Source organism: Mytilus trossulus, chromosome 10 (assembly GCF_036588685.1).
Source record: "Mytilus trossulus isolate FHL-02 chromosome 10, PNRI_Mtr1.1.1.hap1, whole genome shotgun sequence".
Classification (NCBI taxonomy): Eukaryota; Metazoa; Mollusca; class Bivalvia; order Mytilida; family Mytilidae; genus Mytilus; species Mytilus trossulus.
Window position 1 is genome coordinate 26065568 of NC_086382.1, and position 72089 is coordinate 26137656.

Here is a 72089-nt window from a genome sequence, read left to right on the forward strand (position 1 = left end):
TCGGTTTAATTTCCAGACTCTATATAAACATAGTGAAATCTATGATGGGGGAAAGATTGGCATGGGGGAAAAGTTACTATATGTATACGTATTGTCAACTTTCCGCAGGGGAAGAATCACAATGGTCCAAAATTTCCCCAGGGGAAAGATTGGCTCATGCCAGTCTTTCCCCCGGGGGAAAAACTGGCATGGGGGAAGAATGACTATATAACACCGGTAACTAAATGGTAATTTTTCATATAATCATTCAGTTTTCTATTAAATATTTGCTAACCGTGTTGATGAAATGGTTTAAAATGCATGAACAAACTAATTCTTTAATAAAAGCATCTGGGAGTAATATTATTTGTGAAGACCCAGAGAAAATCTTGAAAATGGTATTATCAAATTATGGGGAAGTAACTCTTGATATTTTTTTCGATTTAAAGGGCAGGTCGCAAGCAAACGCATTTGTTTTGGTTCGATTTCGAAAATGAGGCTATTCGCCAGCCATTCATCATTTAATTGAGTTACCGCACTTTGAGATGCGAATAGAGTGAAAATATTAACAAGTTGAAATCACAACATGTAATGAAAAGTACTTTAAAACCATAAAAAAGAAGAAATTTGATTTTTAAACCGGAAGTGCATAAAAAACCGCGACCAGGAGCGGCGTGGAGATGGATGAAGAGAGCGGAGAGCTATTGTCCCAGGACATAATAGAGGTTTTGTAATATAATTTTCTTTAATTAAGCTTAATAATTAGTCCACATTATTTCAAGAAGGTCTATTTGAATGTTTGATTACACTTTTCTGTGTGTCCAGGTGGAATCAAAGCGGACAGCGTGCATTTTCGAAATCGTTAAAGGGCGACAACTCCAGCGCGGCATATATAATTAGAAATTCAGAAAATAAACAAAAGATTAACAGGTGCTGCATTAAAAAAAAGAACACTTTAAACTTATTCCATTATGTTGTTTCAACACAGTTTCAAGTGAAAAATTGACAGACAAAAAGTTCCTGCCGGTGTTGTGATAAATAAAAAAAAAGAAGTGGACTACTGCACCAAGTCCAAATAATTATCACATCTTGCAAGGCTATAAATTTTCTCTGGGACGCCTTCCACCAACAGACTGAGGAAGGCGTCCAAGAAAAAATTAAAATAGTTTTGCACGTCATAAATATTTGAACTAGCATTGGATCTGCTAGCTGCGAAAACGTAGCTCTATTATCCTTTGAATTAATTTTTTTTATTGTCCGCAAATATCAAAAATCATCAAAAGGACCTTAAGAGCTACGTTTTTGCAGCTATGGATCTGCTTACCATAAAACACCTTATCTCTTTGTCTGCCACTGGACATTGCAAAGGTTACCCATATTTTTTTTAAAGTCCCAATAGAAAATATGTGACACCATAATGAAAGCGATTGTTGTGCAACGTCAATAAATACACCTTTTGCTAATCTGTCCCGGTTGACCTCTTGAACTATTGACGTCACACAACATTCGCTTTCATTATGGTTGTCTTTTTTGAAAACAGAACAGGTTGTGTTACTTATACCTGCTAACTGTCACTATTTGTGGGGATTCCCCCCATGGAGGCTCCCTAATTGAAATTTTTAAAGAGCAATTTTGTCCACAATTCTAAAGTGACTAAACAACCTGTTTTAAAAAAGACAGCTCAGTCTCCAAAAAAAATATGCCAAGTTGAAAAAATATAAAACGAAATTTATGCTTTTATTCCAAATATAGAATCACTGTGATCGTAGATTATTTACAATTTGCATGCAAATTTGTCCAATTTATGTAAATCATAGAAGTTCCCATTAAAGTTGACATCACAATTTAAAGTAAATTTTATTATCAATTAACATGATTAATGAAGAATAAGTCATGTAAGTAGAAGGTTGAACCATCTATTTCTGTAAATTCACCAATATTCTTGCATGTAGATATATGCATTCAAGGTTATCCTGCTGTAAAATTTAATTCTCATCATATGTATAATAATTTTGATAAAACATATAAAAAAGAAGATGTGGTATGATTGCCAATGAGACAACTGTCCACAAGAGACCAAAATGACACAGACATTAACAACTATAGGTCACTGTACCATTTTCAACAATGAGCAAAGTCCATACCGGATAGTCAGATTTAAAAGGCCCAGATATAACAATGTAAAACAATTAAAACGAGAAAAATAGCAGCCTTATTTATATAAAGAATGTATGTTTATCAATTATGTATGTTATTTTCTTTCAGGAAACCAACGCAAAACAGGATCCTGTTTCAACAGAATTAAATGGAGATCAGGAAAACTGTTTGGTGTCCAAAGGTAACCTTTATGCTCAATAGATTATGATATTATGATTTTTTTTCTCACTTATTTCTTTAATTGGTTTAATTTTATTAGGCCAAACAAGATATACATGTGGCCTGCCTCCAGGCAGTTTGAAATAGGGAAAGCAGGTTAAGCAGCTGGTTAATTAATTTTGTTTTGAAAACAAAAAGGTTCTAGACTTAAATGCTGCTTAACTACAAATGTCTAAAAAATTTTAGGGTTAGGCATTGCAATTTAGGGGAGGTAAATTTTGGGAGACAGGAAACTGAACTATGTTTTGCCTAGGAAATCTACATCAAATTGTTTTCAATGAATTCTGGTATAGAAGAAAAGGCTGTGCACAACATTTGTCATCATTATTGTCTTATTTTCAAAAGGCTATTTTCCTTTTTTACTCTTTACAATTTCTAATTGAGCTGGTGTCAAATGGCATTTTCTTTGTTTTGACTCGTATACAATGTATATTGCAATCATTTAGAAAAGCTGCATGTTTAGAAGGGCCTGTAAATGTGACCACTTTAAATCAATATGTATGAGTTATATACATGTATGCATTGGACTCATCTTAGACAGTCAGAACTCATAACAAAATATGTCTAAACATGATTAGACTCTACTAGTCAGTCTGTGCCTTTAGCCACTAGACTGATTCCCCAGACTTGTAATAAAAATGTTAAAATGTTAGTCTCTGGATAAGTAGTTGGAAAAGATTTTTGGTGCAGACTGCACTAGTCAAAATAAGTTTGATGGAAGAGTTACTTTTCAGTTCCTTATTAGCCTCAGTTCGACATAAACAATATGATAGCAGTCAAATTTTAGTCACAGTAGACCTGCACAGGTCTATAAATGCCAACAGTAACTGCTTTTATATATTTTCTTTGTAATGATTTATAAATCCAAATGCAGCATGTTATTCTTGAAAGATATGGTGAAAGATTTTTTTCAATAATCTATAAAAAAGGTTATTAGTGGCTGTTTTTTTGTAGATCTCAATGTTGAAGAAAATCAAAGGATAAATGGAGAAGTTGGTGATAACATTACCGCAGAAAAATTAACAGGTGATAGTGGAGAGACAGGTACAAGTGTAAGTGGAGAGACAGGAAATAGATTGACAGACGAAACTGGAGATGGTTCATCTGGGGATGCATTAAACAGCTTGGCTGAAACAACAGACAATGGACCAAGTGTGGTTCAGGCATCAGGAGAGGGGGAGGTTGAGGAGGAGACAACTGTTAGTTTGGAAGTGGGAGACTCCTCTGATGTCATGCCAATACAACTTGGAGACACAAGTCGTCAACCAGATGATGATGATGATGTGCTAGATTTAATGGAAGATAATGGGGATGACTTAAAGAATGATCAGACAGATGGAATGGTCACCTCTGATGGGCCAGAATGTGGCGGGCAAGTTACTGACTTACCTGAGGAAAGTGTACAAGTTTCACAAACAAAAGAAATATCTGAAATTATTGAGACTACTGAGCAAACATCTGACCTGGTGGAGGAAAATCTTATAGAAGATACCAAGTCAGTGGAACCAGAACAAACAGGGATGTCTGGAGAGCATGAACAAGTTCCCGAAGTTTCTGGTAGAAATGAGCCAAGTACAGAGCAGGAGGATTATGATGTTTTGGATCTAAATGATGAGTCAGACTTGCGTAAGAATAACTCATTAAATCATATTACATCTTATGTTTAAAAATGTGGGAATTTCTTGTTACATTGAAGACCTGTTGGTGACCTTCTGCTGTTGTTTTTTCTATGGTTGAGTTGTTGTCTCTTTGATACATTCCCAATTTCCATTCTCAATTTTATTAAACATACGGTACCACATACTTTGAACAAGTTACAACCTTCATTCAAGATGTCTGATATTTTTGTCATGGAACACACAAGACCATGGACAAAATAAAAAAAACTATAAAAAACATGATCAGTCAAATAAGAATTTTATAAGATACATGTGCTCTAAGAGAGTATGGAAAATCTATCAACATTTTTGTGACATCATGCTTGCAAACAACAAAACATACATCTGTATTGGTCCCTGGGTAATATTTTGAATACCATTGCAGTGTAAAGACTCAGAATTTTGACATGTTGACAACAGCTGTGTTTTTCCACCAGATAAAATTTTGAAAAAGCAATTTGCAATATTAGTAGAATACAGCATTATCACTTATTAAATTATACCATATTTTAAGGAAAAGGGAGATAATCACTTGCCAAACTGTCATTTGGAAATTTTAAAAAGTGACAGAAAATAATCAAACTGTCATTTGGAAATTTTAAAATGTGACAGAAAATAACCTAAGCTGGGCAATGACTATTAGGCCAACCTTAAAAATATGTTTGTTTGCAGTTTTCCGACTGTACCTTCAGACTGAAGGGTCGGTAGGTAGGAAAAATATTTTATTTTATCAGCCAAAATACAGTTTAAAAAAGCAGTTACACTAAACCAAGTTTCTTGTGAAAAAAAAAACAACAAACACTGGACATGCTGAAAACCAACATCAAATGAACAGGCATTCAGATAAAAAACTTTTTAACCAAAACTAGTGTCATTATTCAATTTATGACATAGAATATGGTATAATTATTAAATACTGGAACACTTATAAACAAGGAATGTCATTATGACTAGAACTGTTTTTAAAAGAAATATATTCAGACATGTATGCTTCTTGACTAGAATGTTTTCATGAGTAGAGTACTAGTCTTTTCATCAGAAAAATGTATATATTATAGATTTATAGGACAATTATTAAAGAGTGTATTTTTAATAAAAAAAAAAAATAACCATTGAATCTTCCTCAATTGAAAGTTTGGGGTGAACTCCATAGCACCCCATTAAAAGTAAATAGTCTGTACTGAAATGTTTTTAATGCATAAATAAAATTGGCAGCACAGCTCCGAAGGACATGTTCTAATTGAATTCACACAGGCCACACAGTTTGGGTATATTTAATATTGCAAGAAAGAGAATAATTGCAATTAGTGGGGCAGCCCCCCTTATCCTAAAGGAGCATACTCATTGCAATCGAAGATAGATTTAATATAGAGAGAGTATATTTATTTTTCAAGCTAACCATTCATGTTCTCTACATCTTTGTGTAGTTAGGGTTGCTTCTTATTGATTTGGCATGATCTATATATCCATTAACATTTCAAATGAGCCCTTCCTCCGTAAAGGCCGGTTTACAGATATCCATGAAGATTTAAGTCACGGAGGAGTAGTTTCATCTTTGTCGTCTTCACAACGATTTGTAGAAGATACGCTAAACTTCAAGCTGCTGTTGAATTATTCAACTACTTAAATTGGTTCCATAAAGTCAGGCTCCACAGATTCTGAACCCGATTTGTTTGAGACAGAATGGTTATCGTGTGAGTTATGAATATCCACTGCATCACCGTCAATGATATCATCACACATCATTACATGTGCCTGAATCTGTATAAACAGTTTACTAATAAACTTTTTTGTTTGTTATTTGTCTTAAAATTGACACGAGACGACAGCGTAAAGTACTCCTCCGTGACTTCATGGATACAGGTAAACAATTTCCATGTGCTTTATCATTAAATGGTCACATGAACGCTTGAAGGGAAGCTAAGAAAAACGGAACTTGAAATGCGTAATTGACCCAGACTTTAAATAATTTCCGGAAAGGACCCAAAGTTCCGGAACGCGTCAATAGAGGTATTAAAAAAAAATTCTTCAAATTTAAAGCAATAAAATTTTCACAGTCGGGAGGATTTTCGAGGGTCGGTCGGTAAACTGCAAACAAACAATATTTTAATTTAAGCCTTATGTATTTCTTATTCCACATACATGCATTAACTTTGTGTTTTTCAGCTGCCTCCTCGGATCAGAATAAATTGTTATCACAGGAGGATGATAAAGACGTAATAGCAGAAGCCAGAGATGTCATTGAAGATATTAAACAGTTAGATACAGGTATTTATCATACTTTGAGTTAGTTAAGAATAACTATTTTGCCTTGCCATGATTAACATTGAAGGATTCACATAGAAATTGAAAAAAAAAAGGTCACACACGTGCAAAAAGGCAGCCTTTTTGTATAAAAATGTCTAAAATTTTATTGTATACAAAAGAAGATGTTGTATTATTGCCAATGAGACAACTCTGCACAAGAGACCAAATAAAATAAAAATTAACAGCTATAGGTCACTGTACCTCCTTTAACAATGAGCAAAGCCCATACTGCATAGTTAGCTATGAAATACCTCGTAATATCCAATGTAAAACAATTCAACTGAGAAAACTTCATGGCCTTAATAATGTACAAAAACTAAAAGATGGATACAAATAAAAAAAAACATATAAGAAAAACATGTGGACGTTACTGGGTACTTGTACATCCCAACTACAAAAAGATACTAAGTACAGATCTGAGAGTTATCTTATTCATGTACATTTTAAGCCCGACAAACAGTAGAAATTATGTTCGGACAAACAACATTGTAATTTGAGATGAATGTATCATGTTGTGTGTTACAAACATGGTTTTATGAAACATATTTTTTATAATTCAGAAACTGAAAACCAAAGTGACATGGAAACAAAAGATGAAATAAGTCAATCTGGAGAAAAAGATGATGTCATGGAAGTTTGTAAAGATGACACTGAAGATATTGTACTGAATACTGATATAAATGATGATGATATCACAACTACCAATGATCAGGAAGATTGTCTGTTAAATACTGAAATGGAGGCTGAACCAGAAGATGCTTCAACCATGGAAACAGGAAATGATGCAGGGGAGATAAATCTTGATACAGGTGAAATGGTTCAAAGTGAAAGTGGAGTGGAAAATGTTGACATGGAAAAAGCTGATGAACCAATTGAAGCAGTGATGGAGAATGAAGAACTAGAAAAAGATGTAGATATGGTAGGAAGTGAGGAGAAAGAAAATATAGAAGATAAGAACAAAAATGAAAGTGAGGCTGATGTTTCAATGGAAATCTTGGAGGATAAGGAGAAAACAGAAGTTGGTGAAAACGTAGACAAAGAGAAAGAAACCGATGTTAGTCAGCCTGAGGATTCAACAGTTCACGAAGCAGCAGTCGACAGTGATGGGGGACTTAAAATTACTCAAGTTGAAAGTATTGTTGACTTGGAAAAAGACAGTGGAGAAAAAGAGAATGGAAAAGAAGTGTATATTGCTGCTTCTGAAGGAGAAAAAGAAAGTGGAGAGAAAGAAACAACACAGGAGAAGGCTGTTACTGCCAATAAAGAGGGAGAGAAAGATGAAGCTGAATCAAAGGTAGCTGTTAATACCACTAAAGAAAAGACAGATCAGCCAGAAGAGACTTTAACTACAGAAAATAAAAATGACAAAGAAGAAGTTGCTGAGAGTAAGACAGATACTGATGATGTACAAATTGTGGAAAAACCCAAAGAAGAAGAGATAGACATCATAGATTTAGATAGTGATACTGAGAAAGAGGTTAAGACAGAGAAAACTGATGGAACGAGTGGAATACAGATAGCTTCAGTTAGTGGTGGAACTGATATATCCAGTGTTAAGGTAAGGGGATATAGATGTATTCTTACCAGGAAGCTTGCTTGGATAATGCTCAGAGCTTTTTAAAGTAGGCTCTTCTCAGCAGTCTATGAGACAATAATTTTCATGATCCATTAAGAAATGTCAATTAAATCATTAGTAGTTTTATAAAGAGGAAAGTTTATAGCTTTATGGAAAAAGCTCATTTAACACATGTGTATTACAATTTTGGTGTTAATTAAATTATGGTAGCTACCAAACTTCCTAGTCTCTCATTGTGTTGAGGAAATTCAATGTATTAGCAGTACTGCATGATTAATTATTGTTCAAAGGACCTCAGATTTTGAAGTTTCTTCAGCAAAACCTATGTGTTAGTCAAAAGGCTTTTAAATCAAAGTATGAAAGGTGTTTGTTTATGCCTCGTAGAAAGTGTTACACTACAATTTAGATTTCGATACATTGGAAGGTAGAAAGTGCTGAAAAACAACAACAAAACTCCCACTAAAAACCATTTACTCACATTTTCTTTCTAAACAACTGTCATTACAGAGCTGTTAAATACATTTTTCTGCTGGATAAAAAAAGTTTTGTTAACTGTGTATTAAAGATGGTAAAAGTTATTACTGTGTATTTATGTATATTTTCATATTTGACTTCATTCTACATGTATTAGGTATTTTGTTACCACAAAATTTAGCCTTTGATTACATTTCGCCTTACCATTTCAAAATCATGATACTGAAATATGCAAATGATAAACACTATTGTATTGTCTATCTTTGTAGGAATCAGAAAAGGTTAAAGTAGAGGCGAAGAAAGGTAAATACAAATGCAAACTATCTAAATTCAGAAATATTTTCTTCATTTGTATGATATTATTTTTTTCCCTGATGACACCAGGCTTGATGGCTAACTGTGTCCACCAGAATAAACTCTTTAACATGTGGTAATTGATGGGTGTTGCTGTCTTTCTTGTTGTTTAATGTACTTAACTAATGAAAGACACATGTGAATATATATATATATTCACCAACTATTCCCCAGTTTCACTATTACCACTTCAGGTGTTGGTTCACCATATATAAATTAGATGTTTTTTTTTTAATCAAATAAGCAAATGAATGCTATGAATTCTGAAATTATTGGAAGGTTTTGATTATTTTGTGAATAATGAGACTGGGTGAGTATTGCAATATTAAGAACCAGCATTCAAATATCTGAGACACATATATCTGTATGAAGATTTTCCAGAGATTTCAAACAGATTAATCATTTCTACTGTTGGCTTTTTGTATCATGAAGAAAATCATTTATTCTTATCATTGCTATGTCAAACTCTTTGAGTACACCCTTTAGGAAATGTCATTTATAGCAGAATTTCAAGGTAATTGTGAAAATATTAAGTATAATTTTTAATATGACTTTTTCAGATGTTAAGCCAGCCGTGCCTGTAAAACAAGAAGTCAAGCCTGAAGTTAGAACAGATAATAAATCTCCAAAGAGTAAAATACAGACGTGTATTGTGTGTAAAAAGGTAGGACTCAATTAGTGAAAATAAGAGAGGCATACACATTTCAGAGCCATACAAAAAGCATAAACATGATATACATCAGATTCCAAAATAAAAATTTCCAGATATTTTATAATTTATTTAAATCACATTGTTAAGAAATTTAATTACATATTTATGGTCTATTTGATAATATTTTTTACTTTGGAAATCCTAAAAAAAATATTGTTTTTCATTAGTTTAAAATTGTTATTTTTGTAAAAATTGTAGTTTTTTTACACAATCAATATCAACTTCAACTTGCCATAGTTTTATTCCTTACTTAATTTACAGTAAGCTCAATGAAATTTTTTTTAAATTTCTATATTATATAATTTATATACATTTTGTTTATTGTTTACTAATAACAAGATTTTATTTCAATTCCTATCAATGTGATAACTGTTATAATCAAAATCAAACAAATTTACTTGCAAAGAAAATGTTTTAATGTATCCAAACCAATAGAGTAGTTTAGTTTGGTGGCTAGAATCTGGTTTTTGGATGGCTGCCAAACAATGTCTTTGCATGTACGTGTGAACTATTCAACTCAAGTTATTCAAATTGTTACATGTTGTTACTGAATACAAAATGGAGGTCAAGTTCAGTATTGATGGTTGTCACTTTTATTGACCAGGAGTAATGATCCTTGTGATACTGAAAAATGTCAAGGCATGAATAAATATTAAAAAATTCTGTTTGCTGTCAATTCTGACAGCTCTTGTGAAGGTATTTTATTGATATGACAAATATATATTTGTTTTTCAGGTTGGAAAATGTAAATATAACATTGTTAGGAATGGTGACATCAAACATCTATGTGATGATGACTGTTTTAAACGATTCCGATCCAACCCTACAACATATTTACGATCGTCAACACCACCACAGCCGCCCCCACAGGAACCCAAAACAGCAGCTCCAGCAAACAACCAACATGGACAATTCAAAACCTGTCAAGTTTGTCAAGTTATGAACATAAATGCCTCAACAGCAAAACCATTTCTGAATTGGCAGGGTATGGATTTTTGTGGTGAGGACTGTCTTGGCAAATTCCAAAGTAGTCTAAATACATCATGTTCAAGCTGTTCAAATGTTATACAGCAAGCCACTAAAGGAAAATTTTGTTTCAAGTTTGGAAACCAGATCAGGCAGTTTTGTTCACAGGGTTGTTACAATGATTTCCTGAAAAAGCAAAAACTTTGTGAATGTTGTCAAAAAGACATTACTAAAAGTTCAGATGCCTTTGTAGCCCCAGCAGGTCCTGATAGTTCATTTAAAGATTTCTGCAGCCAAAGCTGTCTACAAAAGTACGAAGAGAAAAATAACCGTGACATTGAAATCACTGGTGTTGACCCTGGGAAGAAAAGTGGTCCTGCTCCTAAAGGAACACATACTTGTTCTGTCTGTTCAAATGTCAATACCATGAAACATCAGGTTCAGCTGGAAGGGAAAACCAATTATCTCTGTGGGGATCCATGTTTCTCAGCATTCCAGTATGCCAACAAGTTGACAATGAACACTTGTGACAATTGTGGCATTTATTGTTACAATGAAGGGATGCATCCTCAGTATATTCAGTTTGAAGGGCAGCAAAAACGCTTCTGCAGTTTCATGTGTGTAAATACATTTAAAACATTAAACAAAAAAGGGGTCTCGTGTTCATGGTGTAACTGTAAGAAAAGTAACTTTGACATGATTGAGCGAGTTGATGCTAATAACAAGTACCAGTTATTTTGTTCACTGAATTGTCTGTCCTTGTATCGTGTGAATCTCCAGGCTACTTCGAATCAAGCTGTGCTATGTGACCAGTGTAAAAGATATGTTCCGGCGCAGTACCATCTGACCATGAGTGATGCTTCTGTTCGGAACTTTTGTTCTTATAATTGTGTCATGAAATTTCAATCACAGTTTACCTCTAATGCTGCACCCTCGGGGACAGCAACAACTGGTCCAAAACCTGGGGGGATACAGACCAGATCAACAACTAGGCCACCCCAGCCAGTGCAGCATAAACGTGAGTTACCATGGTTATAGTTAACAGTATGTAAATCAGTTCAATTAGTAAGACAGTTTCAAGTTAATCTCTTTGAAAAAAATCATTTATTTTGCGATTGCTTTGAAATTTTCTTTCAATAAAAGATAAAAACATCCATTTAAAAAAATGTATTTTCAAATTTGATCATCCATCAGATTTACAGACAATTAGTTAAATGTGGTTCAACCTGCAGGAATAGAGTAATAGCTGGATTGTTTGATTATTTCAAACTTGCACTGAGGTAGAAATATACTTAAGAATTAATCTGTTTAGATATATACCTACACCAAAATCTGACAGAAAAAGAAGTATTTCATGCATTTTGAAGAAAAGTACAAATTTAGGTTGGCTTGTAAATGTTAACATCTTCATCTCCCAACTGGGATGAGTAGTTGTCTCATTAACAATAATAAAAGTATGGGTAGAAAATTTGCCTTGCTATACAAATGTAGGGCAGTTATGAACTCTATTCTTAAAGTATTCTTTTGATAAAATGCTTATCATAGAATCAAATTAAAAATATTATTTTGATAAAATGCTTATCATAACAGTCAAGTATTGCTGAACTCACATTTCCATCTTTCAAAATATGAATCCAAATTTATTTATTTCAGCTGCCAATCCACAAACTGCAATTAGGTCTGTAGCACCACAAAATATGATTCGACCACCATTACAGAACAGACCAACCAATCCAAATATGAATCAGATACCAATAATATCAAATGTAGTCTCTCTCGCACCTCAAGGTAATGTATCTTTATGGATGAACTTTAAGATTTTAAAGAGTGTGGGTAATAACCATTCATTGACATTTGTCTGTCCTTAAATTTTTATGCCCCACCTATGATAGTAGAGGGACATTATGTTTTCTGGTCTGTGCCTCCGTTCGTCTGTCTGTGCATCCGTGTGTCCTTTCGCTTCAAGGTAGTTTTTAAAGAAGTTGAAGTCCAATCAACTTGAAACTTAGTACACATGTTCCCATTGATATGATCTTTCTAATTTTAATTCAAATTAAAGTTTTGACCCCAATTTCACGGTCTACTGAACATAGAAAATGATAGTGCGAGTGGGGCATCCGTGTACTATGGACACATTCTTGTTCTCATTGTCATCTTTTGTCTGAAAACATTTACTAACCATGCTTAGTGTTATTTTGGCTTATTCAAAGTAGTTGATTTATTTAGTTCTGTTGGGTTTTTTTTACGACTGTAGGGAGAATACAGAAATTTGGTATGTTTGACATTACCAGTTGCAGATACTTAAAATCTAAATGGGAGTTGGTGCAGATTAAAGGGAGATAGTCTAAATGGGAGTTGGTGCAGATTAAAGGGAGATAGTCTAAATGGGAGTTGGTGCAGATTAAGGGTAGATAATCTAAATGGGAGTTGGTGCGGATTAAGGGGAAATAATTGTAATCTAAATGGGAGTTGGTGCAGATTAAGGGGAGATAATTGTTTGCACAATGATGAATGTAAAACATGCCATTGTTACAATGTGTGTTTATGAAGTCTCAGTAATGTCAGAATCTTATCTATGAACTTAAAACCTTTAAATTTATAATTCATTAAAATTATAAAATTACATGTACCATGTAATGAGTTACCAAAAAATATTTTTATTGTTTTAAAATTTTAAGTGAAACTGAAGACATAGCTTTCATCCTATTTGTTGGTTAGTTTGCCATCACATTGAATTTAGCAGGAGGAGAAGTCAAACATTTTGGATGTTGGAACGTTCAAAAGTGATTTTCCTTCAAAATACAGGGCAAAAGCTTTTTATTATATATAAGAAGTAATTCCTATATGTTACAATATTAATACATGTGATCATGATAATAAAAAAATGAATGAAATGAAAAATCATAACTTATTGAGAATACAAATTTATATTGTATACAATATAAATTTGTATTCTCAATAAGTTATGATTTTTCATTTCATTCATTTATATACTTTGATACTCTTTTCTGCTTTTGCGGTTGTAAACAAGACTGATTACATACACAACACATTTTACCAGTAGTTTTTAGAAAACTTAATAAAGCTTGATTTATATTTCACTGGGTTTTTTTTTTTTTTTTAGTCAACCAACAAGTGAATTTCAAGTCAAATCAACAAGTACCATTGGTTATCAACAATAAGAATACTAATATCAGGGTAAGTATTGCATCATGGGAAGGCAATAATTTGGTGAAAAGAAAGATTACATTTTAAATGTCTAATTTGATTTCTCTATAACCTTTTACTAAATTACAAAATGCTTATCATGGTTAAATGTATTTAAAGAAGACATATCATGGAAAAGCTTATTGAAAAAGTATACTTAATAAACTTCACAGATATATAATAAAAAAAAAAAGCAAAGGTTATTCAAACTTTTTGTAAAAACTAGAACTTTATACTAAAGGTACTGTACTGGAATGCAGTTGGCTTTTCTCTTATTTTGGTTTACTTGAAATTTTACATGAAGGGGAATATTTCATTGATCCAACTGTTCAAATATTCTTTTGAAATTGTAATTTGTGATGACTGGACCCTAATCTATAAATAGATAATACATAATGTAAATTTTGTTTTGAATAAGAAATGTTACTAGGACTGTTGATATTTGATTTGTTCCAAACTTTATATGCTTCTAATTTTTAATTATTATCTTTTGACCTTTGTGATTTCCCGATATTCAAAAAAGAAATGTCAAAAAAACTATATGATAGACAAGATAAGCAGAATTTGTGTAGACATTGTAAGAATTTCATAAACTAAATTGATAAAAATGATATTTTCTTGAAATCTTCCTTTTAGAATGAGGATTTGATAATGTTATGCATTAACATGAAATTGTGTTATTACCGAAGACGAAAAAAAAAAATGTGTGACCTTTTATGAGGTGAAATTGTAAAAACACTCATCTTTTGTCTGTCTTGCTTATTAAAGTTTATTTAAAATATTTATTTATTTCCAGACAACAGTTCCAGCTCAAGCTACACAAACTATTCAGACAGTAATCATCCAACCACCCCAACCAAAAACAATCAAAAACAAGTCATGTCTATGTAAACCATTTGTACAGACTAAAGCCACATCATGCCGTCCTCACACACAAACTAAGGAAACACAAACAGGTAGGGCTGCTTGAATTTTCTGGTATTTTTGAAGTGCAATGATTTTGAACATTAGTATAACAAAATTATTTGGTTCTATATACTGTGGATTCATTAATATTCGTTGGATACCAATTTTCGTGGATTTCGTGGGTACCGGAGAACCACGAATTCAAATGTTCAATGAAAAACAAATTTTCTAAAAGAATGAGTGTAGAATTTGCCAAAACCACGAAATTAAATATCCACGAATATGTAAATTTTCCTCAAACCACGAAAATTGGTACCCACGAAAATAAATGAATCCACAGTAACTGGCTTACAAAATTATCTGGTTCTAGATAAACGGCTTACAAATCATTATAAGATTGTTTATACCTCTGATTATCTTTAAATCGTTGTAAAAAGTTTCTTGCAATATCTTCATGCATAAGTATAATAAGCACAAGAGAAAAAAAAATTCAAAGGAAAAGTGAATTTATTGCTGTTCTTGTCTTAAATTTAGTATGGCTGCAGTATGGAGCAAAATCTCTCATCTCATTGTTCAAGTTCAAGACCTCCACTTGCCTCAGTTTGAGGAATGTTTATTTCAAGGATCAAGAGTTCTGATGCATTTTGAATATTTCACATTGAAGGAAGCTGTCTATAAAATGATTTGATGGGTAGATTTATTTAGGGATCATTGATTAATTCTTTTATTAAGAAGAATGTAAGGTTCAGTTTTATGAAGGGGATTGATATAAAAACACACCACAAAGTATATATTCTAGTAAGTGTTTTATTAGTGTTTGTGTTAGCTTTTACTCATTTAGTTATTCCTATGATTTCATGAAAGAAACTTTCAAATATGAAAAAACAAGGTAAAATTTATTTTAAACTAAATTTCCTTGTTAAAATGCAAAAATGGACAAATGTGAACGAAAATGTAGAAAATAAATAAAACATTGTTAAATCTTTTCCATTTTTTTTTCAGATAAAGATATGGAACCCCAGAATGTTCTGATACCTATTCCGATCCCTTTCTATGTGCCAGTACCAATGGCAATGTACTCACAGCCAACACCAATCCCCTTTCCATTCCCCATACCTATACCTATACCATGTTTCATACCAACCACCAAGAAAAGTACCAACAGTATTCTGAAACATATAAAGGTAGGTACTAAAGATATGGTCGCATTTTTTTTCTATGGTGTACTAAGTGGAATAATTGGATGTATAAATTACCCAAAATATGCCTTCTGAACGATACATTTGAATTTTTAAGGCAAGGGTCAAGCTTCATGTTTTGAAAAATACTAAAATCAACCTGAGACCAAATAGAAATAAGATGTGGTATGAGTGGAAATGAGACAACTCGTTATCGAAGTCACAATGTGTAAAAAGTAAACAATTATAGGTGAAAGTAAGGCCTTCATCACAAACCCTTGGCTCACACAAAACAGCAAGCTATAAAGGGCCCCAAAATGACTAGTGTAAAACCATTCAAACAGGAAAGTCAAAGGTCTGATCTATGTAGAATATGAGAAACGAGAAAACATACATCTTCATTATCTGCCGTAAAACATTCAAGGTAGCTGAAAGCAACACCAACAAACCATACATTTGATCCTTCTTTATCAATACATATAGAAGTAAAGGGTAAAATACCCTGAAATCAAATTAATTGTTCAATTTAGAAAGCAATTCATGTAATTTGATTATTTACATTTACATCTATTTATTTTAAAGATAAAGCATTGGAATGTTGTGTTTTGATTTAAGGAAATTCGTGAGAAGATACCTGACGATCCTTTAGAAGCTGAGCTTTTAATGATGGCAGAGGCAGTGAGTGCTGTGGCAAAAGACTCATCAGACTCAGAATCAGAAAATGAGGCAGAAATGGAACCAGTAGAAGGTATAAACAGAAAACCAGTCTCTAAAGCTCATACAAAGATCCAGTATATTATTATATCTCACTGTGCTATTTCTTGTCTTTAATGTTTATGTTGTTTTCTGTGTATATTTATGTATCTAATTTGTTAGAATAGTATGTGTGTCTTGTTTCTGTGTATACTTATGCATCTAGCCTATTAGAGTAGTTTTTGCATGCAAAATGTATATTTAGATATAAATTATATTATGTTATATCTTAGGGCTATTCCATTAAAAGGTATGTGTGAGGGTAGGAAGGGAAGTTTAATTATTGAATGTGGGTCATGGGTCTTTTTTTAGAACGCGTCTATTATTATTATGCAAAGTTATCTAAAAAATGGTTCTTGGTGGTAGGGATATTTGGAAAGTCCCTTCCTACCCTCCCACATACATTTTAATGGAATAGCCCATTCTACCAGTTAGCTAATTTTTTCCTAGAAATGAATTTTTATATTCAGATTTTGTAAAAGAACTTGTTTTGACTTTACACAAAGTATTTTTAAAAATGAACAAAAATGACAATTGATGTGAAAACTATATTTTGGAAATATCTCCTTGTGCTAGGATTTTAACAAAAATTGAAATGTAGATATGATATGCTGTATTAAAAATTTTACCCAATATCTAAATTTTATTTTTCTGAAGTTGGAAAAAAATGTGAAGTAAAAAATTGCTTAGCTATGAAAAATACCTTTTTGTCCCTGAATTTCGATGAAAATTTCGTTATGGGAATAATAATTTATTCAAAAGTGAATCCTGACATCAAATCTTAATAGTGCAAATGAAAATTGATATAAAGTATTGTATTCGAAATAGATTTTAACGAACATTGATTTATTGGTATGTAATATGTGTTTCCAAACTGGTTCCAAGTGTCAAAAATGATCCTTTGTCCACATTTTTTTTTTTTGTCAAATTACATAAGTAATATGTAAGGTGCTTTGATTTTAACAGAAATTGATGTTCATGTATAGAACATATCCGGATTTAGTTTTGTTGTCACAGTTGAAAAACTATATAAGAAGGAGATTGGTATGATTGCCAATGAGACAACTATCCACAAAAGACCAAAATGACACAAACATTAACAACTATAGGTCACCGTACGGCCTTCAACAATGAGCAAAGCCCATACCGCATAGTCAGCTATAAAACATATATTTTGCCTTGCTTGCATCAGCATTTATTTGTTTCTGTTATCTCAAAAATGTACAGGTAGTGCCCTTATTTACATGTCTGATTTCTAGTTTATTATATGCATCAACTATTACCTGCTTTTTACCAAATTTGGCATGTGAAAAAAATAGTGAATTTGTAGGAATGTTATTAGACAAGATCTAGATAACATTGAATTTTTTGTTCAATTGAACCACACATTTAGTCCAAATATTTCTATTTTGAAATACATTTAAATTTGAAAAAGAAGGGATAAGGGAATGTCCAACAAAAAGATGTGAAGTACAAGGAAATAAACAATATATCACTGATGAAAGTAGCTGGGGTACTTTACAAAATTGACAGAATGTGTACATGCTAAATAGAATATACATGTAGGTCACAAAGTTTATATTCAATCTACAAATTTTGAAAAATTGACAAAAATTTGTAAGGAAGAGAAAAGGCATTATTATTTAGGCATGTAAAGGATGAAAACAAATGACAGAATTTTAAAATAAAATATGAGAAGAAAATTATATAAAATAACTTTGGAAATTTATAACCCCTGTAGCAAAGGGGGCATTGAGTTTAACCCTTGTCGATCTGTACGTTTGTCTGTAGATAATATGATATATATATATAATGCTAATTAACACAAACTCAGTATAAGTTCAAATTTTGGAAGCTTTACTTTTACAGTTCTTGAGTTATGTCCCTTTATAAAAAAAAAATTCTAAATAGGATAGTGATAAAATTAAATTTACATATTCATGTACAATGTATTGAAACAAAAATTTGAATCTGTTGTTTTGAGATTGTGAAGGCAATCTTTCCTATGAGTGCTTTCAAACACTTCTATTTTTCATTTGGCTAGATGCATAAATGTACACTTCCTCCTTCAGAAATAGCAGACCCCAAAATCTCTCCCCCTTCTGATTCTCCAGAACCTGAAGTTCCAGAAAAACCTGCCGACCTTGGAGAGGACATGCTACAGATGGCACTCAGAATGGCCACAGAGATGACCCCTGAACCCGTCATGGATTTAGAGGAAACCATTGAACCTGTTCCTGTCAGTACAGGTATGATAAATATGTGAGGTCAAGCTTAGATAATACAATATGGAATGCAAGAACAGGATTTTTAAATACTGTAAATTTAGAAATTTTTACAATGCTATAGTTATTGCAAAGATTGTGGCAGATAGGGTGGCAAAAAATGAGAAAGCATTAATTACGGAAGTCTCAAAATTCATCTCATATTTTTGAATTTTGTTCAATAATGAATACACACAATTTCATCTTGAGTTAATAACTTTATAAAAATAGGTTGTGGTTTGAAAATGAACTTTCATTCAAGATATAGAATTATATTCTTATTTTTTGTTCTTATATTATAGAACCCCCACCGAAGCCAAAACCAAAAGAACAAGAGGATACTGAAGACGAAGAAGAAGACGACGAATACACACCTGTCCGAGAAACTAGGTCACAAAAGGGCAAGGGGACAAAGAGATCAGGCAGTAATCAGGCAAGACGTAGATCAAAAAGACAGAAAGCACCTGTAGTCTTAAAAGCAGAGGAATCACCTGCTCCGGAGCCTGAACCTGAACCAGTAAATGAAACACCCCCTGATGCAAATATGTATCTCAAATATACATATGGTGTGAATGCATGGAAACATTGGGTTGTTCTGAAAAATAATCAGTTAGATAAAGTGACCAAACAAGGTTCTGGAAAGTTAAAACTGTTTAAGACAGACATGTTACAATGCTCGGCAGATGAGCTAAATTATTCTTTATGTTTATTCGTTAAGGAAGTTCGGAAACCAAATGGGGAGGAATATGCACCAGACAGCATTTATTATCTTTGCATAGGTATGTGATATTACTTCCTGATTTGACACGTACTGAGTATACACTCTTATTTGAAAAATTGCATAGATAACAATAGAACTTTTATAAAAATGTTATAAAATATCATCCATTATCCAAAAACAGGAAATTGTTACTTTGAACGGCATTCGTGTCATCATGTCCGTCCATAGGGAAAAAAACCTTAATAATCAAAGTACCTGTATATTGAAATTGACAATAGTAATAGAAAATTGTAATTGACACAGTAAAGGTTAATAATTTGAATGGTAATTTTAAAGACAATTTTTGTAAAATAGGTTGAATTAGCAGTAACTTTTTAAAAAAAATGCATTCTTGGTTATATAATTTATTTTGCAAATAGTTTTAAAAATATTTAAATATTACAGGTATTCAGATGTTTTTATTTGAAAACGAAAGAATAGACAACATTTTTACAGATATTTACTATGAGAAATTTACAGAGTGTCTGAATGAAGTTCTACAGCGATACACACCTAAATTAAATGCAGCAGGTATATCAGTTTGTTAGTTTATTTCAAAAGATGTTTCTTGAGTAAACCAATGATTATGTTAAATTTTCTTCGATGCTTTTCTTTAGAGCCACTTTTCCTGTCTAGTGTTCTTCCAAAATTTCTTTGAAGTGGTTGTATACTTGCAGCTTTGGTATTTTTTTATGTCCTTTTTCATCTTTTGAGTTCACATTAGATGCTGACTCGGAGAATAACTGTAATCTTTGACAGTACACAAAACTTTATTGTTCAGAGACATGAATGATCTAAATTTTCCTTTGAACAATTATTATTGTTTTTACTCTAAAATAAAGAAAAACTGTTAATGACAAAATTTGAATTATATTCAGATAAAATCTTAAAGATATTTAATCATGTTAGGATCTGAGTTTTGACTGTTAAGTTCAAAGTCTTTATTTATAATTATTATTAATAATTTTGCTTTGTTTTGTAGCTCAGATTGTGTGTAGGATTGAAGAAGAACATTTATGGGAATGTAAACAATTAGGTGCCCACTCGCCACATGTACTGCTGAATACACTAGTGTATTTCAATACCAAGTTCTTCCAACTGAAAACACCTGAAGATCATTTGAAGTTGTCGTTTACACACATAATGAAACATTGGAAGAAAACACCTGTTGGTAAAGGGAATACCCAGGGCAGGAGTGTGTATCTAAGATATTACTGTCCTGCTCCAGTGAGACCTGCATCAGGTATGTAGTTTTGTAGTACTTGTTTCTTAAACATGCAATTACTATACTGATGTTTTATTATTATTGTGGATATCATTGGTTTTGGGAAATCAGGACTTCGATGGTTTGAAGAGGTTAAAATTTTCAATAGGTCTATTTGACTAAAAAAATGGTATTCACAAAAATAAATGAATATACAGTAGATTTAATGTTTATGAACACTTATTTAAGATGGTACCCAACACCTTGACTAAACTTTGTTTGACCCATTTAATTTTCTTAAAACTTTGACCAATTAACTACTGTGAAAAAAATATAAAAATTTAAAAACTTAACTGAATCACTTTCTTTGAAAAATTTTATTGGATGAAACGTCATTTTGATTATTGAGAAGCTTAATATTTCTTTAACAATATAAAGTGATTAAAACGTTAATCTGATTTTACAGAGTTATCTCCCTGTATTGTTAGGTACCATCTCAAGAGAAATAATTAGTTTAGGCTTGCCAGACTTTTTCCATCAAACTCCAGTATTAGTGTTAGAATATTGATACTGGAAATGTTCTAAAATGATAAGACACTAAAAAAATGTGATGTTCAGTAAAAAAATATAGGAGATATATATTTATTTAAGGAGGAAACCAAATACACATATTATTTGTTCTCATTTGTGTACTGTATATAACAATATAACTTCTACATAATAATTTCAATAGGTCACTATGTGAAAGAGAAATAGACAATTCAACATAATCCATTTATAACATGTATCTCGCCTACCAATTCATAAAATTAACACATAATGTAGATTCATTTACTTTTTGGGAATAATTTTGTTGATTTTTAAAAGAAAAATTGCATTTTCATGGAAATTTGATATAATTATTATGTCAATTTGTAAAAACAAGCTATCGATTTTTCTATTTTACAGAAAACAACAGGAAGAAGAAAGAAGAACTGCCAGTATATGAGCAGGCAGAGAATTTAGACAATCCTCTCAGATGCCCTGTGAAGTTGTATGAGTTCTACTTATCTAAATGGTAAGATTCTAATCATTTAAGTAAAGTTATTCTGTGCTATAGTAGTTACAAAGAATTGTTTAATGACTGGTTTTCATGGAAACCAGATCTTTTGCTATGTTTTCTAAAAAGAAATTGGTTGTCTGAACATTTACTTTTGCCAGCTTTTTTTAAGGGAAGTTAAGCATGGTATTCATGTGATTTTAATTAACTTTGTCAGTTTAATTATCTTCTTTTTATGTCATTGATCACAAATTGGTTCTGTAGCTTATTTCTAAAACTTTTTGATATGTCATTGCTAAATGAATTTTCTATTCATTAGTATTATAAACTTACTATACCGATTTGTCTAAAACAACAGTTTTGAGGTTATGTCAGGAAGACTGAAAGACTAAAGGGTATCTGGGACAGTTTTGCTTTTTACTAACCCAAATAGAGTTATTGTTTTGGAGGAAAAGAGTATTATAAAGTGAGAAAAATATTAAAAAACACTATCAATCTTGTTGATATTACCCCAATGCCTGCAATTTAACAGAAAAATTGTACTCAAGTACATATCCATTTATATTTACTTTTACATATTTGCTATTTTACAGTCCAGAAAGTATAAAGAACAGAAGTGATGCATTCTACCTGGTACCAGAACGTTCTTGTGTTCCTGACAGTCCTGTCTGGTATTCAACATCCAATCTTCAGACTGAAGCTATGAATAAAATGTTAAATAGAACATTACTAGTCCGTGAAATACAGGAGTCATTTATACATACACAACCCATCTATGCATAATATCATTGTTCAACTTTAGATCATACTATTACATTGATCATGTACATTTCACCCAAGCCAGAATAGCTAGTACTTATAATTTTTGTAATGGTTCAATGATTTTCTTTTTTAAGTGTACAAAGTATTCATTTTTAGTCTGACAAACTTGTTCATAAATAGGTGGTTATTTCTGTATCATGAAAAGCATTATGTTCACATTTAATTTTAAATAAGACTTTGTCAGTTTTATTTCTTAAATTTGTGAAACTTTTGAAAGGATTATTTTAATGCATTTTAAACATTTTCTAAAGTGAAAGCAACTATTAAATTTGATTGTAAAACTTAGAATAAGAAAACTATTTTCGTGGGTTCCAATTTTCATGGATTAAGGAAAACTAACATGTTTGTGGATATTTAATTTCGTGGTTTTGCCAAAGTCTGTACATAGACCTATAGAAAATTTGTTATTCGTTGAACATTTAATTTCCTGGTTCACCTACACCCTAAAAATCCACGAATATTAACGAAAAATAATGAATCCACAGCATAAACTAAGTGTTTAAAATTCAGTTTTACAATGACACACTTTTAGTAGTAATCTGTCTTTACCCTATTGGGCCATGCAGGAAATACAACAATCATGTAATTAAAGAAAGATGGAATTACCCTGCTATCTCATGACTTCAGTTTTATGGGTATATTATATTGTTAAAACCATATATCAAACATTTTTTATTCCAGTATTAACCACCAACATAATCATACATTTAAGGTGATGCAATTATTGATCATTATGTAGATATATGTTTTGATGTATATATGAAGGTTTTATTATGATATGCATTTTATTTTTATCCATGAATTTATGTGTCGTGATCATTAAGTACACCTCAAATTGTCTCCTCAGCAATTGTATTAGGAGACGGTCCCTCTGTCTGTTTGTCACAAAAAACTTAATCAACAGACATATCCCCTTTATTTTACATAGAAATGGATTAAAACTTGACTAAACTACTAAATAATATGTTTATATATAATAAGTTGTTTAATTCTAATATAGGATTTGTTTTTATGCCCCATTTATGGGCATTATAATTTCTGGTCTGTTGGTTTGTTCGTCTGTCTGTCCCACTTCAGGTTGAAATTTTTGGTCATTGTAGTTTTTAATGAAGTTGAAGTCCTATCAACTTGAAACTTATTAGGCATTGTGGCCTTGTGATATGCTCTTTCTAATTTTAATGCCAAATTAGAGTTTGACCCCAATTTCAAGGTCCACTGAATATAGAAAATGTGTGTGATTGATGCATCTGTGTACTATGGACATATTCTTGTTTTCTATCTTTTAATGGGAATTTCCCAAAGCAAAAAACAGAAAGAGGATTTTTATCTTTACTTTTTTATTTGTTGCAAAATATAAGAAAGATAAAAAAAAATCCTTTCATTGTCTGTACAATTGATATTTCTTCATCACTCATTTTTACCATTAAATAGAATGACATTTCTTATTTCATTTATCAAACAAGATATAATTTGTTATATATTTCATGTATTTGTTTTGTATATATAAAGTAGATAGTGTTATGAATTGTTAAAAGTATAGGCAACTATGTACTTATAATGTTGTTGGTTATTTTTTCAAAGTTTTATATTATCGACCATCTAATGTGTATTTTTATGGTTTGAGCTTAGAAATAGTTGTTAGTCAATTAGACAGCTGTTTCCACCCTCTGTTACTTAAATTGTTTATAAAGAGGATTAATTTGTTCTGTTTCATTGACTTATTACATAATCTTCAGTCAATAGTGTACTTTAGAAAAGCTTAAATCATTTGCACTTTAACCCTTTCCTCCATAGAAATGTTTTTTTTGCATACTTGATTGGCATAGGATTTTTCAATAAAATACTGAAAATATGCTTTAAAGTATTAATGCATTGTAAAAAACAAATATTTCACCAAATAAATTTATGTCGGATATTTCTATGAAACTTCTTTTCATATTGGATACAAATTTTCTTAAGTCTACTGCAGACACTTTGTAGTCAAAGCATTTCAACTGAGGTACTTCACAGGCGTCAAAAGGCGTCATTATGGGGTACAGGGGTTTGCATCAAAAGGCGTCATTATGGAGAAAAGGGTTAAGTAAATACAGTTCTTATACTTTCAACCATTATTACACCACTTGTAATGATCAGTGCATACATTTGCATAAATAAATTTAATTTTTGCCATAGCATTTTTTTTTTCTTCTTCTAAAAATGAAATTGGATTGTGTAATAGAAAAAATCATTTTGACAGGTCTTGTTGAAATTGAATGTAGTTAACACCCAATGTATTTGATTTGACCTGTAAAAAAAAAATAAACAACAAAATTTCACATACTGGTATTTCAAGCTTTTTCATATTTGTGAAAACTTAAACAGGATAGGGTTTGTAAAAATAAATCTCATTTTAAATTTTCGTATTATTAAATGAATGCAGTCTTTCCTGTATAGGCAGTAGTTTAATATCATAATTATGTTCATTGTTCACCAATTGTAATAAAAATTGCATGCAAACATTTTTTTAATTTACCATTTAACCATAAAATTTGTTACGGATGTTAACTGTATAAAAATGCCAAACTTAGATTATTTTTTTTTTTACATTCATGTACATTTTTTGTACTTGAAACTTGTGAAAATTGATGTACTAATCTGTTATAAATACAAGTTGTAATTTTTGCTACAGAATTCTGCTGCTTCACAATTAAAAACTAATTTTGTACAATCGTTTGTTTACAAATGTTTCTCCCCTACAAAGATGTTACTATAGATTCATTATTATTTGTTGAATAGCAATTTCATGTGTTTCATAGGTACAAGTGAACCATGAAATTAGATGTTCAAAGAATAGGCTTTATAGGCTTGTATGCAGACTTTAACAAAATCATGAAATTAGATATCCACAAACATTCAAATTTTGCATCATCCACGATATTTGGTGCACCAAAATATAAGTGAACCCACAGTAAATTTTTAAGCTGCCGAAAGTCCAGGTAATTTGTCTGGAGGAGTATTTCTCATAATTATTATAATTTTTTTCGGGAAGGTTTTACATAATGTTTTTCGAAATTTGGTTTCAAATTTATTATTTAATGTTTAAAACAAATATAATCAGCATTCAACTGTCTTGGTGGTATAAAATCAAAATATTTCATTATGGGAGGGGGCATATTTCTTTCTGCAGACTGTTTGTTATCCGATGGTCTAGATCAAAGCGTCCAAATGAATTTAATTGTTTAAAAACTCATCAGTTAAATCAACATCAAGAAGCTTGGGCTTTTATATATTGCACAACAAATGTATGTCCCGACTAAGATAGTAGAGGAGATTTATGTTTTCTAGTATGAGGGTCTTCCATCCATGTGTTTGTAAGGGCAGATGTCTGTCCCATACAAGGTAAAATATGTTGTTCAAGGAGTTTGTGTTAACATCAACATGAAGCTTTATACATGTGCTTATTTTAAAGGGAACTGTTTAATATATATTCCAATAGTTGAACATGGAAAGTTGGAATTGTGATACTTTGTTTTCGACTTGTCCTATGGACACATATTTATGTTGAAGTAATTTAGAAGTTTTTACACTCAAGATACTTGGTAAATTTTGTTGCAGAAGTTTCTGTCTGCATTGGAAGACCCATAAAGCTCTTTGGCCAGGTTTGCTCTTTGTGCAATTCCCTGTTCACATTATCTAATCTATCCTTTCACTTAAATACTAGTTTAGAGGGATAATTTAAATCTCTCTACCAGAAGACTGCTCATCAGAGACCAGGGTGATTTTGAAAATTGAAAAAGAATTTCAAAGGCTCCTGTGATGCAAGGAGAAACCTTTACTTAGTACTTAGTATACATGAGGTAATGACATCATCTAGGGTAGTGGAGGTAAAGACAACACCTAGGATAGAGTAGGTAAAGACATTATCTAGGATAAATGCCAATAAAATAAGACATTGCCTATAATAGAGGGTTCAAAACATTGCATATGATAGAAGAGGTAAAAACATTGCATAAGATAGAAGAGGTAAAAACATTGCCAAAATTGATGAGGTAAAGGTATTGCCTATGATAAATGGAGTCAAGACATTGCCTAAGATGGCAGAGGTAAAACATTGATTAGGATAGAAAAGGTATAACATTGGCTAGAATAGAAAAGGTAAAGGCATTGCCTATGATAGAGGAGATAAAAACATTGCCTAGGGTAGAAGAGGTAAAACTGCCAAGCATAGTGGAGGTAAAGACATTGCCTAGGGTAGAAGAGGTAAAGACAGTGCCAAGAATAGAGGAGGTATAGACATTGCCAAGGATAGAGGAGGTAAATATATTGCCAAGGATAGAGGAGGTAAATATATTGCCAAGGATAGAGGAGGTAAATATATTGCCAAGGATAGAGGAGGCAAAGACATTTTCTAGGATAGAAAAGGGAAAGACATTGTCAAGGATAGAGGAAGTTAAAACATTGCTTAGGACAGAAGAGGTGAAGACATTGCCTATGATAGAGGATGTTATGACATTGTATAGAATAGACTTGGTAATAAAATTACCAAGGGTAGAAGAGGTAAAGATATTGTCTAGGATAGAGGAGTTAAAGAAATGGCGGTAAAGACGTTGCCGCAGATACAGGAGTCCAAGACATTGTCAAGGATAGAAGAGTTATAAAAAATGCTTAAGATAGAGGTAAATACGTTGCCTAATACACAGGAGGTAAAGACATTGCCTCGAATAGAGGCGGTAAAAAATTGCCGTAGATAGAGGCGGTAAATCAATTGCCTAAGATAGAGTCTGAAAAGTCGTTGTCCATGATAAACAGATAAAGGTAGATAAGACATTGCCATGAATAGAGGCAGTAAGGACATTTCCTATGATATAGGAGTTAAAGATATTGCCTAGGGTAGAGGAGGTAGACGTTCCCTATTATATAGGAATTAAAAACATTGACTATGGTAGAGGTGGTTGAAATCGCATAGGAGCGTGAATGTTAAGACATTATTTAGGGTGAAGGAAGTTCAGAAATCGCCTATGATAGAAATATAATAATAAAAATGTTATAATAGGCAAACACTTTTGTACATGTAGTATTGATTTTTCACAGTTTTTAAACTTAAATTACGTTTTTAATGTGCTTTTTTTAATCCATCCATCAAGATTTTAAAAAGGCGCATGTTTCAAGCTTTTACTGGTTATCATTACTGCAGATATAATTGGGTATATGCATTCAAAACAATTGACTTTGTTATCGTGTACAACAGCAGGAGCGGGTCCAGGTAAGTGCGTAAGTTAAAAAAAACCGGGGTATTATACAATGACGAAAGATACCAAAGGGACAGTCAAACTCATAAATCTAAAACAAACTGACAACGCCATGGTAAAAAATGAAAAAGACAAACAGAAAAACAATAGTACACATGACACAACATAGGAAACTAAAGAATAAACAACGTTAACACGAACCCCACCAAAAACTAGGGGTGATTTAATGTGCTCCGGAAGGGTAAGCAGATCCTGCTCCACATGTGGCACCCGTCGTGTTGCTTATGTGATTACAAATCCGGTAAATAGTCTAATTCGGTAGGTCACATTCATGAAAGGGGAGGGGATTGTAGTTACGACGTTAGGAACATACCCGATATCATTGGTGAAACGGTTATTTCATAACGGTCAACCAACTCGTAATGGCGTCCGTAAAATTTACGAAGGGATGATTTCAACTTCACCATTTAGAACTCTTGGTTAAATAGCTTCCTTGTGAGCCTCTATCAAGAAAATCATGATAGGAAATGCAAGCACGATAATATCGTATCAATTGGGAGATATATACCCCGTATGCAGGTGCTGCTGGAATTTTGCTACTTAGAAATAGAAAGTTCACAATTGGAAAGCTGAAATCATCTCTTTTGTCGTAAAGTTTTATTTTCAACCGACCCTCATTGTCAATTTCTAGATGTAAGTCAAGATATGAAGCCGACTTAACTGTATCTGTAGTATCCTTTATCTCTAGTTCGATGGGATAGATGCGTTCTATATAGTCACCAAATTTTGAATTATTTAGTGAAAGAACACCATCTATATAGCGGAAAGTAGAGTTAAAGGATATTGCTAACTTCTTATCTTTCTTCCTGAGAAGTTCCTGCATGAAGTAAGCCTCATAATAATAAAGAAACAAGTCGGCAAGTAGAGAGGCACAGTTTGTTCACATTGGAATGGCGACAGTCTGTTGAAAAACACGTCCTCCGAACGTAACAAATATGTTGTCAATCAAGAAATCAAGCATCTTGATAATATCAGTTTCAGAGAATTTTTTGTTTGAATCAGAGTGATTCTTTACAAAGTAGGATTTATCCCTCCCTAAGACAAGATACTTGTATCTACGTTGGCCATTCTTTTTTATGAAGCAAAGTAATACCAACAATATAAACTGTATATTATGTATAATGTTTTAAGCCATTGGCCCATATGGGCGTAAAGTGTTTTTCAATAAAGTAAAGTATAAATTATGCAATCAGGAAAGACTCCAAAGACGACTATACTGACAATTACTTGCATCGAGTGTATACATTCCAGTAAGGAGGAAACAAAAAACTTATGGTTGTAATCAAGCGATAAGAATTAAGAGCAAAAACTAGTTGACTTTGATTCAGCGTAATTAGTCCAAGTATGACAATTTCCTCTCAACGGGTACACAATGTACCTTGTGGGTTTGCACTGTGAAACCCTGACCATCACGTTAGTAATATATCTATGTGACCTCTATGTATTGCGCTGAATGTGCATGACTTAATTAAAAAGTATTATTAATTGGCTCTTGAAATAAAGCCGTCATCATGCAATCGATTAATCAGCCAATCAATCAATTCATTAATCAACCAATCCATAAACATTAAATAAAGCCGTCACCATGCAATCAATCAATCAATCAATCAATCAATCAATCAATCAATCAATCAATCAATCAATCAATCAATCAATCAATCAATCAATCAATCAACCAACCAACCAACCAACCAACCAATCAATCAATCAATCAATCAATCAATCAATCAATCAATCAATAAACATTAAATCCGTGTATGTTTTGTCAGATGTGCTAACGTAAACATTAATGAAATAGTTGTAGAGTTTATCACATCTGCCATGTGACGGGCTCGAACTGATAACCGGAGTGTTGTCTAACTTGACATCGTTTTAGTAAGGGATGCATATCTACTGGCAGCAGTCCTTTTGCGCCAATTACTCTTTTTCAGGGGTATCATTTGCGCTAAATTTTGTTTTCCAAATGTATCAATTGCGCCATTATTCAAAACTTATTTGCGCCCATTTACCTGGACACATATCTATCATAAATATTAATTTATATTACTTATATTAGACAACTCGGCCACCGAGATTTGACTAACGTATTATGCAAACAAATGGAAAAATGAAAAAAATATAGTGAGTCGTACAAATGTGCAATTTTTGTAATATAAGTATACTATGTTCAGGCACTTGTTGATGTCAATATGGGGTTTTCTATCCATGCACGTACGACAGAGTTTTCGTACGGGTATGGACAGAAAACATTATATTGACAGAAACAAGTGCCTGTGACTATGTTTAATACACATACAGAGAAACGCTCAAAATAGATTGTGTTATATATGTCCCTTTAAACAATATCCCCCCCCCCCCTTTTTTTTTTTAAAAGAAAACCCCCACCAGCCATAGTTTCAACTGAACATATTTCAAATAACTAGTATTCAGAGACGGATTTAGTGAAGGGGCCCGGTCCATTCTTTTGCGGGGAAAAAAAATGTTGATTATATACGGAATGACTGGAGCGGCCCACCTCTTTTTGGTAGTTTGTCACTGAAATTGCAATTTTCTGGATCCTCCACGGATAACGACCCTAACCTTATACCCTGGATGATCCTCGAAACGTGTTCTGTAGTTATTACAATTACCTAGGCTGTTGTTCATTTCGACTAAAGTTTGAATATAGTTTGAATGTATACAAAGGAATGCAACCGAAAAGGTATACTCGAAATGCACATGAAGCTTACACAGTGGAAGCTAACATTTAAGAGGCGGAGGGGTCCTGATCCCGAAATTCCGGTCTTAAAGAAATACATGAAATCCCGATGTTCCGAATTTAAAGAAATTTGAATCCCGACATCCGGAGCTTAAAAACAACCGAAATACCCGATCCCAGCGTCATTATATTATTTGGGTAGTTTAATGTCCCTTTAACATATCATTTTGAAAGGTTTTTATTATAAGAAACATGAGAAAAGTTTTCAAGTTTCAAAAACGGATTTTTCTTACTTTATATCGGTATTGGTCCATCGTTTAGTATACATCAAAGTCACATGACTTATTTTTACACATCAACAACAACATTCATGATCATGAACAAATTACTAGTAAAACTTATGTGACAGCATGGAGCTTACCGTTTTAAAAGTTGTCATTATTTTTGGACTGTTTATTGCCACACTACTTTTGGGATTTTTTCCAATAAAACTTGTTGCACACATCAAAAAGAGAAATGCCAGTAGAATCCGATACCGACGTGCGATAAGTATTTTGAGTTGTTATGCGGCAGGTGTATTTCTAGGAACATGTTTACTTGATTTACTACCGAGTGTCCGGAGGGATCTAGAGACAATACTCAGAAAAATGCATCTTCTATCTGGATTTCCTGTATCCGAATTCGTAATGGTATTTGGGTTGTTCTTAATTCTAGTTGTTGAACAAATCATTCTTTCTTGGAAAGAAAATCAGCAAAATCCGTCATTTCCAACAACTGGTAAGGACAAAAGTCGAAAATCATTGCTATCTGATACAGATGACAGAGATTTTATGAGCTCTACAAGATCCGATCTAAGTGAACATTCAATTGGTGGAATTAGCGATGAACCTTATGGACAAAAGCAGCTGTCAACTTGTTCTAATGTACATGTATCAGGGGACGTTTACAGTGACACTGAACAGGAACCACTCTATTCAAAAGAAAAACACGAAAAGGGGAATGAAAACGAATTTGAACATAACCATTCTACTCTACGTTCTATTTTATTGCTAATAGCCTTATCTTTACACTCCGTTTTCGAAGGACTAGCAGTTGGATTGCAAAGAAAATCTGCTCAAGTCATTGGAGTATTTGCTGGACTATTTCTACACAAGATGGTGCTCAGTTTCAGTCTGGGTATGAGCTTGGTTCAAAGCAAACTATCATATAAATCGATGTTGCAATCTGTTACAATATTTTCTTTGTCTTCACCATTTGGTATAGGTCTTGGTTTACTGATCATAGACTTATGGGATTCAAGGATATCTGTACTAATACAAGGGTTGTTGCAAGGGATTGCATGTGGTACTTTTCTGTATGTGACATTTTTTGAAATTTTGCCACATGAACTGAACTCTAGTGATATTAGACTAATCAAGGTTGTATTTTTAATTCTTGGATTCAGCACAGTGACTGCAGTTGTTTTTATTAATGAAAAGTCGTGAAAAAATTCATGTAAATATAAACAGTAAATATATTACATTTTATTTTAGCTGAGACTACTATAACACAGTGTTATAGAAGTCTCAGATTTTCAGCATTATTAATTAGTATTTATATTTTTATTGTCAATTAAAAATACATGTACTTACTTTGTGAAAACCCCCAAAATCAAGCATAATATATATTGGTAGTTTTTGGGGATAAAGATTGCATGAAATGCAACACAAACTCTCTTGTTATTGGCTTGATATACATTTAATATATTAAACTTGCTTTGAAATGTTTGACAGTTAAAACAAAATAGTACAGCCACTTAAAAATCTTATAATGGACTTATCCAGTTTAAAACAGTGACATGTTCATATCAATCATATGGTAAAAAAGTTGATTTAGAACTGTTAAAGTCAGAATGTTGCTCCCATAGACTCAAATGTAAAAAATGCTAAAAAAAATCCCTACCTTCAAATGTACCTACATGTACCTGTACCTTAACTTTTTTTTTCATAGATTAAACTGGAACCACACATACTATTTTATTTTGCCTCAGTGTCAAGTTAACTAATTGATTGATTGATTGAATATGTTTAATGGTGCATTCTATACTACATTGTATTAGCTGTATTGTGATAGCCAGATTTTATTTTGGTGGAGGAAGCCAGAGTCCTCGGATAAGACCACTAAACTTAAGGCACTTTCTTTTATCATGTTTTTGAGAATATGATATGATACATTGATTTCAAAACACCTAATTGTTATGTCTTAAAAAAAATATCGTAGTAAGATATTTTATAATTGCGGAGGAGAACACATTTAAGGAGGTGATTGAATACAGATACATGTATGTCAGAGTTCATCAAAACGATGTTTTGAAAAAAAACAAACTTCGTGATTCAATAGACAAACATGTAGTTTCAAGTTTGAGCGATTGTACCATTGTACACTGTGGATAATTATAACACTTAAGAATGATGACACATACATTTACATTGTATAATATGATAAACATATATGTAGGTACATGTACATTTTTAAATAGAAATAGTTTGCATGGTACAGAATCTCCATTTAAAAATAAATGCAACACAAAAGGGGAAGAGGTCATACACTTATGCCTGTGACCTCAATTACTCATTATACATATATATATTGTTCATGCATATTTACAAAATGTTAATATCCAGATGTGTTCATTACTTTTACTATTTCATGAAAATAAATATTAAATAGTTATGAAAGGTACCAGGATTATAATTTAATATGCCAGACACGCATTTCGTCTACTCATCAATGGCGCTCAGATCAAAATAATTATAAAGCCATATTTTCCAAACAAGTACAAAGTTGAAGAGCATTGAAAAACTTGGTTTAATATTGTTATAAGAGATCTTGATGCATCTTTTGATTCAACACTTTAGAAAATGGCAAGTCTAGACAGATTCTATTGCGTCCAGGACTCATGGACTCGCCTTAGTGAGAACCCTGTGACCAGAGACAAATTGTATCGTACACGTACGTACGTATGTCTGTGTTGAAATTAAATGAATAAGCTATATGTGTTTATCACATTCCGATAGGAAAAGCAATGGATAATAAACGTGATAAAAAGACCAATTGAGAATAATGAGTTTACAAATAATATTTGTTTAATAGCACTCTTTCTTTATAAATCACTTGGTTGACAGCTGTTTAGGTAATCCTCAATCATTTATGTAACATGCATATTAATACATCGATCTCATACGATTTTATAGTTCATTTATCAACTCCTGGCCATATAATCTGAATTATAAAATATTGATAAATACTAAACTCGAAATTCAATAATGTATCCCTGTCTGCAGAGTATCTGATCACTAACACATAATGTTAGGGAACGACTTTTTTTGTGGCCTGGTAAGAGCTGAAATTAAAGGACTGCCCAAAACAGGATGAAAAGAAATAGATTCTCAAAAATAAATGCATAATTAATTGAGAAAAAAGGCGAAAGTAGTGACTTTGCAGGGAAAAAAAACATGCGTAGCAACTTAGGAAAATGAAAAGTCAGAGGAACATCCCCCCCTAAACCCGGATATGAAATGTTCGTCTTCTTACGTTATCGTATATGACGAAACGCATGCATCTACAAATACAAAAATATATAATATAATTGAGACTGAAAATGGGAAATGTATCGAAGACAACAACTCGACCAATGGACAGAAAAAAGGCGTATGAATTTTAAAGCACGTTACATAATTACTAAGCGAAGTGTTTGCTATCACATACTGTTGTTTTATGCATTCAGTCATTATCGGTTTATTTCTTCTATTCTGTTCTGTAACAGAAATACTGCTTTCTAGGTCTGTAGATAATTCCCTGGTTTTACATTTTTAATAACATCATCTCGACTTCTCTCCATTACCCGAAAGAAATATCTTGAGATTGATTGAAGTCGAGATAGTTGTGCATTGTTTTATAAGTATAAGAATACTATACGACATGCCAATTAAACAACTACTATCAACCAAAGTTCAAATGAAGTGGATATGTCAGCAATTATAGGCAACGTACGGCCTTCAACAATGAGACATGGTCATGACATGAAAACTATCAACCGTTACAAATTAGCATTATCATATACGTTTACAAGTATCAAAATGTTCTTATAAATAATTAATTTAACCAAGGATTGTATAGACTTTATAGACTATAAGTCTAACTTTACAAATCCTTGATTAAACATTTGTTTTCTGAAATTAAAACACGATTTATTCGCTTAGAATGTATTGCTGGTAGTTCTACGTATACATTTTAAAAATTGTGATAATGTGAAGAAAACAAAACGTATTTAGATGTCAGCGTTAAATATTTATTATTTACCCTGACATATATTTGGAAAAGACAGCCAAAATTGCGACTTTTTGAAGTCAGTACAGTAACTTAAATGCAGATACCTTTAATTTATTGAGATATTTATCATAGCTTCTTGCAGAGGGTCGTAATAAGCCAACTGACCTTTCAATTTATTGACGGGACTCTTTGTTTAGAGTAGTACCTTTTCTGACTTAGTATGCTCTTTTTCACGCAAACTTGATAAAATATTTAAATCTTCACTTAGTAATGATTTCAGATTTAATCAGTTATGTTTTAAATCGTATATACATAACAATCAATTATTTCAAGATTCGAGATTTTATTTCTAGATTAGCAAATATCAAAAAGCTAGAAAGACTTTTAGTCAGCTCATTTTTTGCCACTAGGGGTTGCCGAATATCTTTCATATGATTTTCGTTGCTAAGAATTTAGAAAGGCGAAATCATTCGTACCATGCATACTCACAATTCCATTAAAAAACTATATGTTAAATGTATACAAAAATATTTTTATGAAAAAGTAAGGTCTCAGATAAATAGAAATCTGTATTTCCAGTGAGACTTTTAACATGATGAACACGACGGGTGCAACATGTGGAGCAGAATCTGCTTATCGTCCGGGAGCACCTGATATAACCCCCAGTTTTCGGTGGGATTCGTGTTGCTTAGTTTGTATTCTCTATGTTGTGTCTTGTGTACTATTATTTGTCCATTTGTCCTATTCTTTTTTATGCCCCATTAATGGGCATTATGTTTTCTGGTCCGTGCGTTCGTTCGTTCGTTCGTTCGTCCCGTTTCAGGGTAAAGTTTTTGGTCAATGTAATTTTTGATGAAGTTGAAGTCCAATGAACTTGAAGCTTAGTAAACATGTTCCCTATGATATAATCTTTCCAATTTTAATGCCAAATTAGAAATTTTATTCCATTTTCACGGTCCACTGAACATAGAAAATGATATTGCGGATGGGGCATCCGTGTACTTGGGTCGCATTCTTGTTTAGCCATGGCTCTGCCACTTTATTTTCGATATATGAGTTTGACTGTCCCTCTGGTATTTTTCGCCCCTCCTTTTAATTGTAGCTTTTGTTTATCTGGAAGTTGATCAGACGGGATACTTGTGTCAGTCGTATCCTAGAGATGGCTTTTTTTTAGAAGAAATACCGGATTTTCATATTATCCATATGCATGTTGAAATTTAATAGGTTAAATCATAAAAGTAGTAAACAAATATTCAATATAATAAATTTTGGCTAACTATTTGAATTTAAAAAACAATCCGTTTTTGTGCTATGCTCTATGAATAATTGATTTTTTTCCTTGTTCAATGGCATCGGGATGGTTCTCTGCATCAAAGTATTCTTTTGAATGCTTATCACTATAGATTTAGCATTAATTGGGGAAATAAAAGAGATAAAACTATGAATAATTTATTTTAATATGTATTTACTAATGGTTTACCTCACTGGAATTACAAGCAATCAAAACTTACCGAAACACGATCCACTTGATAAACGGTGATTTCACGGTGATTTCACTTTTATATTAGAAGGATTTCAATTTAGTTTTAAAAACATTCAGCCAAATCTTGACCATAAGTAATGTTATTTTTGTAACTTTATATACATGTTGATTTGTAAAAGTCGCCAATGATTAAATGAGCTTCAGGGAAATACTATTAAACGGGTGGATACTTACATATTTAATTACTTGTTGTGACGTATTTAAAAACTACTATTAGAAATTACAGTTATGCGATGAAAGACAAGCGAAAAAAAGGAGTTCATTTTTAAAACATAAAAATATTTGGAAAAATTATCCAAAATGAAATCATTGTTTTGTGCTGTGATATTCGGAACAATTTTGTTGGTCATGTCTAATTGGACTTCATTACACAATTCATGTAAGTATAATACATCTTAGGGAGACGGATTTATAAAAGTTTTTCCAAACTTGTTTCCGAATCCCATATTTGTACTTTATGTAACATTGTAATATTTGTCTTGAAATTGTTTATTAATAAATATTGTTTAAACTAAGTATAACACATCTACTAGTTAAGAGTAAATAAATATATTAAATTATCTTTTCTGTGGATTCATTATTATTTGTACTGTACCATTTTTAAGTTAATTTCGTTGTTAAAGGGAAACTGCGAATTTAACTGATCTACGCAGTATTAATTTCTTTAAGCTTGAAAATAAAATTGTACAAAAGCACGAACTTTTATGAAATATAGTAAGTAAAGTAAGTAAGTAAGTAAATAGTTTATTAAAGTGTCACATATTGATTGACATAAATATAAGCAACATTATATAAATATATACACATAAAACAATCAATATCCAGCCATAAAAACGACTTATAATATATTAGCATGCATCAAAGTTTTTAATTTGGGTCAATGCCACTGCTGGTGGAGTTTTAATTCCCCGAGGGTAGCACCAGCCCAGTAGTCAGCATTTCTGTGCTGAAATGAATTATCATTCATATGGATATATTTATATAAATTAACTGTCTACAAATTTTTGAATTTTTAAATACTAAGGCTTCCTACCTCAGGAACAGATTACCTTAGCATAACTTCTAAGAATTCTGGTCCTCAATGCTCTTCAACTTCGTACGTTGTTTGGCTTTTTAAATTTTTTTGGATTCGAGCGTCACTGATGGGTCTTTTGTAAACAAAACGCGCGTTTGGCGTAAATACAAAATTCAATCCTGGTATCTATGATGAATTTATTTATTGCAAAGACATTTCTTTATTTCTTTACACTTAATAAAAGACAAAAATCGGCGCAAGTGAAATTCAGATCGGCGCAAATGCAAAAACGCCGTCTATAGTATGTTAAAAGAGTTTTGAATGTTGTAGCTTAAATCATTTTTTGAAAGAATCTTACATGAGAAACAGAAGGACTAAACTTCTGGTTTACCTATGCAAAGTACATGAACTTAATTTAGATATTACACAACTGCACCAACAAAAAACCTAGTTCAAACCTAAACATAAATAATTCATATGTTTTTAATGAAATGGGGAACTGAAAAACAAACTTTTCAATAAGTTTGAAAGAAACATTTCTATTCAAGAGTTATCTGATAAACCAATCTTTATGCTAAATCCATCTACACATCACAAGTAAATACATTGCGGTCGGTTTATTCCCGATTGTCCCACTTTTTATTTTTTTTAGAGTTTTTATTGTCCCACATGAAAATCTCTGATGGTCCCACATTGTTTTGTGAAGTTAAATATTCTTAGATAAACAAGGTTACTGTTGTTTGTTTTGCTAAATAAACAAGATATAAATTATTGCACATTTAGTATTAATGTTATAAAAGTATAAAAACTATCATTAGATTAATGCACTTTTAATTAAGAACAATATATCTACTATGTTACGTTATTTTTATAAAACTAATTTCAATACCGTAACTTTACATTTCTTTACAAAGTTTTAAATAATTTAGAAATAATGCATTCAATTTAAAAAAAAAAAAAGGCATGAACTTATTGACCATATACACTACACACGAACTTGTTGACGGAGAGATGTTTCCACTAATCTTTGTAATTTTACTATGGAAGTCAGAGGACATTAATATGTAGCATTCTCTGTGCTAACAATGTCAGATTCACCTAACCCTTGTTAACAATTTCAGTCTAGAATTTTGCCAGATCAGCCTTCCTAAGAATGAATAATAAAATTTGGGTTTACAATATTCCGCCATAAAGCGCAGTCAACAAGACTCGTTAACAACTAAAAAGAACCAGACTTTCATTAAAAATGGATGATGTGATAATATTTCCGATGGCTCCAAATGACAAAGAAATTAAAACTTTATGTCACCATACGGCCTTCAACAATGAGCAAATTCACACTGGATAGTCACCTTTCAAAGGCATTGAAATAAAAAATGTAAAATAATTCAAACGAAAACAAACATGTTACAAAGCAACGAACGACAACCACTGAATTACAGGTTCCTGATTTGGGACATACAGAATGTGACGGGATTAAACTTTTTTGAAGTCGCCAACCCGCCCACTTACAGGGCGCGGAATGGGACTTGAACTTTTTGTAATCAAAATAAATTTTGTGTACAGAAAATTCAATTAATTCATAACAAAATCATTTTTGTCTTACATAACCATGTGATACAGACTTGTTTTATAAGAACTTTAATTTTGTAATAACAAAGTTCATTTTTGTAGAAAAAAATCATTTTTATAGACAAAATTCATTTTTGTCATGACATTAGGTATGCAAATAACTTATGCATACAAAATTTACTTCATTACCTGATATGGAAATTAAAACACAAAAGTCAATTTTGTGAGACAAAATTGAATTTGTACGCAGTTAACAATTTTGTCATTACAAAATTCAATTTTGTGTTAATTTTTGTGCAGACAAAATTGACTTTTGTGACAAAAAATGACTTTTGTGTAAAATTTTCACTTCTGTTTTTAATAACAAAACTTTATTTTGTCTACACAAAAATATACACAAAATTGAAGTTTTTCTACACAAAAATAAACACAAAATTGAAGTTTTGTATGCAATTTAGTTCACAGAATCAAAACTAAACTAATTTGCATTCAAAATAGACCTTTGTCGCCTAATTTTCAAATAAGGTAACAAAAGTAAATATAAAAAAGAAGATGTGGTATGATTGCCAATGAGAAAACTATCAACAAAAGACCAAAATGACACAAACATTAACAACTATAGGTCACTGTACGGCCTTCAACAATGAGCAAAGCCCATACCGCATACCGTATAGCGGGTTATTTTCGCGGGTGTAAAATTTCGCGATTTTCATTGAACAAGGTATACGAAATATTTTGGCGGTTATTATTTTGGCGAATTAAAAACTTTTATTTATACCTTTGTATGTACACTTTTAATTTGGCGGAATTTATTTTGGCGATTAAGTTCTGTCCGCGAAAATAAGCGAAAATTTGCACCCCGCGAAAATAACCCGCTATACGGTAGTCAGCTATAAAAGACCCCGATAAGACAATGTAAAACAATTCAAACGAGAAAACTAAGTCTGTGTTACAAGAATGAATTTTGTCATGACAAAAGTAACTTTTGTCCACTGAAACATAATTTTGAGTGTTAAAATTTAAATTTCTAGTATGCTACAAATTTTGTTAAACTGAACTCATTTTTGTTGAACAAAACTCACTAGTGTCCGTACAAAATTGAATTTCGAGTACAAAACCACAAGAGTCCCATTCGGCGCCCCGTACAGTCCACTAACATGTAACAGTGTTAAAACAGTACAACATAGGAAGAAACAAAAATCAGTTGATAAAGGCTCGTCTCATCAGATGGAAACTAATAGAAAAAAAGCTAACAAAAATACATTGCAATGCAATTTGGAGCCACGATATCTTAGTAGCATGAGTTCAAATCCCGGACAGGGAAGAAAAAACAATTTGCTAACACAAATTTGTAGATCTAACATTGTTGGGCTGCTTTTATACGATTTTTTTATGCGTTAGTGGCGTGGCGGCAATAACATTATTATTTAGTTTTGTTAAAGGAAAAACGTTTTTGTGCTCAAATTGTTAATGAATTTTTACAGATATACAAATCATACATAAGAAAGAATGAGACGCCTTAGAGGTTAAAATAAATAGGTCAGGTAACAGACCAAATCAGAGCCATTTAGCTGCTTCTACTGTTGACTTTAATTATATTTTGGTTCAGTTGAATGACCATGCGATTAGCCCTACGGATGTAAAATAAGAAAATATAATTCCAAAGACAACACACGTCAAATGAGACAAATGAATGAAAATTGCTACATAGAGATTATACTATATTATAAAAACCAGCGACGAATCAAATCCAGGTCATATAGCTTTTTCAACTGTTGACCTAAATTTATAATAACTTTTGTTATGCCCTCGCGACAAAATCTCGAGGGACATATCAATTAACCCCTGTCCGTCCGTACGTTTGTCCCTCTGGATATAGACTCATGGTTTGCCCGTTTTTTTCTTCTACAGTTTTTAATATACAGCTTTAATATTTCTAGACATATAGAGGTGTGTATGTTCACAGGATTTTGATTATTTTTATTTGTACTTAGTAATTCTTTTGATACTACACAAAGTGTTCATTATTTGTTCGACTATCTCCTTCTAGATATTTGGACTTATTATAACCTTTTTTCTGCACTAAAAATCACCAAGGGGATGTTAGATATTCACAAAAAAAAAATCGATAGTTTGACTTCATTTTCTTCTCAATTGCTATATAATTGAAAATATTGATTTACTACCTAAATAGTAAATGCAATAAATAAGATTTATTTTAGCAAATATTGAATCAATACCGGGACGTTGAACTTGGTGACCACTCGAAATAGATAGTTGAAAAAGAATGGGGCAGGTCATCGTCCAAATCTAGTTAACTTGGATGACAACACTTCTTAACCCTTAGTTTGAAAAACAGAAGAAATATAATTCAAAATACCTTGAATAAAACAGAGAATGGAAATGGGGAATGCGTCAACGGGACAACAACCCTTCCCCTTAACTAAATTTGTTCAGTGAAAAAAGACGTCATTCTAACTCCAAATCATATACTAGTAAGTGAACTAGAGTTAATTATTTATTTGTTACTTGAATGAACGAACATTCTCCTCAGCCCTACGGGTGTAAATATAGAATTATCTTTCAAAAAGCAACAAATGTCAATTTTTCTAATCTATAGAAAATCAATTTTGATAAACAGATAAAACAAATCCACATACACAAGCAAGTCATTAATAAAAATATCGAAGTTAGTTTATAGGTGACACTGATCAAACCAGAGCTGTATAGCTATTTACACTGTTGACTTAAACCAAACTTATTCTTTACGTGAATGACCCCCTATTCTTAGTCTTACGGGTTAAAAATCAGAAGAAATATAATTTAAAAGACAATAATCGTCATTTTTACTCATTAAAAGAAAATAAATTTATAACAAAATTATTAATTCATATGTACAGATATACTCCAAATACATAAAAAAAGTAAGATAGAAAGAAATATATTGAAACAAAGATCTAAAAACTGACACTAGTAAAAAAGGATAGATTAAACCAAAGCCGTATTGCTATTTCCTCTGTTGACTTAAATTTTGTTTTATTCGAATGACCCCCAATACTTTGAATAGCCTTGCGGGTTAAAAAACAGAAGAAATATAACTCATCTTTACTAATTTAAAGAAAAATATTTTTTTAACAAAATTATTAATACATATGTACTGATATACATGTATCTGAATAAAATACATACAGAAGTAAGATAGAAACTAATACATTGAAATTAGTTTCTAGCTGACTCTTTTAATAACAAGATTGTTTAAACGAAAGCCGTAAATCTATTACAACTGTTGACTTAAATTTTTGTTTTACTTGAATGGCCCCCAAATTCTTAGCCTTATGGGTTTAAAATCAGAAGAAAGATAATTCAAAAGACAACAATCGTCAGCTTTACTTATTTAAAGAAAATAAATGTATAACAAAATTTAAAAAAAACCACACTATGTACGTAACCAATTCTGATTTTTTTGTAATATCCCGTGTCCCGCTAGACCTCATTTCACGTTTTCACAGCACAATAATTTGACTTTCACGTGTCACGCTTACAAAAAATCGACAATCCCGCGTCACGCTTTGACCCCAATGAGACCCACTTATCTCTATTAATACAGTCACGATTCAAAGAATATATCAATGTTAATTAATACAACGGAATTTGACGAGACTGTCGTCAAAGTGAGAGGGTTAGCGCTATAAAACCAGGTTTAATCCACCATTTTCTACTTTTGAAAAATGCCTGTACCAAGTCGGGAATATGACAGTTCTAGTCTATTCGTTTTTTGTGTGTTTTGTTATTTGATTTTGCCATGTGATTATGGATTTTCCGAATTGATTTTTCCTCTAAGTTCAGTATTTTTGTGATTTTTTTACCAGGATAGGTTTCTTTTGTACATAACTTCTTTCCTCTTAGAAATTAATATTTTTATATAGTGTAATTATGATGTGTTTTTTTTTTTATATTTCAGCTGAACAATTGCAAGAACATTGTCCTGCAACGGATATTTATGAAATAGCTTTATCTACTGTCGGCGGAGAAATTTTTTCAATGTTGAATGCCAATCATTCTATAATGGTGCGGTTTGATGATTCTAATTTTTATTCTATTAATATCTACAAAGAATGTTATGACTTTCAATTCGAAATCGAGGTATATTTTGGCTATTATATTGATGTCCTCGAATTACAAGACTTGTTGGCACTGTGTGAAAACGGAACCGTTATTGAGAAATTATTTTGTGATCCGTTTAGCATTTATAATGTAAACTATGTTGATGATTCAGTGTTTCCATATTTTTCTGGTGTAAATATTTTTTTTTCGGACGAGCTTCATCACTGTACCGCTTTGTTCAGAAATTTCATCACGCAAAAGAACTATACAGTGACTAACGTTGATTTAAACTTTTTTCTTTACAACATGACTTCCTGTTGGGGAATGATGTCACTACTCAATCAACAGAACATTTTCATTCTACAACCGAATGAATATGATATGCAAGGAATGTTAGTACTTGGAGAGATGGCAGTCGGATTTAGTCAACCTGATTACAAAGCGGTTTTTATTGGGACACAAGATGGCTCTTGTATGAAACGTTTTGTCGAGTACTTTCGTCTAAACAGTTATTATACTAGTGAAGAGTACATTCTTAGCCCTGATGTGATAATTGAATTCAAAAATGAGAACTCTTGCCTAGAAGTTTATTATAATTGCCGCAAAGATTGGGATTTTATTTTACCTGTCGATTTACCAAATAAATCCCTTGCTTATTTGCAGATGGTTATAGCAGGAGAAGTGACGCTTGTAAATTGTTTCGTACTTTATATATTTCTTCAAAAATCCAACCGTTCGCCTACAACACTACTCTTATCAATGCTGGCAGTGTCTGACACTCTGACAGCGTTGTTTATATGTATACCAACGATTATCGCTTACCAAGTTTATCAACATCATATCAGTTTTAATGGTACTGTTCTTTCATGGAACTTAATTGACTACAATTCGTGCATAATAAGCGGCGCAACACACTTTAAATATGCTTTCCATTTATTGTCCGTTCTCATAACAACTTTGTTGAGTATGCAGAAGGCAATAGCTCTTCGTTTTCCATTATGGAGCATAAGAGGCTTAACCAACAACAGAAGTGTCAAAAGTTCGGCTATTGCATTTACACTGAGCATAATTCTATTCTTACCAAATGTCGTAATATGGAAGATTCTTTCCAAAGACGTTGATGGAAGCTGTTGCATAGATGGTGACCTAATCGTAAAATATTACGACGTGTACAGAAATATAAATCTAACGAGCGATATATTGACTGTTATTGCTATATTCATTTCTCTAATATGTACAATTTACATAACTTGTAAATTGACATGCCTTCGACGAAATCTCCCGTGGTCTGACAACATGACTGTCAGGAAAAAACACCTTATGTCCGCCATTACTGTCGTTGTCATCTGCGGCATATTCATTGCATCAGAAGTATTGCATATCATGACAGGTGTAATGTTCTGGATTGTGACCTATTATGAGAGTGATTATAAGCTTGTAACATTACTTGAAAGTACCAAACAATATTCCGACCTTAGCTTATTGATAGGATTTTCCTTAAATTTCGTAGTCTATCTTGCAATGAGTACGCAACTGCGAGAAAAGCTTTTAAATGGTGCCAAAGAAATAACTGGATCTAAACGGCGTAAGAAAAATGACCGCAAAAGTGTGTCAAATAGCACTACTAGGAAATATATAAATTCGAATTCGAATGAATCTTAAATCTTCACAAATACTTATCATTTTGTGAAATTAACAACAACATGGCTTGTACTGTGCCCAATGACATATAGGCTAACTGAGCAATCAGCATAATGATAATTAAAAATGTCAATGACTCGATTTTTAAATACTAGTACATATAACTGTGTATAATGAACGGGCCGACTGTTTTACTTCCCGAATATATTCGAGAAGGAGATGTCTTAGGTGTCTCAATTTGAATAGTTACAATCAACCGAGGAATAACTATATATGAGAGTTACATATTACATCTGATATTTTAAAAATTATATATTTTTTCCGTTTGTGTCGGTTTTTTTTGTACTTTAATCGCTCATTTCAATTATGTATGGGTAATAAATCAATTGTCATTGAATTCAAAATTGAAACTTATATTCTTATATTAGATATATTAGCATCTATTAACAAAATGAGATTGTTGTCTATTGCATAGGTAGGAAATGTCAACTTCATTTACATAAGCAAGATTGTATCGGTTATAATCAAATATTTGTTTTTTTTATAGTTCATTTTCTCTTTTCTGTCATATATATTTTATTGATAGACTATTATGAAATAGACTCAGAAATACGCGGAAAAATATTATATTAATATTCAAACTCATACGTCGAAGACAAACTGACGTTGACATGGCTAAAACGAAAATAAATCAAAAGATTAAACAACATTACACAAAACATAGAACACAATACAAACACATCAAGTATTTATCAAAGGAACCAGGCTTACAATAAAATACGTCAGACGCGCGTTTCGTCTATATAAGACTCATCAGTGACGCTATGATCAAAAAAGTTATAAAGCCAAATAATTTCAAAGTTGTAGAGCACTGCATGAGGATAAAAAATTCAAAAAAGTTGCGTCATATACGGCTAATGTCATCTAAGCCTGGGATAAGAAAATCCTAAGTATTTAAAAAAAAAATGATACATTAGTTAACACGAAACTTATAAAAATTACATTATAATTGATATTTATGTCAACATTGAAGTGCTGAATACTGGGCTGGTGATATCTTTGGGGACAAAACGGCCACCAGCAGTGTCGTCGAACCAGTGATATAAATAGTAATCAAAGGTACCAGGATTATCATTTAATACGCCAGACGCCTTGGTTATCTTAGTGCCTGTGGAAGAATAAGCCGATCTTGCGCCATATGTGACACCAGCGTGACACAAACCAGGTGAGAAGTCACAAAACGAGAACGGGTTTGTAAAAGCGACTATTGCAGCATATTCGTCGTGACCTGTGAAACATATTTTCGATAAAAATCAAATAAATCTTGTAATTTGTATCAACGACATAAAATCCCTAACTGATTTAAAAAGAATATTTAGGAATTTTATCGGAGAGTTGATCACCTTTATAAGTTATATGGTTCGCTCCGGCCTCACCCCCTCTGGATTTTACTAACCCTCTATGAATCCGTAGGTCAGTAGTTAACCGTATAACGAATTTATCGGACGCTGGACACAACGTGATTATTCATCTGTTGTCCGATAATTACTATTAAACAAGTGAGAAGTTTGGCTAGTGATAAATAGTTGCAACAGAAGTACACCGTTGTTCAATAGTCAATAATTGATAAAACGAAAATAAATCCGGATCACAAACAAACCCAAGGAAACACATCAAATATAAGTGGAAAACAACACAGTAACAGAAACACGGAACTGCAACAAAAAAACGCCAACATACACTGAAACGGATTATTTGATAACAACTGCCATATTCTTGACTAGGTACAGGATATTTTACGAAAAATTAAAAATGAAAATAAATTAAATCTGGATTAACACACTTTGGAAATTGTCTGAATGAAATTGTTTTTCGGTGGCTTCGTTAGTTTATATAGTCTAGCGTTTGTTTTTTTAAGCTGCTATGAACTTTCTAACTTTTGAACTTACCTTGAAGTTCGGTAATTTTGATTACATTTTTCTGTACAACCTCGTATGCTAGCTTTACCAAATGGCTATAAAGCAAATCCAAAGTTCACAATGAATGAAGATCCAAAGTTAATTCTAAGTGAAATTAACATTCAAATCGAGTAAAATCCATGTCTTTATAGTCCAACATTGTTTTACATTTTGTATTAATGTTGTGTCTTAAATCAAATTTATTCGTTCAGTGTAAGGTTACTGTTTTTGTGTAATATTTTTTTTTATCGAGTTAAAGACATTGCAATTGAAATTTTATAATGTGGTTTTCTATGTTGTAATGTGATACATGTTGGAAACACATGCACATTATAGAGAAGAGACATGTATTGTCGAAATGCGCATCTGGTGCAACAAAATTGGTACCGTTGATTTTATTATATACGTACCAGGTTAAGGTACACAAGAAACTAAAATTAAAAAAAATACAAGACCAACATAGGCCAGAGGCTCCTGACTTGGGACAGGCGCAAAAATGAGGCGGGGTTAAACATGTTTATGAGATCGCAACCCTCCCCCTATACCTCTAGCCAATGTAGATGAGTAAATGCATAACAATACGCACGTTTTAAATTCAATTCAAGAGAAGTCCGAGTCTGATGTCAGAATTGTAACCAAAGAAAATAAACAAAATGACAATAATACATGAATAACAACAGTCTACTAGCAGTTAACTGACATGCCAGCTCCAGAATTTAATTAAACTGATTGAAAGATTGTTATTTCATCATATGAATATCAGGCGCAATCCTTCCCGTTAGGGGTTTAGTATCATACCATCATAACATAAATGAGAAGAAAATAATCCGTGTCATGCCCACAACTGGTTTTTGAATAAATGTGTTTAGTTCCGATGCAAAAACCCTATAAGTGAATCAATATTAACGTCAAAATAAGCAATCTTTAATGATCTGACAACAGTATCGTAACTATATCCCTTCTTGATAAGTCTATGTAAAGGTTTTGTTAGTTTCTGAGGTGAATACTGACTTTTTGTGCTTTATGAAGAATATTTCCATAAAAAAATTGGATGTGAAATACCTGAACGTATAACAAGTCTGCATGTTGAGTTAAATTTACGAATGATGTCCTTATACCGATGACAAAATTGAGTAAATGTTTTGACTAGTTTGTGATATCGAAAACCCTGGTGTAATCATTTTTCAGTAATACATAAATTCTCTCGTTAAAGTCTAAAACATTGTTACATACACGACCAGTCATTTTCGGGGTTCTTTAGAGCATGCTGTTCGGTGTTAGCCAAGACTCCGCCTTGAAGGCCGTACTTTGACCTTTAATGGTTTATTTTTCACACATTATGACTTGAATGGAGAGTTGTATTATTGGCACTGATACTATATCTTCTATTTCTATTACCCCCGCCGCATTTTTGCACCTGTCCCAATTTAGGAGCATTTGGCTTTTGTTAGTCCTGTATGTTTTTTTAAATTTTAGTGTGACATTTTCACTGAACTAGTGCACATCTTTTTTGTCAAAAGCGACAGCGAAAGTCCGTCTCGGGTGCGGAATTTTCTCGCTGTGTTGAAGACACATTAGTTGCCTTTGGCTGTTTTCTGCTCTTTGGTTGAGTTTTTGTCTCTTTGAAACTTTCACAAATCCGTAAACTGATGGAATCGAAAGAACCCCAAAAGCTGATTGCGTTGACAGAGAAACTTTACTTGCTTTGCATGCAACACACTGTAAGCGAGTACACACTCAGTCGAAATGTCACTTTTTGGAATAGAATATAAATGGTTACAAACAAAAACATATCACCAGGGAGTTTTACACCGACACATCGTATCGATCAACCAATTCGTCATGATGACCATAACATAATTAAGTGTCGTAAGCCAATCGTTTTAGAAAAATAAGTCTTATAAGCTTTTGCCACAAGTTTGAAATGGAAAAAAACTCCGATTAGTATAAATAATATGGTAAATATCGTTGAAGTAGGAAGTTTTCTTTCACACAGGTTTCTTAAGGTTATATAAAGCATTTTTTTACATTATGTCTTTTAAGCCTAACAATTTTATTCACAGTGGATCGATTTCTTTAACATTGCTAGCTTTACAAATGTATAAGATATGAAAACAAAGACTTTTGAAAGGAGGAAAATAATAACAAAAACGTAAAATTTTTGAATTGTTTTTTAAATAGTAAATTAAAAAGAATAATTCTAAAATACTTCTGTATTAGTATATTATCTTTCTTTCTTTTTGTCTATTTTAAAATACTTTAATTGCTTAATCATGAAAAAAAAAGAAATTTAATATTGAATCTTGGATCATTATATATGTTCAAATTTACAAAATATGAAGTATGAATATACCTGTATATTCTTAATACTAAGGATGTTCTTATCCTAGGCATAACTAACCGTATTTGGCACAATTTTTGGGAATTTTGTGTTTTTAGGTCATCAATGCTCTTCAACTTTGTACTTGATTGGCTTTCTTACCGTCACTGATGGGTCTTGTGTAGACAAAAAGGGCGTCTGGCGTATTAAACTATAAGTTTGGTGCCTTTAATAACCATAAGCATGTCGAAATGTACCACTGTATTGTTTATATGTGTATTTCTCTGTCCCGAATCTGCTTTTGCATTTATTTGTACTGTACTCCTGTAATGTTATGTTGTCAGATTAGTGTTATATATTAAACATTGCCATTCAAGCGAGAGGTTTAGCTAGCCATTAATCCAGGTTCAACCTACCTTTTTTCTTAAAATGTCCAGTACCAAGTCTGGAAAATGGCAGTTATTATGGTATAGTTTGTTTCTGTGTGTGTTACATTGTCGTTTGGTTTCTGTTGTAACGTTGATTTCCTTTTATAATTGTTGGGTTTCCCTGAGTTGTTTTCTCTTAATCGATTTATAAATTTTGAACAGCGATATACTTCTGTTGCCTTTATTTATTTCATCGGCAATTAGTACATTGTTTATTTGAACATTCTGCCTATTTTTGAGATCGCAAACTTGACGTGGTACTCGAAAATAATATCCAATAACATCATGTAGTCTATTTAGCTTAAATTTTAAGCATATGATATTGTTCAGATCAAAGCTTAATTGTGGGCTGGATAATCGCTCATTACGTTTAACGAAAATTGGAAAACACTCATTTTGATTTCAATTGTTTATGTTTATCGACTTCCTAAATATTTGTTCCCTAGGTTCATACGGTCTACATAAGGACACCGCCAGTTGACTTTTAACACGTCTTCCAACTTAATGAAAAATGCTCTATGGCTTTATCATGTACTGGTAAAAGCGTGAAGTTATACTAAATATCAAAGTAAAGAACGTCTAACTAACCTTTGATTTGACCTAAATTTTCGTGGGTCCAATCTTCGTGGATTGAGGAACATTTGCTTTTCGTGGATTTTTGATTTCGTAGTTTTTCCAACCTTTGTATACAAAGCTTATAGAAAATTTGTAATTTGTTTAACATTTGAATTCGTGGTTCACCTTTGCCCACGAAACCAACGAAAATTGGTATCTAACGAATAATAATTAATGAATCCAGAGTATCGTATGGTTAAGAAGCATCTTATTCTGATATGTGTGGTTTCTGTGGAGTTGCAATAGAAATCAAAGTTTGAAACTTAGAACATAAACTTGTCATTTGATCATGAATTTAATTGTCTGGGTAAAGAACGTGGAACAAGTACCTCATATAAAAATACTATATTTCTCTATTACTTTAGAGTTAATGAGTGACCCCAACTCACCATTTTGATATCGGACACAAAAAGGGAAGTAATACATATTTCAGTTACCGGACAAACAGTAAACCGGGAATATTTCCATTTGGAAAATTATCGATTAAAAAGGGAAAGATTCAAAAATGCAATGAATGTTCGACATTACATATCTTATTGACAAAAGCGACGTTTCAGTTTCAAAAGTGGCGGGGAAATTGAATTGAGATTGCGGTGAACCGAACACAACTGATTAGAAACATTTGTAACTATGTTTGTACACGGATTAACACGTTCATGAATTAATAACTCACAAGTTGTAAACTTACTTTGGTTTGTTGATCAAGACTTCTTTGTAAACGTGATTGGTATGAGATCCACATTAAATGTAATAAATGTCTATTGAAAATCTAATATTGTTTAATTCATAATTCAATTTCGTTTCATATAAGTAATTTGATGTTCAATGTTTTTTAAACAAATTATGAGACAAGTCGTAATATAAAAAAATACTCCTCAGGAACAAATGATAACGATTGTCTGTCAAGTCGTTTTGAACATTTTGATGGTTTTAATGGAATAACTTTGATTTATCTTATGAACACACAACCATAAATTGCTATTATGAATAGTTATTAGATCAGAAACGGTGGTCCGTTATATTCTTTTGACACATATACTAGCAACACACATAATTGAAGATCAAGTATTTTTTACTGTCATAAAGTTTGAGATCTGCAATAACACGTGTGTCTTATGTGAAGATTTCAAATGATGTCATCATATTATAATTGGGTTTACGACAGAAAATAACCAAAATACCCCATCCGAAAAGAAATCAAACATTTCACTGTACGCTAAAGTTTTATCCGAGTACACGAGTACTCGCGAATATCATGACCGAGTACTCGAGTATTCAATTTAAGATCTTTTGACATTTCATTGTAGGTTTTATGATGGTTTTTTTCCAAGTATTTGAAAATCATTGATTAATGTAGGAAGTTTAATTTGCCCCAAAGGAAAATCAGAGTAAAAGAATTTATCACATTTATGAAATTGAAACGTTTGATTAGGACTCGTATCTTGATTTGGTTTTGCATTATTTACAAAACATAGTGGTTCAAAATTGAAACAATATGAACAACTTGATGATGTATACGATAAAGGTTGTATAATAAAAAAAATACTATTCCCTTTGATCTGTAGTTTATATTCGATCTGAGTCATTAATTCAGCCTTCTTCTGTTATTGCTTGTGAAATTATTAAAAATATACAACAAGTTCATTTTCAGTTTTTATAGATGATAGATTAAAATCACCTTGTTATTTGGGTCTACTGACAATATGACAAAGCTCAAGTTAAATTTCCGCACAAAGGATTTTTTGACAAATGTAACGAGATTATTAAGTATTTATGTTTCGATTATTTTATAATAATTGTGAACACAAAATGGTAGATGGAACAGCAAGTATTCCATTAGGTTGAAGTTATTTGCTAGTAGAGAATTTTATTAAAATACTTGCCGGATTAGACTGTTCAGTTGACTGTATCTATCTTGTCAACACTGAATAGCTTCTTTAGCATTTATACAGTCACTGGTCATATCTCGTTAAAGCCTTGCATTGTTTAGGTTTCTAAAATGTTTGTAATTAGAGAACATGTATAATCTAATCATTTATGAGCTTAAATATACAATTGTGTTGATCACTGGTATACTGTTGTATCGGTTTTGGTCTTTTTTTTCTTTTTTTTTGTCACTGCGATTACGAGTTTGAACCGGGTAGGTCCTTTTTGTAAAAAACCAACATGTTCAGTTCGACACTTCAAGGCGATATAACTGGAAATAATACAAATCACCAATCTAATTTTTAAAACCTTAAGTAAAAAACCCAAAAAACCCAGAACGAAATCGGGTCCTACTTATAAATATATAAAAATATCCTTAAAATATCATTTTTTATTTGTAATATGAAAATATCCTTAAAATGTCAATTTTTATTTGTAATATGAAAATATCCTTAAAATATCAATTTTTATTTGTAATATGAAAATATCCTTAAAATGTCAATTTTTATTTGTAATATGAAAATATCCTTAGAATATCAATTTTTATTTGTAATATGAAAATATCCTTAAAATATCAATTTTTATTTGTAATATGAAAATATCCTTAAATAATTAATTTATATTTGTATTTCAGATGAACAAGAACAAGAATAGTTATCAAAGGTACTAGGATTATAATTTAAAACGCCAGACGCGCGTTTCGTCTACATATTTCTCATCAGTGACGCTCAGATCAAAACAGTTACAAAGCCAAACAAATACCAAGTTGAAGAGCATTGAGGACCAAAAATTCCAAAAAGTTGTGCCAAATACGGCTAAGGTAATCTACTCCTGGGGTAAGAAAATCCTTAGTTTTTCGAAAATTCAAAGTTTTGTAAACAGTAAATTTATAAAAATGACCATATAATTGATATTCATGTTAACACCGAAGTGCTGACTACTGGGCTGGTGATACCCTCGGGGACGAAACGTCCACCAGCAGTGGCATCGACCCAGTGGTGTAAATAGTTATCAAAGGAACCAGGATTATAATTTAATACGCCAGACGCGCTTTTCGTCTACATAAGACTCATTAGTGACGCTCAGATCAAAACAGTTAAAAAGCCAAACAAATACAAAGTTGAAGAGCATTGTAGGCGAGTGATATGAGAGCCAAATTTACATTTTTAATTCACCTATCTAACAGGTCGAGAACTCTAGATTTTCTGACGTCAGAATATATTTGCATAGTAATTTCCAAAACACAAGGCCAATATTGCCTTGCAAAAACTGACCAATCGAGTCAATGAACAACAATGCATTGTGGGCTACTACGAGTAAACTACAACTTAAAACACGTGGAATTAGTGGGAAAACAGTCAACTAATATATTGTCTGGGACTCTCATTACCAAAGTTTTTATTCTGCAAATATATTCAATGAAAAATGTATAACGTAATCTTCAATTTGCATGCTCAGATTTAAAAAAATATTGTTTATTGGCTTCACGATTCGACTTTCTTTTTCGCCATGCAAAAGTAGTTGAACCGGTTTTGTGCATTGTTATGAATTGAACCTGCATTAATTTCACGACATGAAACAGTGAAATATCCAATGAAGTGACCACTGTCCAGTAAGAAAGTAGACATATGTAAATTATCTCCAATATTAAAAGTCTCTGGATCATAGTGAGTGCCATATTACCTATTTTTTTTCTTTCTAAAACGTGCTTTGTATATAGAAATCAGAAGATGAGGAATGAGTGACAAATAAGACATTTTTCCAACAAAGACATAATTTAGTACAGTAAGCAGTCATAGGTTCAATGCTGAAAAGTAAGCTATTAATGACCTAAAAAATACTTGTGTAAAACAATCCAAACAAAGTTAAACAAAAAACCCGGCCCAATTAAATATATAAAAGAACAAGAAATCTATCCTATAAAAAAAAATATTTTGTATATAAGGAACCTGTATCTAAGTGGTTGTCGTTTGTTTATGTGTTATATATTTGTTTTACGTTCATTTTTTATATACAAAATTAAGGCCGTTAGTTTTCTTGTTTTCTTGTTTTACATTTTCATATCGGGGTCTTTTATAGCTGACTATGTGGTATGGGCTTTGCTCATTGTTGAAGGCCGTACGGTGATATATAAATGTTAACTTCTGTGTCATTTTGGTCTCTTGTGGACAGCTGTCTCATTGGCAATCATACCACATCTTCTTTTTTGTTATAGATCCAACGCTGCAATTTTCACAAAACATATCAAATTTTTCACCTTGTCGCACATACATATGGATAAAATCATTACAGCTTATTACCTAATGCATGTAGAGCAACACTTTGGTTAGCTTGCTTGCTTTGTTTGCATATTGTACAAAATATAAAATATACAAGTTAAACTATGCCTATATATATATTGTTTAAAGATGTCAATCTTATTTTCAAAGCTTGTATAAACAACTATACAAACAAAGCAAGCCAGCCAAACAAAGTTTTACTTTGCAGGTATAAGAAATCAGCTGTAGTGATTTTATTCAGTTTAGCAAATGTCCGAGCCCGTTAAAAAACGAACAAACTGAAACTACAGTTCCTGGATTCACTACATTCAAAACAAAGGGAACCGTTTGGAAGTCCCATATACTGAAATGTGACCAAAAAAAATTACTTATAGATTTTGATAACACTGCCATGTATGTAAATATTTCTTCGCATTTTTTAGCTACGAACACAAAATTCAAGGATCCCACATTTGTCTTTAATCATCTTTACAATAATTGCTGTACTCATGAATATCAGCGACGGCTTACTTTATACTACATGTAGTAAGTTTGTCTCATGGGTAATTGTGTTTTTTCTCTGCTGTTTCGTTGCTGTCTGGTGGACACATACATGAAATCTCTGTGCCATCATCAAACATGTTAATGGCTATATATCGGTTAATCCAAACCCCTTTATCTTCGCATAGAAACAACTCTTCGCTAATCTGAGCATGGAAGTAATACTTTATATCACGAACTATAAATGAGGATACACAAAATGAAAAACTAAGCGAAATTGTGAATCCCGCATTGCACGAAAAAATGTGTTGTATTTCAGTAAATAACACGTGTTCTTGGTTGATTGTAAACACGTAGTAGTCCATCATGCATTGCGACTCATTTAGTGGATTGGTCAAAAACCTAGGTAAAAAATAAATTGCGTCACATGTAAATAAACAATTACATGTGCGAGAACATAAGTATGCTAATTTATGCATTTCCATATAAGGTAGTGGTCCCGACCTGTCTAACACACGGCTAAATTATATATCATTGGAAAGCTAAGAATGTGTACTTTCTAAATATCCCGGTCGTCAAAAGAAATTATGGTGCATTTTTTTTAAATCGAGGTCAAAGGTCATGGGTGCAATTTAAATTCTCGGATACTTCCAGTGGAAAAATCGAGTCAAAACAAATGCAAAAACAAAAACAAAACAATTTTATGGAAATTGCTGTATTACTGTTGGGAAAATATATTTATTTCATAATATTAATTTATTTTGGTTGATTTAAACGGTAACGCATTTACGTAACGTTTTCTCTCGGAGTCTTTGAAAATCAATCAAGTAACACAAATGTATCTATAGTCACCCTTGCATCATCTTAATCTTATAATTCCTCCATATCATTTGATTACACGTATTTACAAACATATATCTTTAAATTTGATATAAATATTCCGAAATAAAATATTTGAAGCAAGGGGAAATATAACATATGACGTATTTTTAATTGGTTAGAAAAGTCCCACGATGAGCTGTACAATAAAATTGAGGAAGCGAATGGTCTCCTGTTAGATTGAAAGCCTGCCAACTGCTTCAAGATGAGACAACAATAGGGCAGATTTCTTTTTTATTATTGTAGTGCAATATGTTGAGTCTGGATCATACCGCAATTTCATTTACATCACTAACTCAGATATGATACGAGTACTAACTAACATTACTAAAATGAGTAAAATGCTACTAGTATATTTATATCAACAAATTGACAATTTTAATACAAAACATCACAAGGAAAATACGATTACTCATTGTACGTCTAACAGTGTTTTATTTTACTTTAGTCGGCCGCCGTGTATCTTGAGATATCCAATTAATCAAACAACACTTGACAAAGACGTTTGTACTTTTTTTAAATTACGCTAGTGATGACGTTTGGCTACTTTGGCACTTAGTACTACTTTGTTATATCTTGTTTCACCGCTTCAAAAGGGAGGACAAGGTTATCCTAATACTGAACCTTTTATTTGGCTTTCTTGTGTTAAAATTCCGTTAGCGTGTACCCTAAATGATCGAAACGTCGGATCAATGAGATGTTCGACCATTTCGGTGTATGGAATATTGCGATATCGGAATATTATAGCTTCATTTTATCTTGTAATCTCATCATTCTTATCGGTCAACATGTCCATACAAAGACAACTTCCTTGGCATGGCAGTGATACTGTTTTCCTATTATTGGAGAATAAAGGCTTTTTCCCCTGAATAAGAATCCCAATTTGGAAAAAAAAATGGCTTAAATTATTCCCAAAAAGACAACTTTTTTCCCAAACAGTGCAGTCTCAGTAGTTATTGTGCATGAATTCAAACTGAAATAGTTATCAAAAGTACCAGGATTATAATTTTATACGCCAGACGCGCGTTTCATCTACATAAGACTCATCAGTGACGCTCAGATCAAAATAGTTAACAAGCCAAATAAATACAAAGTTGAAGAGCATTGAGGACCCAAAATTCCAAAAAAGTTGTGCCAAATACGGCTAAGGTAATCTACTCCTGGGGTAAGAAAATCCTTAGTTTTTCGAGAAAATTCAAAGTTTTGTAAACAGAAAATTTATAAAAATGACCATATAATTGATATTCATGTCAACACCGAAGTGCTGACTACTGGGCTGGTGATACCCTCGGGGACGAAACGTCCACCAGCAGTGGCATCGACCCAGTGGTGTAAATAGTTATCAAAAGTACCAGGATTATAATTTGATACGCCAGACGCGCGTTTCGTCTACATAAGACTCATCAGTGACGCTCAGATCAAAATAGTTAACAAGCCAAATAAATACAAAGTTGAAGAGCATTGAAAAACACTCATTTATACATTTTTCATGCCTAAAATGACTGTACATGTATGTGCAGATATGAGGGTCTAACTATGTATCATTACTGACAAAAAGGAGTTTCATTCCAAAGCAGGACTTGACTCTTGAAAGGGGGTCTGTAAATCGAAGTTTTAGTCAAATTCATGGTTTATTCTAAATTTCACAATTTGATGAAAATTGCGCATATTTTCCCAAAAAAAAGGGTAGAGGTAGTTTTGAAAAAAGTCAACAATATCACTGTATGGGTATATATCAGTACAGCAGAGGGTTTGTTCAAAGCGGGCATGAGATCTATTATATACAGATTGAAATAAAAATTGGGAAATGGACATGAAGGATTTGTCAAAGAGACACCAACCCGTTAAAAAGCAGACAACGACCGAAGACCACCAAATGGGTCATCAATGCAGCAAAAGATTTAAACTTCAAAACCTGGAGGAGTTCTTCACCTGGCCCCTAAACAAAAATGTACTAGTTTGAAATGATAATGAACGTCATATTAAGCTTCGAAATATACTCAAGAAGTTAGAATAAAAAATCATACAAAACTAAGAAAGGCCAGAGGCTTCTGACTTGGGACAGGCGCAAAATTGTGTCGGGGTTAAACATGTTTTGGGAAATCTCAACCATCCCCCTATACCTATACCAATGCGTGAACAGATCAAATTTTGTAGAAAGTTGGATGACATCATACCGGACCGATGTTGCCTTTTAGCCAACCAAAGTCATACGGAGAACTTATTGCTTCTGTTGTTAGGTCGACATTGTCTCGGATAAAATTTGTACCCCAGAAGAAAAACAATGCCATGTAGAATGTATGTCCCATTTTCAATTTTTCTAATCTCCTGATCAGTCAAACTTGTTTAATAATTATCAAAGGTGTGTCCATAAATACGGTGCATTTGTAATGATAAACATAAATGAACTAGAGTAAAAAAAAATTAAAGATAATATACATTCTACTAAAGCCATACATCTAAGAACCTTGTCAATAGGAATATTGTACGCTTTATTGACTGCCGCAGATGTGCCATCATCTAAAAGACAATACAGAAATATTTTTAAAGCAGGTGCCATAATTTCAATTGAATAGTCCAGTGAAATGTTTTTAGATAATGGATATTCATCTGATTGAATTACAACTTTACCCTCTATCTGCTTCTTTATAATACAAGTAGCTGCATAAAGTGCTTACAACCAGTTTTGCAGTCACTGCTCAGATCTTTAAAATTGACAAGCTATATATCACAGTCATTTTAAACGGGTAGTTTTCCGTCATTACGGCATAAGACAACAGTATAGAGATACTGTATACAATATTGGATTTACATTGGTCTTGTTGAGGCTGTTTACATATAACTAGAAATTAACATTTTATAGTTTTTGTTGAAGCTGATAATATGTGGTGTAGTTTTCTCGGCGGCGATCCTCGAGCAGAAATTAAGCCCGGTTAACTGATCAAGTAATCAGTAAAGTTGTTAACCAGAATACTTCGTTGTATACATGCACGACGTCTTTAATCGTCGAAATGTTAGTAAAAGCTGTTTTATGCTCAGAATTAAATAGCTCTTTACTTTCTGATTTCAAATTGTGTAGTAAATATTTAGCGATGCAAGCTCGATGGTATAAAGATTTAATCTTAAAATTATCATGAGTTATTTTGTTAGTCAGATCATTGTAGGAGATATATGTAGTAACACTCAATACAAGTTTGCTCCTCAGAGGATACCTTATGAAGTTGTGTAACTTGCTTATAATTATAGGCTTTATACAATTGCAAAATATACAAACAGAAAAATCAAAATAAGTTGTAGATTTGCTGCCCTCGTTGGTATATGAGAAGAGACTGGTCGTTAGAATTGGTACATGTAGTACAAAGTCTTTGTACAGACAAAACTTACTTTTGAAATATTTATAGCAACTCTTATGATATTTTGAATTTTCAAATGGGATGTTTTCATTTTTTTTATATTCATCGACCAGTCTTCTGTAAATTTCATCTTTTCGTTTTCCCACTGCGGCAATACAACTGTATCTTCGTTTAAGTGTTTAACTGCATATTTTCTCTGTAGTAAATATATGACAGACTATGTATCTGTGTCAATTAATGGATCGTTTTTGCTTTTTAGCATAGTAAGGGTTTGATTGTGAACTGGACAGTGAAAATTTGACACGACTCGGAAGATTTTCGACAATTTTCCGATACGGTTCCTTATTTAGAAAGGGGTGAATTCTACAGAACTCAAAAACTATGTTTTACTTTGATTTGATCTCAATTTCGGACGACTTTATATCTATTTAAGCTACACTGAAGTTAAAAATAGAAATAAAACCGTTTAAATATGATTTATCGTACTCTAATAGCACTATTTAGTACACGGAAATCGACTAATATATTCAGTAAAAAACCGATAACGAAATAGATAAGAGATTCCGGAAACGATAGTGATTTTATCCAACATCATAAAATTACAGAAATTCGTGATTTTAAGAAATGTTGAGATAAAGTCATGATCTTGAATGAAAAAACGATAACTGATGAGTAATTTGGTGTGTTCTAAAACGGATAGAGTGCAAAAGCATTTAATAAAAAATTAATTGTAGATCCGAAAAGATCAGGATTATGAAAATTTTTGTACAAAATGTCAAATATTTAGAAGGAATGCAAAAGCATGCGGACTTACAGTTGTAAATATTGTTTTTCATTATTTTAAGAATCTAATTTACTTAATCATTCTGTCTAAAAGAAGAGATACTACTAATTTCTTTTGCTTGAAAAATATGTCGTTATGTCATAATTTTCAACTAATTTCTGAAATAAACGTCAACTTTACAAAAACTGCACCGTACGATTTTGTGACGACCGGGCAAAAATCAAAAATAAATCATTATTCTTTCATTTAAAGCAGAAATTAGCCGTGTGTTAGGTTGGTGCATAAAAGTCCTTAACTAGACGTCTTTTTCAAATATTACACTCGCCTATTGAGGACCAGAAATTCCAAAAAGGTGTGCCAAATACGGCTAAGGTAATCTACTCTTGGGCGTAAGAAAATCCTCAATTTTTCGAAAAATTCAGTTTTGTAAACAGAAAATTTAAAAAATGACCATATAATTGATATTCATGTCAACACCGAAGTGCTGACTACTGAGCTGGTGATACCCTCGGGGACGAAACTTCCTCCAACAGTGGCATCGACCCAGTGGTGTAAATAGTTATCAAAGGTACCAGGATTATAATTTGAGACGCCAGACGCGCGTTTCGTCTACATAAGACTCACCAGTGACGCTCAGATCAAAACAGTTAAAAAGCAAAACAAATACAAAGTTGAAGAGCATTGAGGACCCAAAATTCCAAAAAAGTTGTGGCAAATACGGCTAAGGTAATCTACTCCTTGGCGTAAGAAAATCCTTAGTTTTTCGAAAAATTCAAAGTTTTGTAAACAGAAAATTTATAAAAATGACCATATAATTGATATTCATGTCAACACCGAAGTGCTGACTACTGAGCTGGTGATACCCTCGGGGACGAAACTTCCTCCAGCAGTAGCATCGACCCAGTGGTGTAAATAGTTATCAAAGGTACCAGGATTATAATTTGATACGCCAGACGCGCGTTTCGTCTACATAAGACTCATCAGTGACGCTCAGATCAAAACAGTTAAAAAGCCAAACAAATACAAAGTTGAAGAGCATTGAGGACCCAAAATTCCAAAAAGTTGTGCCAAATACTGCTAAGGTAATCTTCTCCTGGGCGTAAGAAAATCCTTATTTTTTTTGAAAAAATTAAAGTTCTGTAAACAGAAAATTTAAAAAATGACCATAAAATTGATATTCATGTCAACACCGAAGTGCTGACTACTGGGCTGGTGATACCCCCGGGGACGAAACGTCCTCTAGCAGTGGCATCGACCCAGTGGTGTAAATAGTTATCAAAGGTACCAGGATTATAATTTAATACACCAGACGCCTTGGTTATCTTAATGCCTCTCGAAGAATAAGCTGATCTTGCATCATAAGTGACTCCACGTGACACAAACCGGGTGATAGGTCTTAAGTGACACTCGAGGAAGCGAAACAGGTTTGTTACAGCTTATTCGTCGTGATCTGCAAAACATACATTCCATAACGGTTAAATAAATCATGATGGCTTCCATAAATTTGAAGTGACGGTTTCAATTTTCCACGTGGAACTCGTGATTTACCAGCTCTCTTGTAAACAGCAAACTTCTATACAAGAATTAATGACAGGACATGATCTGGAATATCGCATTAACTGGTTGCTTTCCTTGATTTATATTCAATATGTAGGTAAAATGCAGCTAGAATGTTATTACTGTGGATTCATTTATTTTCGTTGGACCAATTTTCGTGGATTGAGGAAAACTTGGATTTTCGTGGATATTTGATTTTGTGGTTGCATTTAATTATACAGTAAATTTGCAATTCGTTGAAATTTAAATTCGTGGTTACTCTGTACCTACGAAATCTACGAAAACTTGTAACTTACGAATTATAATAAGTCCACAGTATGTACATAGACATGAAAAGTTCACAATTTCAAAGCTGAAATCATCCCTTTTATCATCTCTTTTGTAGGAAATTTTTATTTTCAAGCAACCCTCATTTTCATTTTTTTTTTATGTAAGTTAAATATGAAGAGACTTTACTGTGTTATATTGTTTTTTTTCGAACATATTTATTTATAGCGAATTAGGAGTTATTGCAACTTCTATTAATCCCTTTCTAATATACATGTGCGAGTGCTGTCTTGTAGCGGCATTAGCCCTCTCTTTTTTTCGAAATCTACAAGGGTGTCTTTTACGTGCAAGATAAATTGCTTTCTCTTAACACGGGTCAGCCATTTATCATCCTCTTCCGACGCACTATTATCGTTTTCTCAAGACCATAATCGCAAATAATGTCAAGGGAGAGCCGACAATTCAGTCCCCGAAATCCCCCACCCCCCGAACGGGGATCGAACCAGGAACATCTATGTTAGTAGTCCGATGTATTAACCACTACACTAACCACTTCACCACGGCTCTATAATCATCACACTTTTAATTATCTTGTGTGAGGACATCTATACAGTGGAACGTGAAGTGTTAGAACCGCCTTCTTATGATTAAAGGAAAAAGAGGATGAAAATAGAAGCACGATTGGCTCCCAATCGAATGCCCTTTGTTTTGTTGAAAAACACGTCTTCTAATGTAACACATACGTTGTCTATCAAGGAATAAATAATCTTGAGAATGTCAGTTTCAACTCCTTCAGGCATAGTTGAAATTAAATGAATTTGGTGATTTTATAACCTTGTCATTTAATCTTTGGTGAAGAAATAACTAAGAAATAATGGTAAGGTTCATAAAATAGTGTAGACAGGTGGATTTGTAACAAATTACATCATTATGAATGTAACAATAAATTGACTCTTTATTTGTATTATTTTGTTAACAAAAAACTGTAATTTGCTAAACTGGAATTCAATTTATTGTTTTAAAACCAAATAGTGATTATCCCCCTTCCGACATGTTCATAGTGTTATAATTGACTTAAATCATATCAAATTCAATCAGGCGGATACTTAGTTGACATTAAATAAAGGAAACTGAACTCATTCTAAGAGAAGTTTAAAAAGCAAAATTGTCATATTTGAATCTGTGAGTTTGGAAATTTTATAGATACATTTTCAAGAATCTGTCGATTATGGCAAATGAAAGTGGATCTTTTTTGCGCATTTGTTGAATTTTGAAAGAAGTTGTTATTCAAGAGGGATAGTTAAACTATTGAGTACACTTATTATTACATTTCAAGAGTCTGACGAATTATTTTGATTAATCATTTGTAATGAAGATGTTAATAAAAATGTTTATTTTTTATTTTAGTTGTTAAATTACACCTTCAAAATTTCCTCTTTAGGTTTTCTCTGATCTCTGACCCTATAAAATTAAAGGGCTACTTATATTTGTCACAACTTTTATCGGGTAAAAGGGATGTTACCATACACGAGGGACGAAGATACCAAAGTATTTCAGAGGGACAATCAAACTCATAAATCGAAAACAAACTGACAACATCATGGCTAAAAATGAAATGAACAAACAAACAAACAACAGTACACATGACACAACATAGAAAACTAAAGAATAAACAACAGAACCCCACCAAAAAAACTAGGAGTGATCTCAGGTGCTCCGGAAGGGTAAGCAGACCCTGCTCCACACATTACACCCGTCGTTGTTGTCTATGAGAAAAGAAGTCCGGTAAATAGTCTTATTCGGTAGGTCAAATTCGAGAAAGGGAAGGGGATTGAAGTTACGAAATAATAAGGATCATATCCGATATCATTTGTGAAACGGTTATTCCATAACGGTCAACCAACTCGTGATGGCGTCCGTAAAATTTACGAAGAGATGATTTCAACTTCACCATGGCACTCTTATTTAATAGCTTTCTTGTGAGCAACACCCCTCTATCAAGAAAATCATGATAGGAAATGCAAGCACGGGAATATCGTATCATTTGGGAGATATATTCCCCATTTGCAGGTGCCTCTGGAATGTTGCTACTTCGAAATGGAAAATTCACACATGAAAAGCTGTAATCATCTCTTTTGTCGTAAAATTATGTTTTCAATGACCCTCATTGTCAATTTATTAGATGTTAGTCAATTTATGAGGCCAGCTTAACTATATCTGGTGTATCCTTTTATCAATAATTCAATGGGATAGATGCATTCGACATAACCATCAAATTTTGAATTACTGAGTAAAAGAATATCATCTATACAGCGGAAAGTAGAGTTAAAGAATATTTCTAACTTCTTATCTTTCTTCCTAAGAAGTTCCTGTATGAAGTCAGCCTCATAATAATAAAAAAAAAAGGCAAGAAGAGGGGCACAATTCGTTCCAATCGGAATGTCGAAGGTGTGTTGAAAAACACGTCCTCCTAACGTAACAAATATGTTGTCAATCAAGAAATCAAACATCTTGATAATGTCAGTTTCAGAGATTTTTTTAATTGAATCAATGTGATCCTTTACAAAGTAGAATTTATCCCTTCCTAAGACAAGATACTTGTATCTTCGTAGACCATTCTCTTTTATGAAATATAGCAATACCAACTCTTTCAATTTGTCTTTTAGTTTGGAATGTGGAATAAGGGTAGAAAGTGTAGAAAAGTCAAATGTTTAAAATTAGTGTTGTCAAATCGTCCACTATTGCCTAACCGGTTACTCGGATAATCGTTCGACCGATTAACCGGTTAACCGGTAGTTTAAGTTGATGTATGAAAGCCTTGTATCTTTAGTACCATACACATAGCTGTAAGATGTGGTATAAGTGTCAATGTGACAACCTTCCACCCAAGTCATAAATTAACGTTTTTTGAATTGAAGTTTACCCTTAAGCATTATAAGGCTTGTCTGTGAGGATTCCCTGCGAACTTTGACTTTTAATAATCAGATACACCGTATCAAATATGGCTTTTGTATCAACTTCAGATTGAAAAATAAAAATGATTATTTTTTCCTTTTCTCTTGTCTCCCAAATTATTGTGAAGTGTTTCAATTTGAAATGATTAAGCATGTTACTCGTACCATCATGCATAAATTAAGTACATTCACATTGGTTTGCATTTCACAATATTTAAATTAGCATTTCGTTTAAATTATATCAAAGCCTTACACGACGGAGGTTGCATGTTTAGAAATAGATCTACACTCTATTAGACCAAAAATAAAACAATGAAGTAAATCGTAAAATTTAATCGTATTACTGATATAAAGGTACTGTTAAAATAACATGTATTCAAATTATGTTTCATTAAGATCTTGCCCCAGGCTGAGCGACAAGTTCTAATTAATTTGATGTTTTTCTGATTAACAAAAACAATCAAAAGACTGGACAATTGATCTCTCAAATTATTTACCTCGAAATAAAACATAACTATATAATGATTTCCATACAAACTTACATCAAATCTATTAAAATTGAAGAAAATGTCCGGTTAACCGGTTAGCGTTTTTGGTATTCGATTTTCGGTCGTTCTACCGGTTAATCGGTTTACCGGTTTACCGTTGACAACACTAGTTATAATACTATAACAAGATGATTCGTAAGAACGGTAGTGTTAGTTGATATTGGACAATATTATATTTGCAACGGACATATAATCACGTTTTGTTTACAAGGAATTGTGCAATTGAACCTTACAACTGGCAAGCATTCCAGGTTATACATTTTCCTTTTGAATTATTAATAAAAAAAGAAATAAGTCACTTGATATGATTTCCAAAGTTGCAAATCTCCACCAAAGAACAAATGAAGGGTTGCTATTATAAGACACCATACGTCCTTCAACAATGAACAACACTAATACCGCATAGCGAGCTGTCAAAGAACCTAGAATTACTTATTTAAAACAATTCAAACAAGAAAAACTAGCAACTTAAGTTTTGTACACCACAATTATTTAAGATAAATGCGAATAACAGCAGCAAGCGAGAACAACCAAATAAAGGTTTTGGACGAAGACATATTTTTTGAACACAGATTTTTATAGACTATAGATCTTAAGTGTTTAAAGTTCTTAAGTTATTTCCCGAGAAATTTTCAACTTTACAGTTATGTACCAAACTTGATAATTGAACCCAATATTTATCATCGAAATTATCAATGAAGAATCGGTCTTTTTAGCCTCAAATTGTTTGATTCGTAAATTTTCATTAGAAATTGTTTTCCTTGATGACAAGGAAATACTTTGATTTAGACAATTTTTAAATGTCAGAAAGAGGTTTTGACAATAACATTTAAGTAAGATAATAAGGTTTGTTTTTATATACGCACGAATGAAGCATTGAAGGTAGTATTATTAAAATATAAAACTCGTTATTCAACGTTATGCTATCTTGAAATTAAAGCAGGCATTCAAAGCTATGGATAATCTTTTATTGTTCATCGTTACATTGATTTCATTGTTTATTAGATATATATAACTACGTTTTGACAGGTATGAATTTACATTGATATTATCAAATTCACACATAGAGCCAAATGGACGCGTGATCTGATTCACGCCATCTCTAGAATAGGCAGTTTCACAATAACTTTGAAGCCCGTCTTTGATTGCTGATAAAATAGATGTTAATAATTTAGAAAGAGGTTTCGTAGGGCACTTGGAAGACCAAGCAATATACCGTTGTTTGTAAGGACACTTATGTAGTTTAGGTATCCAGACATTGATGTAGTTTAGGTATCCAGACATTTATGTAGTTTAGGTATCCAATACAGTGATGGAAGATCCAGTTCATCAGGATTTCCTCTTTGGTAAGTGTCGTCGTGAGGGTATATATTGGGTTTCAAAGTGAATTGTCAATACCTAATTCGTTTATCAATCAGTTAATGTAATGAGTTTGTAGACGAAACGCGCGTCTGGCGTAATTATAAAATTTTAATCCTGGTATGTATGATGAAATCAATTTATTGAACAATCCATTAAATTCAATAGAATTAATATTTATTTTAAATATAATACATTGTAGTCATAATATAACAACATGTGGATCATTAAGAGTTGGAAGTGTAACTGTTTAAGATTAAAGAAATCTATTTTAAAATGCATGCCAATTTGAAAAAAAAATCCTGTTTCTGCAGTAGTCATTATACGCATGTGCAAACAAATTTTATCATTGGATTTCGAGTATGGGTCGTTTTACAAAGCAAAAGAACCATGTCATAGTTTTTTTTTATATAATTCATCAGCATCTTTATTTAAAGTGCAGTTATATTTATTTAATGCAATGACACTTCATCACTGAATACGTACAACTATCATGTCTATCGAAATAGAATAGGATAAAAAGGGATAAAAAACAACAATGCTTTCTAATTCTTTTTTATAAATCACTTCTTGACCAATTTCAACGAAGTTTTGAAGTAAGATTATTGATTTTGGGTCCGGTTTTAAATTGGTCCACAGGGTCCAAAATAAAACTAAATGTTCTTTGGTAGGCTGAATCCAAACATGATTGTCTTTTTATTTTTTTGTCAATTCAAGTTTGTGTGGTCCTAACTGTCAAAAAATATATTCTTTTGAATTTCAACAATAATTAAATATTTGGGGTGCTTCGGCATGCTGAATCTCACCGTCTTTTTAATTTTGGGATTTTGGTATTTTGAGCCAAGTTAACGAAATGGTCCACATTGAGGTCCAAAGGGTCCGATATCCAACATTTTCTTTATTTCATCAAAAATGATGTCTTGCTTAAATGTTGTGTACATACTTACCCCAAACTTTTCAGGGTTCGACCTCTGCGATAGTATCAAGGGTGCTCTACAACACGTACATCATGTACCCATGCAACTTTATCAGTTTATATTTTTGACAGAAAATGTTTGCCCTACACAACTTGACTTGTATTTTACGCTTTGATGACTTCGGATAATTTATATGTCACATGTCGTTTCATTTTATACAGTGAAGAACATGCAAGCAAAAATCGAACTAAAACTATCTTTCCTTCAGAATATGAATATTTAAGCATTTGGGGTTCTACAATACTGGAGGCAAGTGAAAATGAACTAAAGTTAAGAAGGGGTCTTCATAACAATGCACGTGTTGTCCTTTCAAGACAAAACGGGTAGATAGTTTACCAGGCATAAGAAGATCCAGATTAATGAGTTACACAAATGTGACCAGTGTGAATTAAAATTTGAAGCCTTTTCAATGAGCATGAAAACTGATAGCATGGAGAAAGCCTGGTGTGTACTCATTGTTACAAACACTTCAAAAGCAGAACTGGGCAGTGGCGGATCCAGTTACGTTTTAGTGATTCCCTATGTATATAATCAACCAAAATTTTCCAGGCACCCCTGGATACGCCTATGCTGGCCTGGCTCACCATATGAAGAAAATAACAGGAACTTTTAATCACATCAGCTCGTTTTGAAGTAAAACAGTAAAATGATTCGCTGACTGAGGTCGAACCCTGAACAGTAAGGACAAATTTGGACACAATATTAAAGCTTGATACTATCTGAATTTGAATTGTGAAATGACGTTATATAGGTTTCTGACACAAGGTAAATGTGGTCGAAGATTTTACAAATCATATGCGCAATACTGTGCAACTGAAAGTTTCTTCTTGAAACTTTTCAAAAATTTGAAATTTAAAAAAAGGATAAAATAGATATGAACCCCTTTAAAAAATTAGAACCATCAAACCAAATCCCAGTCTTTCCTTTGTGGTAATGAGCCATAATCGATATTGTCTGGAAATTAGAGGGGAACAATGCCATTTCTTTTGCCCTTTATTTCTGAATGTTTGGGAGAATTATCCCCGAACCTAACCCCAGTCTTCTTTTTATTTGTTATATTGTTCCTTGTAGCACAATGCCAGAAAGATCCAAAAAACTTACACACAAGTAATTGTCCGGAAACTACAATGTTAAGATGATTGTTTTTTGTCCCTTTTTATGTTTCTTCATTCCTAAACTCTAGTACCATAACTCCCAAAATGAATCCTACCCTTCTGCTTATGGTATTGAACGCTGTAGTACAATTTCAGGGCAATCGAAATTCTTATACACAAGAAATTATTCTGAATCTAAAAAGAATGCTTCTTTTATGCCCCTTTTCGTAAATGGTTGGAACCATCATCCCTAAAATAATCCCAACCTTTCTTTTTTGGTATTGAACCTTCTTAAAAATTGATATATATTCATTCACTTAAGTTGAAGTTGTCCGGAAACTAAATGTGTCTTCGGACGACACAGACGATGAAGACATCATAGCAATATACGAACCGAAAAAAAATTGTGGTCGTATAAAAACAACTCTTTGATGGCCAAGACACCAAGCACTTAAACAACTAGCCCTATAAATGATACTTTTAAGAAAGTAATTCTTTTACAAACATATTTTGAAACAACATGCACCAAGAAAACAACAAAAAGTATCAGTGTGATTTGTGTAATCAGGAATTTGCAACTTCAAAAGACCTAACGAATCACAAAGCAGGGAAACATGACAATACAGTTCTCACATGTCAATCCTGTGGGAAAACGTTTAAATGGCAAGCCAGTTTTTATAGGCATATACAAGTTATAAATAGATATAAATATTTACGCAATCTAATGCAAGTCTAATTATCACATTAATCTACAATAAAAATTCATCGCATCTTCGCAAATTCTACATCAGAAATAAATGCTATACAGTGATAATTCATCGCATCTATAGTGAAAATGAATCGCTTTTAATAATTGATATTCTATATTATGTTGCTTTTATAAGTTACAATTTAGTTGCAAATCAATTATTTTGGTAATTTCAAAACGTAAACAAATAAAGTTTTCCCATGATCCTTTAATCTTCAATGAACATACTTGCATACAATAGTGAAAATGAACTCACTGGATTCGCACTTTATATAAACTGATATAATACAGGTTGGTAATCATTGTCACAATGTTGATATAGAATTTACGCATGCATTGGTTCACTAATTTCGATAACATTCAAATTACAAGAAACTCGTTTTATATTACTTTAAAACAGAACAACATGAACCAAATTTAAATTTTAAAAATGATTTATTGACTACTTGTATGAATCTTTTAGTGGTTCTTTTGATTTAAAAAAAACCGGGATAATACTTAACTGTACTCGGTTGGTTGAATTGTCCTTCAGTTTCGGAGTCAATCTTGTGTAAGAAACTGAGAATTTGAAGGACATAAATTGTTACAGAAAGTTTAGAAACTGGCATAAAACAAATAAAAAGCGAAGTCAATCAGCAATTAATAGATATTCAAATAATGTATAGAACTTTGATCTTCAACGGCGTCAGAGTCTAAATGCATTTTGTTCATCATTGCCGATAGCTCGTTCACTCTGGAATTCAAAGCTAATGAAACGTGCAGCAAGATCTGCCTGTCTTACCGGAGCTCCAGAATTTGTCACTGGGTTCTGGTGTTTTTTGTTTTTATAAGTATTTAATGCTTTATTTGGTGTTTTGTGTAGTGGTGATTTTTTTGTCGTTGTTGGTAATTTGCCATGAAGTTGTCAGTGTGTTTTTGACTTTGAGTATGATTATACCTTTGGTATCTTTCGCCTATCTTTTATAGAGGATATTTTGATAAAGCTCATGAATATGTGTGATTAAGAGTCAAAAGATGTACAAAGGTGCATTCTCAATTCTTAAATTGAAGATAGAAACACTACTCATGGCGAAAAATCCCAATCCCGAAAAACGACAAACCAACAACCTACATTGTACAAAATTTTGAAAACATTTGTTTGTGTTTCGTCACATATAAATTTTCTTTATGAAGCATGCCTTCTGGTGCGAGAGTTTCTTGCTGCATTGAAGATCTATTGGAGGCTTACGGCTGTTGTCTGCTCTTTGGTCGGGTTGTTGTCTCTTTGATATATTGTTACTGCCCCGGAAGTGATAAGAACAGGAGCCCATATATGTATACACTTTTCTTTCTTGAACGTTCTATTGGAATACTATCTACATTTTAAGTGATTCACAAGGACTCAAGGCTGATTATTCACTTCAAAAAGTAATATCGAATGAGAATTAGTTTCACTTTATTTGTTTTGTGGTTTTGTGTACTTTAGAGGGTTTAGATATTTACGAATAATTCATACAATTTGTTTTTATGGTGTACTGTTACACAAAACTGTCTCATATCAAGAGGAGTAATGTGTGTAAATAATCGACTGAATAAATCTCAAACTCCAATGAAACGACATGGAAGTTTAATAACTACTGGTCATCGTACGGCCTTAAACAATTATAAAACCCGATACCGCATTTAAAGCAATAAAGTTTTCGATATGATACAATCTTAATGTGAAATGATCCAATTTAATAAAATATAATTGGTCGTCGTGTGCGTGAGAAAGTTCAAAGTACGTTATAGTTCAGAATATCGTTAATTTACCCCAAGCATTGCAGAACGCATACAAATGGCAAAGTCTTCCACCACAAGAAATAACATGGTTTGTCAATAGAAAAACACAAATGTTAATGTTAATCTATGATTCGTGAGAACGGTAGTGTTAGTTGATATTGGACAATATTATATATGTAACGGACATATAATCACGTTTTGTTTACAAGGAATTGTGCAATTGAACCTTAAAACTGGCAAGCATTCCAGTTTATACATTTTCCTTTTGAATTATTAATAAAAAAAGAAATAAGGCACTTGATATGATTTCCAAAGTTGCAAATCTCCACCAAAGAACAAATGAAGGGTCGCTACTATTAGACACCATACGTCCTTCAACAATGAACAACACTAATACCGCATAGCGAGCTATCAAAGAACCTAGAATTACTTATTTAAAACAATTCAAACAAGAAAAACTAGCAACTTAAGTTTTGTACACCACAATTATTTAAGATAAATGCGAATAACAGCAGCAAGCGAGAACAACCAAATAAAGGCTTTGGACGAAGACATATTTTTTTTAACACAGATTTTTATAGACTATAGATCTTAAGTGTTGAAAGTTCTAAAGTTATTTCCCGAGAAATTTTCAACTTTACAGTTATGTACCAAACTTGATAATTGAACCCAATATTTATCATCGAAATTATCAATGAAGAATCGGTCTTTTTAGCCTCAAATTGTTTGATTCGTAAATTTTCATTAGAAATTGTTTTCCTTGATGACAAGGAAATACTTTGATTTAAACAATTTTCAAATGTCAGAAAGAGGTTTTGACAATAACATTTAAGTAAGATAATAAGGTTTGTTTTATATACGCACGAATGAAGCATTGAAGGTAGTATTATTAAAATATAAAACTCGCTATTCAACGTTATGCTATCTTGAAATTAAAGCAGGCATTCAAAGCTATGGATAATCTTTTATTGTTCATCGTTACATTGATTTCATTGTTTATTAGATATATATAACTACGTTTTGACAGGTATTAATTTACATTGATATTATCAAATTCACACATAGAGCCAAATGGACGCGTGATTGCAATACGTT

General features: G+C 32.3%; 3 protein-coding genes across 4 annotated transcripts; all 3 read left to right on the top strand.

Moving 5' to 3' along the window:
• The first annotated feature begins 457 nt into the window (after positions 1-457).
• Positions 458-25242, top strand: LOC134687112 (zinc finger MYM-type protein 4-like). 2 transcript variants are annotated; one of them, XM_063547112.1, is made up of 19 exons: positions 458-704; positions 2245-2317; positions 3310-3981; positions 6180-6281; positions 6881-7878; positions 8640-8673; positions 9285-9388; positions 10172-11420; positions 12056-12190; positions 13527-13600; positions 14406-14565; positions 15518-15699; positions 16309-16441; positions 18519-18695; positions 19013-19489; positions 19876-20001; positions 20453-20713; positions 21623-21731; positions 22307-25242. In XM_063547112.1, exons 1-19 carry the CDS (start codon positions 660-662, stop codon positions 22494-22496), a joined length of 5301 nt encoding a protein of 1766 aa, XP_063403182.1. In that variant the 5' UTR covers positions 458-659; the 3' UTR covers positions 22497-25242. The 2 variants fall into 2 exon arrangements, with proteins under 2 accessions (XP_063403182.1, XP_063403183.1); XM_063547113.1 differs by having other exon boundaries at positions 18561-18695.
• A 5606-nt stretch (positions 25243-30848) lies between these two features.
• LOC134687113 (zinc transporter ZIP1-like) lies at positions 30849-33143 on the top strand. The gene has a single exon (XM_063547114.1). The coding sequence runs from the start codon at positions 30932-30934 to the stop codon at positions 32003-32005; it is 1074 nt and encodes a 357-aa protein (XP_063403184.1). The 5' UTR covers positions 30849-30931; the 3' UTR covers positions 32006-33143.
• A 3284-nt stretch (positions 33144-36427) lies between these two features.
• Positions 36428-44965, top strand: LOC134686124 (uncharacterized). Its single transcript, XM_063545797.1, has 2 exons — positions 36428-36754; positions 42924-44965. The coding sequence occupies exons 1-2, from the start codon at positions 36676-36678 to the stop codon at positions 44726-44728; spliced, it is 1884 nt and encodes a 627-aa protein (XP_063401867.1). The 5' UTR covers positions 36428-36675; the 3' UTR covers positions 44729-44965.
• Positions 44966-72089: the final 27124 nt, after the last annotated feature.

Bases quoted from the DNA above. Each gene is read 5' to 3' on its own strand.
- LOC134687113 (XM_063547114.1), top strand. From the start codon at position 30,932: ATGGAGCTTACCGTTTTAAAAGTTGTCATTATTTTTGGACTGTTTATT.
- LOC134687112 (XM_063547112.1), top strand. From the start codon at position 660: ATGGATGAAGAGAGCGGAGAGCTATTGTCCCAGGACATAATAGAG. The intron at 7,879-8,639 runs GTAAGGGGATAT...CTATCTTTGTAG, and splicing joins CTGATATATCCAGTGTTAAG to GAATCAGAAAAGGTTAAAGT. The intron at 12,191-13,526 runs GTAATGTATCTT...TTTTTTTTTTAG, and splicing joins AGTCTCTCTCGCACCTCAAG to TCAACCAACAAGTGAATTTC.
- LOC134686124 (XM_063545797.1), top strand. From the start codon at position 36,676: ATGAAATCATTGTTTTGTGCTGTGATATTCGGAACAATTTTGTTGGTC. The intron at 36,755-42,923 runs GTAAGTATAATA...TTTATATTTCAG, and splicing joins GACTTCATTACACAATTCAT to CTGAACAATTGCAAGAACAT.